At 41.8% G+C, this 71,248-nt stretch overlaps 5 protein-coding genes across 6 annotated transcripts; 3 read left to right on the top strand and 2 right to left on the bottom strand.

The window, feature by feature from the left end:
• Window positions 1-22,439: 22,439 nt before the first annotated feature.
• LOC124708613 (CRM-domain containing factor CFM9, mitochondrial) lies at window positions 22,440-25,850 on the top strand. The gene is made up of 3 exons (XM_047240295.1): window positions 22,440-22,772; window positions 23,718-24,119; window positions 24,342-25,850. Exons 1-3 carry the CDS (start codon window positions 22,440-22,442, stop codon window positions 25,434-25,436), a joined length of 1,830 nt encoding a protein of 609 aa, XP_047096251.1. The 3' UTR covers window positions 25,437-25,850.
• Window positions 25,851-26,751: 901 nt separating this feature from the next.
• Window positions 26,752-33,376, bottom strand: LOC124708755 (VIN3-like protein 1). Of its 2 annotated transcripts, XM_047240424.1 has the most exons (5): window positions 33,325-33,342; window positions 30,596-30,660; window positions 29,455-29,979; window positions 28,340-28,641; window positions 26,752-28,240 (listed from the first exon to the last, which is right to left on the bottom strand). In XM_047240424.1, exons 3-5 carry the CDS (start codon window positions 29,886-29,888, stop codon window positions 27,129-27,131), a joined length of 1,848 nt encoding a protein of 615 aa, XP_047096380.1. In that variant the 5' UTR covers window positions 29,889-29,979; window positions 30,596-30,660; window positions 33,325-33,342; the 3' UTR covers window positions 26,752-27,128. The 2 variants fall into 2 exon arrangements, with proteins under 2 accessions (XP_047096380.1, XP_047096378.1); XM_047240422.1 differs by lacking the exon at window positions 30,596-30,660 and having other exon boundaries at window positions 33,325-33,376.
• A 7,789-nt stretch (window positions 33,377-41,165) lies between these two features.
• On the top strand, window positions 41,166-43,569 carry LOC124708754 (SUN domain-containing protein 1-like). The gene is made up of 2 exons (XM_047240421.1): window positions 41,166-42,238; window positions 43,002-43,569. The coding sequence occupies exons 1-2, from the start codon at window positions 41,180-41,182 to the stop codon at window positions 43,308-43,310; spliced, it is 1,368 nt and encodes a 455-aa protein (XP_047096377.1). The 5' UTR covers window positions 41,166-41,179; the 3' UTR covers window positions 43,311-43,569.
• Window positions 43,570-44,958: 1,389 nt separating this feature from the next.
• On the top strand, window positions 44,959-51,820 carry LOC124647171. The gene is made up of 10 exons (XM_047187146.1): window positions 44,959-45,394; window positions 45,839-45,991; window positions 46,071-46,225; window positions 47,255-47,530; window positions 47,647-47,774; window positions 48,132-48,249; window positions 48,347-48,439; window positions 48,547-48,615; window positions 48,721-48,811; window positions 51,429-51,820. Exons 1-10 carry the CDS (start codon window positions 44,959-44,961, stop codon window positions 51,518-51,520), a joined length of 1,611 nt encoding a protein of 536 aa, XP_047043102.1. The 3' UTR covers window positions 51,521-51,820.
• A 174-nt stretch (window positions 51,821-51,994) lies between these two features.
• Window positions 51,995-60,705, bottom strand: LOC124647170. Its single transcript, XM_047187145.1, has 11 exons — window positions 60,626-60,705; window positions 59,924-60,076; window positions 59,687-59,841; window positions 58,425-58,700; window positions 58,176-58,303; window positions 56,529-56,646; window positions 56,339-56,431; window positions 56,162-56,230; window positions 55,965-56,055; window positions 52,718-52,790; window positions 51,995-52,217 (listed from the first exon to the last, which is right to left on the bottom strand). The coding sequence occupies exons 1-11, from the start codon at window positions 60,690-60,692 to the stop codon at window positions 51,995-51,997; spliced, it is 1,446 nt and encodes a 481-aa protein (XP_047043101.1). The 5' UTR covers window positions 60,693-60,705.
• Window positions 60,706-71,248: the final 10,543 nt, after the last annotated feature.

Below are 71,248 nucleotides of genomic sequence, written 5' to 3'. Positions count from 1 at the left end.
AATGTAATCAACAACTACATCCTTAGACATAGCATCAATGTTTTATCCCTAGTGGCAACAAGCACAACACAACCTTAGAACTTTCTCACATCGTCCCGTGTGTCAATGCAGGCATGAACCCACTATCGAGCATAAGTACTCCCTCTTGGAGTTAAAAGTAAAAACTTGGCCGGAGCCTCTACTAGTAACGGAGAGCATGCAAGATCATAAACAACACATAAGCATAACTTTGATAATCAACATAACAAGTATTCTCTATTCATCGGATCCCAACAAACGCAACATATAGAATTACATATAGATGATCTTGATCATGATAGGCAGCTCACAAGATCCGACAATGATAGCACAATGGGGAGAAGACAACCATCTAGCTACTGCTATGGACCCATAGTCCAGGGGTAGACTACTCACACATCACACCGGAGGCGACCATGGCGGCGTAGAGTCCTCCGGGAGATGATTCCCCTCTCCGGCAGGGTGCCGGAGGCGATCTCCGGGATCCCCCGAGATGGGATCGGCGGCGACGGCGTCTCGCAATGTTTTCCGTATCGTGGCTCTCGGTATCGGGGGTTTCATCACGGAGGCTTTAAGTAGGCGGAAGGGCAAGTCGAGAGGCGGCACGGGGGGCCCACACCACGGGGCCGCGCGGCCAAGGGGGCCGCGCCGCCCTAGGGTTTGGCTCCCCGTGGCCCCTCTTCGTCTCGTCTTCGGTCTTCCGGAAGCTTCGTGAGAAAATAGGCCTCCGGGCTTTTATTTCGTCCAATTCCGAGAATATTTCTTTACTAGGATTTCTGAAACCAAAAACAGCAGAAAACAACGAATCGGCACTTCGGCATCTTGTTAATAGGTTAGTTCCGGAAAATGCACGAATATGATATAAAGTGTGCATAAAACATGTAGATAACATCAATAATGTGGCATGGAACACAAGAAATTATCGATACGTTGGAGACGTATCAGCATCCCCAAGCTTAGTTCTCGCTCGTCCCGAGCAGGTAAAACGATAACAAAGATAATTTACGGAGTGACATGCCATCATAAACTTGATCATACTATTTGTAAAGCATATGTAGAGAATGCAGCGATCAAAACAATGGTGATGACATGAGTAAACAAGTGAATCATAAAGCAAAGACTTTTCATGAATAGCACTTCAAGACAAGCATCAATAAGTCTTGCATAAGAGTTAACTCATAAAGCAATAATTCAAAGTAAAGGTATTGAAACAACACAAAAGAAGATTAAGTTTCAGCGGTTGCTTTCAACTTATAACATGTATATCTCATGGATATTGTCAACATAGAGTAATATAATAAGTGCAATAAGCGAATATGTAGGAATCAATGCACAGTTCACACAAGTGTTTGCTTCTTGAGGTGGAGAGAAATAGGTGAACTGACTCAACATTGAAAGTAAAAGAATGGTCCTCATAGAGGAAAAGCATCGATTGCTATATTTGTGCTAGAGCTTTGATTTTGAAAACATGAAACAATTTTGTCAACGGTAGTAATAAAGCATATGCATCATGTAAATTATATCTTATAAGTTGCAAGCCTCATGCATAGTGTACTAATAGTGCCCGCACCTTGTCCTAATTAGCTTGGACTACCCGGATTATCACCGCAATACATATGCTTTAACCAAGTATCACAAAGGGGTACCTCTATGCCGCTCTGTACAAAGGTCTAAGGAGAAAGCTCGCATTTGGATTTCTCGCTTTTGATTATTCTCAACTTAGACATCCATACCGGGACAACATAGACAACAGATAATGGACTCCTCTTTTAATGCTTTAAGCATTCAACAACAATTAATTCATTTCTCATTAGAGATTTGAGGATGTTTGTCCAAAACTGAAACTTCCACCATGGAACATGGCTTTAGTTAGCGGCCCAATGTTCTTCTCTCACAATATGCATGTTCAAACCATTCAACTCAGTGTAGATCGCCCTTACTTCAGACAAGACGAACATGCATAGCAACTCACATGAAATTCAACAATGAGTTGATGGCGTTCCCCGATAAACATGGTTATCGCACAACAAGCAACTTAATAAGAGATAAAGTGCATAATTACATATTCAATACCACAATAGTTTTTAAGCTATTTGTCCCATGAGCTATATATTGCAAAGGTGAATGATGGAATTTTAAAGGTAGCACTCAAGCAATTTACTTTGGAATGGCTGGAAAATACCATGTAGTAGGTAGGTATGGTGGACACAAATGGCATAGTGGTTGGCTCAAGTATTTTGGATGCATGAGAAGTATTCCCTCTCGATACAAGGTTTAGGCTAGCAAGGCTATTTGAAACAAACACAAGGATGAACCGGTGCAGCAAAACTCACATAAAAGACATATTGAAAACATTATAAAACTCTACACCGTCTTCCTTGTTGTTCAAACTCAATACTAGAAATTATCTAGACCTTAGAGAAACCAAATATGCAAACCAAATTTTAGCATGCTCTATGTATTTCTTCATTAATGGGTGCAAAGCATATGATGCAAGAGCTTAAACATGAGCACAACAATTGCCAAGTATCACATTACCCAAGACATTATAGCAATTACTACATGTATCATTTTCCAATTCCAACCATATAACAATTTAACGAAGGAGAAACTTCGCCATGAATACTATGAGTAGAAACCAAGGACATATTTGTCCATATGCTACAGCGGAGTGTGTATCTCTCCCACAAAGTGAATGCTAGGATCCATTTTATTCAAACAAAACAAAAACAAAAAACAAACCGACGCTCCAAGAAAAAGCACATAAGATGTGATGGAATAAAAATATAGTTTCAGGGGAGGAACCTGATAATTTGTTGATGAAGAAGGGGATGCCTTGGGCATCCCCAAGCTTAGACGCTTGAGTCTTCTTGATATATGCAGGGGTGAACCACCGGGTGCATCCCCAAGCTTAGAGCTTTCACTCTCCTTGATCATGTTGCATCATACTCCTCTCTTGATCCTTGAAAACTTCCTCCACACCAAACTCGAAACAACTCATTAGAGGGTTAGTGCACAATATAAATTGACATATTCAGAGGTGACACAATCATTCTTAACACTTCTGGACATTGCATAATGCTACTGGACATTAGTGGATCAAAGAAATTCATCCAACATAGCGAAAGAGGCAATGCGAAATAAAAGGCAGAATCTGTCAAAACAGAACAGTTCGTATTGACGAATTTTAAAATGGCACCAGACTTGCTCAAATGAAAATGCTCAAATTGAATGAAAGTTGCTTACATATCTGAGTATCATGCACGTAAATTGGCATAATTTTCTGAGCTTCCTGCAGGGCAGTGGGCTCAGATTCGTGACAGCAAAGAAATCTGGAACTGCGCAGTAATCCAAATCTAGTACTTACTTTTCTATCAACGGCTTAACTTGGCACAACAAAACTCAAAACTAAGATAAGGAGAGGTTGCTACAGTAGTAAACAACTTCCAAGACACAAAATAAAAACAAAGTACTGTAGGTAAAAACATGGGTTGTCTCCCATAAGCGCTTTTCTTTAACGCCTTTCAGCTAGGCGCGAAAGTGTGTATCAAGTAACATCGAGAGATGAAGCATCAACATCATAATTTGTTCTAATGATAGAATCATAAGGTACCTTCATTCTCTTTCTAGGGAAGTGTTCCATACCTTTCTTGAGAGGAAATTGATATTTTATATTTCCTTCCCTCATATCAATAATAGCACCAACAGTTCGAAGAAAAGGTCTTCCCAATATAATTGGACAAGATGCATTGCATTCAATATCCAAGACAACAAAATCAACGGGAACAAGGTTATTGTTAACGGTAATGCGAACATTATCAACCTTACCCAAAGGTTTCTTTGTAGAATGATCAGCAAGATTAACATCCAAATAACAATTTTTCAGCGGTGGCAAGTCAAGCATATTATAAATTTTCTTCGGCATAACGTAAATACTTGCACCAAGATCACATAAAGCATTACAATCAAAATCTTTAACCTTCATCTTAATGATGGGCTCCCAACCATCTTCTAGCTTTTTAGGAATAGAGGCTTCGCGCTCTAGTTTCTCTTCTCTAGCTTTTATGAGAGCATTTGTAATATGATGCGTGAAAGCCAAATTTATAGCACTAGCATTAGGACTTTTAGCAAGTTTTTGCAAGAACTTTATAACTTCAGAGATGTGGCAATCATCAAAATTCAAACCATTATAATCTAAAGCAATGGGATCATCATCCCCAATGTTGGAAAAAATTTCAGCAGCTTTATCACAGTGCAATTTCAGCAGTTTTAGCAGTTTCGAGCAGTTTTTCGCGCTTTGCATTAGAAGTGGAAACATTGCTAACACCAATTCTTTTATTAGTATGAGTAGGAGGTGCAGCAACATGTGTAGCATTAGCATTACTAGTGGTGGTAATAGTCCAAACTTTAGCTATATTCTTCTCTTTAGCTAGTTTTTCATTTTCTTCTCTATCCCACCTAGCACGCAGTTCAGCCATTAATCTTATATTCTCATTAATTCTAACTTGAATGGCATTTGCTGTAGTAGAAATTTTATCATCTAAATCCTCAGGTTTAGCAGCCATTTTATTAATTAAAGAAGATTGTGATGCAGACATGTATGAAATTCGGTTCTCAGCATTAGCAAGTTTAGTTTGCAACCCCGAGATCTCCCTATTCAGATTTTCAAGTTGATTCCCTATATTCTTCAACAAGGTAGATTGCTCATTCAATGTTTTAGTAAACAACTTGTTTTGCTCATATTGTGATTGCATAAAGCTCTTAGTGGATCTTTCAATTTCTAATATCTTCTCTTCATTAGGTGAAACATATCTACCATGAGAATTACCATTGGCAGGATATGGCCTAGAATCATTGTAATTGTTATTTCTAATGAAATTCACATCAACATATTCTTTTTGAGCAGCCAATGATGCTAACGGAACATTATTATAATTAACATTAGGCCTACCACTCGCAAGCATAGACATAATAGCATCAACCTTATCACTCAAGGAAGAGGTTTCTTCGACGAATTTACCTTCTTACCTTGTGGAGCTCTTTCCGTGTGCCATTCGGAGTAGTTGATCATCATATTATCAAGAAGCTTTGTTGCTTCACCAAGAGTGATGGACATAAAGGTACCTCCAGCAGCTGAATCCAATAAATTCCGTGAAGAAAAATTTAGTCCTGCATAGAAGGTTTGGATGATCATCCAAGTAGTCAGTCCATGGGTTGGGCAATTTTTAACCAGAGATTTCATTCTTTCCCAAGCTTGAGCAACATGTTCAGTATCTAATTGTTTAAAATTCATTATGCTACTCCTCAAAGATATAATTTTAGCAGGGGGATAATATCTACCAATAAAAGCATCCTTGCATTTAGTCCATGAATCAATACTATTCTTAGGCAGAGATAGCAACCAATCTTTAGCTCTTCCTCTTAATGAGAAAGGGAACAATTTTAGTTTAATAATATCACCATCTACATCTTTATATTTTTGCATTTCGCATAGTTCAACAAAATTATTAAGATGGGCAGCAAGCATCATCGTAACTAATTCCGTAAAATTGATCTTTCATGACAAGATTCAGTAAAGCAGGTTTAATTTCAAAGAATTCTGCTGTAGTAGCAGGTGGAGCAATAGGTGTGCATAAGAAATCATTATTATTTGTGGTTGTGAAGTCACACAACTTAGTATTTTCAGCGTTGGCCATTTTAGATAAAGCAAACTAGATAAAGTAAGTGCAAGTAAACTAATTTTTTTTTGTGTTTTCGATATAGCAAACAAGATAGCAAATAAAGTAAAACTAGCAACTAATTTTTTTGTATTTTGATTTGGTGCAGCAAACAAAGTAGTAAATAAAATAAAGCAAGACAAAAACAAAGTAAAGAGATTGAGAAGTGGAGACTCCCCTTGCAGCGTGTCTTGATCTCCCCGGCAACGGCGCCGTAAAAATATGCTTGATGGCGTGTATTTCACACGTTCGTTGGGCAACCCCAAGAGGAAGGTATGATGAGCACAGCAGCAAGTTTTCCCTCGAAAAGAAACCAAGGTTTATCGAACCAGGAGGAGCCAAGAAGCACGTTGAAGGTTGATGATGGCGGGATGTAGTGCGGCGCAACACCGGAGATTCCGGCGCCAACGTGGAACCCGCACAACACAACCAAAGTACTTTGCCCCAACGAAACGAGTGAGGTTGTCAATCTCACCGGCTTGCTGTAACAAAGGATTAACCGTATTGTGTGGAAGATGATTGTTTGCGTGAAAACAAGTAGAACAAGTATTGCAAGTAGATTGTATTTCAAGTAAAGAGAATTGGACCGGGGTCCACAGCTCACTAGAGGTGTCTCTCCCATAAGACGAACAGCATGTTGGGTGAACAAATTACAGTTGGGCAATTGACAAATAAAGAGAGCATGACAATGCACATACATATCATGATGAGTATAGTGAGATTTAATTGGGCATTACGACAAAGTACATAGACCGCCATCCAACCGCATCTATGCCTAAAAAGTCCACCTTCAGAGTTATCATCCGAACCCCTCCAGCATTAAGTTGCAAACAACAGACAATTGCATTAAGTATGGTGCGTAATGTAATCAACAACTACATCCTTAGACATAGCATCAATGTTTTATCCCTAGTGGCAACAAAGCACAACACAACCTTAGAACTTTCGTCACTCGTCCCGTGTGTCAATGCGGCATGAACCCACTATCGAGCATAAGTACTCCCTCTTGGAGTTAAAAGTAAAAACTTGGCCAGAGCCTCTACTAGTAACGGAGAGCATGCAAGATCATAAACAACACATAAGCATAACTTTGATAATCAACATAACAAGTATTCTCTATTCATCGGATCCCAACAAACGCAACATATAGAATTACATATAGATGATCTTGATCATGATAGGCAGCTCACAAGATCCGACAATGATAGCACAATGGGGAGAAGATAACCATCTAGCTACCGCTATGGACCCATAGTCCAGGGGTAGACTACTCACACATCACACCGGAGGCGACCATGGCGGCGTAGAGTCCTCCGGGAGATGATTCCCCTCTCCGGCAGGGTGCCGGAGGCGAGCTCCGGGGGCCCCCGAGAGGGGATCGGCGGCGACGGCGTCTCGCAATGTTTTCCGTATCGTGGCTCTCGGTATCGGGGGTTTCGTCACGGAGGCTTTAAGTAGGCGGAAGGGCAAGTCGAGAGGCGGCACGGGGGGCCCACACCACAGGGCCGCGCGGCCAAGGGGGCCGCGCCGCCCTAGGGTTTGGCTCCCCGTGGCCCCTCTTCGTCTCGTCTTCGGTCTTCCGGAAGCTTCGTGAGAAAATAGGCCTCCGGGCTTTTATTTCGTCCAATTCCGAGAATATTTCTTTACTAGGATTTCTGAAACCAAAAACAGCAGTAAAACAGAGAATCGGCACTTCGGCATCTTGTTAATAGGTTAGTTCCGGAAAATGCACGAATATGATATAAAGTGTGCATAAAACATGTAGATAACATCAATAATGTGGCATGGAACACAAGAAATTATCGATACGTTGGAGACGTATCGTACATCCATACCGGGACAACATGGACAACAGATAATGGACTCCTCTTTAATGCATAAGCATGTGGCAACAATTATTATTCTCATATGAGATTGAGGATATATGTCCAAACTGAAACTTCCACCATGAATCATGGCTTTAGTTAGCGGCCCAAAGTTCTTCTCTAGCAATATCCATGCTCCAACCATGAAGGTGGTAGATCTCTCTTGCTTCAGACAAGACAGACATGCATAGCAACTCACATGATATCCAACAAAGAATAGTTGATGGCGTCCCCAGAAACATGGTTATCGCACAACAAGCAACTTAATAAGAGATAAAGTGCATAAGTACATATTCAATACCACAATAGTTTTTAAGCTATTTGTCCCATGAGCTATATATTGCAAAGGTGAATGATGGAATTTTAAAGGTAGCACTCAAGCAATTTACTTTGGAATGGCGGATAAATACCATGTAGTAGGTAGGTATGGTGGACACAAATGGCATAGTGGTTGGCTCAAGTATTTTGGATGCATGAGAAGTATTCCCTCTCGATACAAGGTTTAGGCTAGCAAGGTTATTTGAAACAAACACAAGGATGAACGGTACAGCAAAACTCACATAAAAGACATATATGGTAAATATTATAAGACTCCATACCGTCTTCCTTGTTGTTCAAAACTCAATACTAGATATTATCTAGACTCTAGAGAAACCAAATATGCAAACCAAATTAGCAAGCTCTAAGTGTTTCTTCATTAATGGGTGCAAAGTATATGATGCAAGAGCTTAAACATGAGCACAACAATTGCCAAGTATCACATTATCCAAGACATTATAGCAATTTACTACATGTATCATTTTCCAATTCCAACCATATAACAAATTAACGAAGAAGAAACTTCGCCATGAAAATTAAAAGCTAAGAACACATGTGTTCATATGAACCAACGGAGCGTGTCTCTCTCCCACACAAGCATTTATTCAAACAAAAACAAAAACAAAAGCACACGGACGCTCCAAGTAAAGTACATAAGATGTGGCCGAATAAAAATATAGTTTCAAGAGAAGGAACCTGATAATTTGTCGATGAAGAAGGGGATGCCTTGGGCATCCCCAAGCTTAGACGCTTGAGTCTTCTTAGAATATGCAGGGGTGAACCACCGGGGCATCCCCAAGCTTAGAGTTTTCACTCTCCTTGATCATAGTATATCATCCTCCTCTCTTGACCCTTGAAAACTTCCTCCACACCAAACTCGAAACAAACTCATTAGAGGGTTAGTGCATATCAAAAACTCACATGTTCAGAGGTGACACAATCATTCTTAACACTTCTGGACATTGCTCAAAGCTACTGGAAGGTAATGGAACAAAGAAATCCACCCAACACAGCGAAAGAAGCAATGCGAAATAAAAGGCAGAATCTGTCAAAACAGAACAGTCCGTAAAGACGAATTTTAAAAGGGCACCAGACTTGCTCAAATGAAAATGCCCAAATTGAATGAAAGTTGCGTACATATCTGAGGATCACTCACGTAAATTGGCATAATTTTCTGAGTTACCTACAGAGAATTAGACCCAGATTCGTGACAGCAAAGAAATCTGAACTGCGCAGTAATCCAAATCTAGTATTTACTTTACTATCAAAGACTTTACTTGGCACAACAAAACATAAAACTAAGATAAGGAGAGGTTGCTACATTAGTAAACAACTTCCAAGACACAAATATAAAACAAAGTACTGTAGCAAAATAAACACATGGGTTATCTCCCAAGAAGTTCTTTTCTTTATAGCCATTAAGATGGGCTCAGCAGTTTTAATGATGCACTCGCAAAAGACAGTATGTGAAGCAAAAGAGAGCATCAAGAGGCAAATTCAAAACACATTTAAGTCTAACATGCTTCCTATGCATAGGAATCTTGTAAATAAACAAGTTCATGAAGAGCAAAGTAACAAGCATAGGAAGATAAAACAAGTGTAGCTTCAAAAATTTCAGCACATAGAGAGGTGTTTTAGTAATATGAAAATTTCTACAACCATATTTTCCTCTCTCATAATAACTTTCAGTAGCAACATGAGCAAACTCAACAATATAACTATCACATAAAGCATTCTTATCATGAGTCTCATGCATAAAATTATTACTCTCCACATAGGCATAATCAATTTTATTAGTTGTAGTGGGAACAAATTCAACAAAGTAGCTATCATTATTATTTTCATCAAGTGTAGGAGGCATAGTATAATCACAACAAAATTTACTCTCCATAGTAGGTGGCACCAAAATACCACTATCATTATAATCATCATAAATAGGAGGCAAAATATCATCAAAGAAAATTTTCTCCTCAATGCTTGGGGGACTAAAAATATCATGAAAACCAGCTTCCCCAAGCTTAGAACTTTCTATATCATTATCAACAATGGTGTTCAAAGCGTTCATACTAATATTACTACCAAGCATGCAAATAAGATTCCATAGGTTTTTTAATTTTCGCATCAAACAATCCATGTCTTAAATCAGGAAATAGAATAAGAAGCTCATTGTTGTCCATTATGCCAAACTAGTGTAAACAAGAAACAAAAAGATGCAATTGCAGGATCTAAAGGAAATAGCTTCGAGCACACACACAACGGCGCCGTAAAAGTACTTTACCCGAGACCGGAGTATGAGTGCCTTTTACCTTTCCTCCCCGGCAACGGCGCCGTAAAAGTGCTTGATGTCTACGGGAGCTTCTATTCTTGTAGACGGTGTTGGGCCTCCAAGAGCGAGAGGTTTGTAGAACGAGCAAGCAAGTTTCCCTTAAGTGGATTACCCAAGGTTTATCGATCTCGGGGAGGAAGAGGTCAAAGATATCCCTCTCATGCAACCCCGCAACCACAAAGCAAGAAGTCTCTTGTGTCCCCAACACACCTAATAGGTGCACTAGTTCGGCGAAGAGATAGTGAAATACGAGTGGCTGGTATGAATAAGCAAGTAGCAACGGCACCGGAAAAGTGCTTTGCCCAGGACGAGTAAACAAGCAGTAGTAACGCAGCAAGTAGTAACGCAAGTAAAACAAGAAACAAGCAGCGATAGCGATATTTAGGAACAAGGCCTAGGGATTAGACTTTCACTAGTGGACACTCTCAACATTGATCACGTAACAGAATAGATAAATGCATACTCTACACTTTTGTTGGATGATGAACACATTGCGTAGGATTACACGAACCCTCAATGCCGGAGTTAACAAGCTCCACAATAATGCTCATATTTTAGTAACCTTTAGTGTAAGATAGATCAAAAGACTAAACCAAGTACTAGCATAGCATGCACACTCGTCACCTTCATGCATATGTAGGAGGAATAGATCACATCAATATTATCATAGCAATAGTTAACTTCGCAATCTACAAGAGATCATGATCATAGCATAAACCAAGTACTAACACGGTGCACACACTCGTCACCTTTGCACACGTGCGGGAGGAATAAAACTACTTTAATAACATTGCTAGAGTAGCACATAGATAAATTGTGATACAAACACATTGCAATCATAAAGAGATATAAATAAGCACCACACTATGCCATTCAATAGTGAATAAGTATTCTGCGAAATATAGCCTAAGAGACCCACACGGTGCACACACTGTCACCTTTACACACGTGGGACAAGGAGTCTCCGGAGATCACATAAGTAAAACTCACTTGACTAGCATAATGACATCTAGATTACAAGCATCATCATATGAATCTCAATCATGTAAGGCAGCTCATGAGATTATTGTATTGAAGCACATAGGAGAGAGATGAACCACATAGCTACCGGTACAGCCCCGAGCCTCGATGGAGAACTACTCCCCCCTCATGGGAGCAGCAGCGGTGATGAAGATGGCGGTGGAGATGGCAGCGGTGTCGATGGAGAAGCCTTCCGGGGCACTTCCCCGCTCCGGCAGGTGCCGGAACGGAGACTCTTGTCCCCCGGATCTTGGCTTCGCGATGGCGGCGGCTCCGGAAGGTTTTCCGTATCGTGGTTTTTCGCCTCGGGGTTTCGCGACGGAGGCTTTAAGTAGGCGGAAGGGCGAGTCGGGGGCCCGATGAGGGGCCCACACCATAGGCGGCGCGGGCCCCCTTGGCCGTGCCGCCTTGTGGTGTCGCCACCTCGTGGCCCCACTTCGTATGTTCTTCGGTCTTCCGGAAGCTCCGTGGAAAAATAGGCCCCCGGGTCTTCGTTTCGTCCAATTCCGAGAATATTTCGTTACTAGGATTTCTGAAACCAAAAACAGCGAGAAAACGGAACCGGCACTTCGGCATCTTGTTAATAGGTTAGTTCCAGAAAATGCACGAATATGACATAAAGTGTGCATAAAACATGTAGGTATCATCAATAATATGGCATAGAACATAAGAAATTATCGATACGTCGGAGACGTATCACACAACAATGCACAAAACTAAGATAAGGAGAGGTTGCTACAGTAGTAAACAACTTCCAAGACTCAAATATAAAATAAAAATACTGTATTAAAAACATGGGTTGTCTCCCATAAGCGCTTTTCTTTAACGCCTTTCAGCTAGGCGCGTAAAGTGTGTATCAAGTATTATCGAGAGATGAAGCATCGGCATTACCTTGGGCTTTACCCTTACCTTTCTTGTTCTTTTTCTTACTTTTTGGCTTAGGGAATATATGTCTACCCCCGGGTGTAGAGGTGAATTTTAGGGTGCCTTCCCCCATGTCTATGACTGCTCCCAATAGTTTCAGCAGGGATCTTCCGAGTGTGATTTGTCCTGTTCCTGCACATTCAATAACAAGATAATCAATGGATATTGTTCTCCCAAGAATGGTTGTATGCACGCCCGCAGCTATTCCTTTAGGAATTATAACGAGTTATCAATAAGAGTTATTCCTTCTCCCCTTCAACGAATCCCCAAAGTTTCAAAGATTCATGAATACTCTTAGGCATTAGGCAAAATTCGGACATAATATCACAATTAGCATGAAGAGTTTGATCACCGATAGCAATTTTAATAGTAGGATCCCATAATGAAGGTTCAGAGTTCACTAAAACTTGATCAAGACGGTTACGAACATATCCATAATTTTCATTCAAGCGAGATGCACTTGTCTCAAGAGTGTTTAATCTATTATAAATGCTAATAAGGGCTGAATCAAAGTTATTAGCTGAATCATGTGATGCAACCAACTTCTTTATGGCATTAAAAGCTTGATCCCCATTGCAATGAAGGAAATCTCCTCCCACTATAGCATCCAAGGCATATCTATAGCGAATCATAAGACCAAAATAAAAATTACTAAGGAGCAAGCTTAGAGTCATTTGAGGTTCAGCTTTACGATAAGAAGTAAAAATTCTGGACTAAGCATCTTTAAAACTCTCCTCATCCCCTTGTTTAAAAGTGAAGACTAATTCCTCGTGTGAAGAAGTAACAAGTGCAGAACTAGACATGGTAACAAAAGTAAAATGCAAGTAACTAATTTTTTTGTGTTTTTGATATAGAGTGCAAGACAGTAAATAAAGTAAAGCTAGCAACTAATTTTTTTGTGTTTTGATATAATGCAGCAAACATAGTAGTAAATAAAATAAAGCAAGACAAAAAAAGTAAAGAGATTGGATTGTGGAGACTCCCCTTGCAGCGTGTCTTGATCTCCCCGGCAACGGCGCCAGAAAACAGTCTTGATACGCGTACAGCACGCGTCCGTTGGGAACCCCAAGAGGAAGGCGTGATGCGTACAGCGGCAAGTTTTCCCTCAGAAAGAAACCAAAGTTTATCGAACCAGGAGGAGCCAAGAAGCACGTTGAAGGTTGATGGCGGCGAGATGTAGTGCGGCGCAACACCAGAGATTCCGACGCCAACGTGGAACCTGCACAACACAACCAAAGTACTTTGCCCCAACGAAACACAGTGAGGTTGTCAATCTCACCGGCTTGCTGTAACAAAGGATTAGATGTATAGTGTGGATGATGATTGTTTGCATAAAAACAGTAGAACAAGTATTGCAGATTGTATTCGATGTAAAAGAATGGACCGTGGTCCACAGTTCACTAGAGGTGTCTCTCCCATAAGATAAATAGCATGTTGGGTGAACAAATTACAGTCGGGCAATTGACAAATAGAGAGGGCATAACAATGCACATACATGATATGATGAATATTGTGAGATTTAATTGGGCATTACGACAAAGTACATAGACCGCTATCCAGCATGCATCTATGCCTAAAAAGTCCACCTTCAGGTTATCATCCGAAGCCCTTCCAGTATTAAGTTGTAAAACAACAGACAATTGCATTAAGTATGGTGCGTAATGTAATCAATAACTACATCCTTGGACATAGCATCAATGTTTTATCCCTAGTGGCAACAAGACATCCACAACCTTAGAACTTTCTCGTCACTCGTCCTGGATTTAATGGAGGCATGAACCCGCTATCGAGCATAAATACTCCCTCTTGGAGTTAAGAGTAAAAACTTGGCCAGAGCCTCTACTAATAACGGAGAGCATGCAAGATCATAAACAACACATAGGTAATAGATTGATAATCAACATAACATAGTATTCTCTATCCATCGGATCCCGACAAACACAACATATAGAATTACGGATAGATGATCTTGATCATGTTAGGCAGCTCACAAGATCCGACAATGAAGCACATGAGGAGAAGACAACCATCTAGCTACTGCTATGGACCCATAGTCCAGGGGGTGAACTACTCACTCATCACTCCGGAGGCGACCATGGCGGTGAAGAGTCCTCCGGGAGATGATTCCCCTCTCCGGCAGGTGCCGGAGGTGATCTCCAGAATCCCCCGAGATGGGATTGGCGGCGGCGGCGTCACAGTAAGGTTTTCCGTATCGTGGCTCTCGGTACTGGGGGTTTCGCGACGAAGGCTTTAAGTAGGCGGAAGGGCAACGCGGGGGGCCACACGAGGGCCCCACACGCCAGGCCGGCGCGGCCAAGGCCTGGGCCGCGCCGCCCTATTGTGGCGGCGCCTCGTGGCCCCACTTCCTTTCCCCCTCGGTCTTCTGGAAGCTTCGTGCAAAAATAGGACCCTGGGCGTTGATTTCGTCCAATTTCGAGAATATTTCCTTTGTAGGATTTCTGAAACCAAAAACAGCGAGAAAACAACAACTGGCTCTTCGGCATCTCGTTAATAGGTTAGTGCCGGAAAATGCATAAATACGACATATAATGTGTATAAAACATGTAGATATCATCAATAATGTGGCATGGAACATAAGAAATTATCGATACGTCGGAGACGTATCATCCCCCGAGCGGTAGTACCGCTCTGGATTCGAAATCTGCTCATAGATGTGCCACGTGGGCAGTCCGGTACCGCTTAGGTACCGTAAGGGCTTCTGCATGTTACAGTTCTTCACCCGGTACCGCAGCGGTACCAGGGCGGTAGTGTCGTAACTACAGTTACGGTACCAAAGTGGTACCTTGACCGGAAGTACCGCTCAAGAGCGGTACTACCGGTCGAAATACCGTTAAGGTACCGTAAGTCTGTAACCCCTTCTGTTTGCATTTTCTAGGTGCAAAGTCCAGAGCGGTACTGATGAACGGTACCAATAGGGTAGTGGTACTACCGCTCTTGGTACCGGTAGTACCGGTCAAGCAGATTCAGCCTTTTCCTCTTTTTCTCTCCAACCATGTTACCTCGCGACACACACACAAAACCAGAAAACCTATAAGCTACGCTTCAGTCTTCCGATCCCGAAGTGTTCAGCGAGGACACCGTGCACTTGCAAATCTATCAAAAGCGAACTAGGCACACGGTGAAATTCATTCTAGTGTTGTTATCAAACACCAAAACACGAGGTATAGATTTTGCTCTTTCATGTGGAATATTATATGCAGCAAAAACCACCCGCCAAATAAGCCTAGCAAAAGTACAGGAAATAAACAAATGTTCCACTAATTCCTCAGCATCACAGAAAGAGCATTTCGTGTTTCCATTCTAATTCCTCTTTGCTAGATTATCACGGGTCAAGAGGACTTTCTTACTAAGGAACCACATAAAGATTTTAATTTTCAGTGGGATTTTTATTTTACAAAGATACTTACGAAGATATCTTGTATGTCCTTTTAACATATCAGCATACATATGTTAGGCCCCAAACGAACCTATCTTGGTCCTCATTTAGATTTATCTCCATTAATCTTTGGCATAGGTGTACCCATTGATCCCATTTATCGCCAATCAGCCTTCTCCAAAAACCAATATTTAACGAAGTTGAACTCATAACATTTGCCACCGTATCATGCTTGCGATGGACAATATTGTATAGTTGGGGATACTTAGATGCAAGGGTCTGCTCACCTAACATTCTGTCTTCCCGAAAACGCACTCCTTCTCCGGAACCTACTTCAAATTTTCTTCTGCTAAAGAATTTCCTTTTAACTTACATTAGTCCCTTCTAGAAAGGTGAATCAGTAGGCTTACTTTCAACTTCATCCAAGGTTTTCTGTGAAAGGTACTTGTTTTTTAAAAGTTGTTGCCATAACCCTTCTTCAGAAAGGAGCTTATAAAGCCATTTGCTAATCAGGCAAGAATTTTTAATCTCCAGTACTTCAATTCCCAGACCACCTTGGTCTTTGGGCCTGCAAATTAATTTCTACTTAGTTTACCGATATTGCTTTTTATTTTCCTCACATTTCCAAAAGAAACATGATCGGAAAAAATCTAATCTCTTCATTACCCCTTTAGGTATATCAAAGGAAGATAACATAAAGATCGGTAAGCTAGTAAGAACAGAGTTAATCAATACAAGGCGATCCCCATATGATAACATCTTTCTAGCTCAACACCCAAGATTTTTCTCAAAATGAATCTCAACTGGGTTCCATTCAGAGTTTTTTAACTTTCTATAATGAATTAGAATACCCAAATACCTGAAGGGCAAAGAACCAGATTCACAACCAAAAAGTTGTTTGTACTGTTTCTCTTCTTCTTTAGCCTTGCCAAAACAGAAAATCTCACTTTTGTGGAAGTTGATTTTTAGTCCTGACAATTCTTCAAAGAAACGCAATATAAGTTTCATATTTACAGCCTTTTCAAAGTCATGTTCCATAAAAAGTATTGTATCATCAGCATATTGTAGTATAGAAATTCCTCCTTCAACTAGATGAGGAATACGACTTCCTATCTGTCCATCCTCCTTCGCCCTTGCTATTGGGATGGCCAGCATGTCTGCAATAATGTTGAATAATAAAGGTGACAATGGATCCCCTTGTCTAAGACCCTTTCTAGTTTGAAAATAGTGAGCAATGTCATCATTGATCTTGATCCCTACACTTCCTCCTCTAACAAATTGTTAGATGAGTTGGCACCATTTGGGATCAAAACCTTTCATGTGCATGATTGTTGAAGAAAAGGCCATTTTACCTTATCATAAGCCTTCTCAAAATCAATTTTAAATATCACTCCATCCATTTTCTTCCGATGAAGCTCATGAATGGTTTCATGTAAGACAACTAATCCTTCAAGGATATGTCATCCTGGCATGAATGCCGACTGTGTAGGACTAATAAGTGTTTCAGCCACAGTATTAGCTCTAATAGTAGCGACCTTCGTGAAAATTTTGAAACTAACATTGAGAAGATAGATTGGTCTATATTGTTGGATTTGAACCGCATTCTCCTTTTTAGGTAACAAGGTAATAACACCAAAGTTCAATTTGAACAATTGTAGTTCCCCTGAATGCAGTTGATAGAACATTGGCATTAAATCCCCTTTGATAACATCCCGAAAGGTTTGATAAAACTCAGCTGGAAAACCATCATGACCTAGAGATTTATTTAGTTCCATTTGGAAAATAGCATCCTTGTCTTCCTTCTCTGTAAATTCGGCACAAGGATATTATTCTTCTCTTGGGTTAATTGCGGAATGTACTGGCGAAACCAAGGTTTAAAATAGCGTGCTAAATGAAATAGCTGCAGCCTCCTTTAAACGTTGTGGACGCTATATCGTGCTAATAGCGTGGTATATTTCAAATAGCGTTTTCAAAATAATACTAAATATAGCCTAAAAATAAATAATTTTACTAGAACGAATGGATATATAGTCCAAAATTGACTGAATAATACATACATAACCACACATAAAATAAGATCACAAATATTTTAGAAGGATAACATCATCATGTCACAGGGCAACAAGAACAATATCAACAACAAAAACTAAGCCTTTCAGTCCCAAACAAGTCGGGGTAGGCTAGAGTTGAAATCCACAAGGTCTTGAAGCCAAGTCATGGTTCCGGAACGTGGATAGCTAACTTCCACGCACCCCTGTCCATGGCTAAATCTTTGTCGATATTCCAAACCTTCATGTCTCTCTTAACGGACTCCTCCCATGTCAAGTTTGGTCTACCACGACCCCTCTTAACATCCATGTAAAGTTTGGTCACAGGGCAAAAACGGTATAAATTATTTATTAAAAATTATTAGCATTAGCGATATTATCTTCTGATTTAGAAGTGGAACCAACAGATTGCACTTCATCACCACAAAAAAAGTGAAAGCAACTTGCCCGAAAAATAGCGCTAACGCTATGAAGTTTTAGCGCGATATAACATGCTATTCGCAAATAGCGCCACAGCAAGCAAAATTACTAAAATTTAGCATGGACCTCTAGATATGCTATACTGCTCTATTAGCGGAGAAATAGCGTGCTATTTTAAATCTTGGGCGAAACTGGGTAGAAGTAGCTAGCTCTCCAAACAAATTTTTATAATATTTAGATATATAAACTTTCAAGTTTTCATCACCCACTATGGTTCCTTCCTCTTGTTCTAATTGAAAAATTATTTTCCTTCTATGTTTACCATTTGCAATTAAGTGAAAATATTTGGTATTATTCCCCCCTTCTTGAATATGTTTTACCTTGGCTCTTTGTGCTCATTTTGTCTCCTCATCTCTACGAAGTTTTATTAAATCATCATTTGCCTTTCGTAACTTATTTATTTCATCATCATTTAGAGGAGTTGACTGAGCATTCAAGTCCAATTCATCTATTAATGAAAGCAACCTTTCTTTTTCTTTCTTGTAATGACCACTTAAACATTTTGCCCAGCCTTTGAGAAAACGTCTAAGATGTCTTAATTTGTTCTGTCATTTGGCAATAGGAGTATTTCCATGATTCTCAGCCTCCCATTCAGGTTTCACTATCTCATAAAAAAATTCATGTTTCAACCATGAAGTTTCAGAAGAAAAGTGAGCTTTTATTGCCTATATGAGCATGATTACCCTAATCAATTAAAAAAGGAGCATGGTCTGATCCAGTCCTTGTCAAAGCTCTCACAATAACTAAAGGGGATTTTTGTTCCCACTCTACTGTCGAAAGGATACGGTCAACCTTCTCATACGTTGGATTTTCCTTTCGATTAGCCCAAGTGAATTGTCTACCTGAGAGAGCAATCTCTCGCAGGTTAAGACTCTCAACAATGGCATTAACATCCTCTTTTCTTCTCAAAATATTGAAATCCCCACCAATTAGAGAAGGGATAGATCCTAAATCACCCATCCTGGCAAGTTCAGTAAGAAATTATGCTTTATGAGTATCTTGAGCAGCACCATAAACTGGCACTAATACCCATTCAAACCTATCATGTTTACATCTGACATGTAGTTTGACACAAAAATCTCTTGTCTCAACTGTACCAACTTGCAATGACACATTATATATTCCAACAAGGATACCTCCAAACCTCCCATGAGGTGGAAGACAGCAACCAAGAATAGTCTAACCCATTCGCCAAATTTTTAAGAAAGGGTATTGAAAAATTAGATCTTCCCGTCTCCAGTAAGGCGATAAAATCTAACTTTTCCTCCCTTAGATGTTCCTTGACGAACAAGTGTTTCGCAACATCACCAAACCCATCCGAATTCCAAAATAAACCTTTTACTGAACTCATTTTAACCTGGACCTTTGTTTTTGAATCTAGCACTTCTTCGAACCCCTGACAAATCAAAATCCTTCTTCTTTCTGGTTTTCTTAAGTTTAATTATGGAAATTAACAGATCGTCTTGTTCCAATAACTCTTGTGCCTCCTCTATTATCAACTCTCTAGTAAGACTTAAGAATTTAGAGGTTAGCAAACCATTTTAGCCTTCTTCCTTATCTAGATGATCCTCAACATTTTTCTTTAAGATAACTAGAGTTCGATTAACGTCAACTCTTTAATAGATTCTCCCGCTTTTCAAACTTCCGTTTTATTTTCCCCCAAAGAAATACCTAGGCGACTCGCCTTAACCAAGATATCATCATCAGATAAAGAAGCAAGCGAAGGTTTATGTTTCCCATTACCTGGAGAAGTAAGGTCGTGTCTCAGGTTGACATTCTGCATGACCCTTTCCATCTGCGTGGCATCCGTGTTTGGCTAAGCACAAATCATGTCACTCGCCGAACAGACAATGGTGGAGCTGCAATACCCCCAAAAAACCGCAACATCATTCATCATAGAAATCGTCACTGTTCTTCCTTCAAGGTATGTTACAGTATTTGTTGGAGTACCTGAAAATTGTCTCGTTACCACAGTTGGTGACGAATTTTTTTGCAAATCAACAACAACACATATACCTTTATTTTCCCTCAAAACAACAGAAAAGGCAACATGATGCTTTGTCGCAGAAAATCCAGCTCCAACAGCAGGAGAACCTTGCTGCTCTGCCAGTCACATGCGATCCCTGCCCGTGCTAGGCCCCACCAGCGTCGGCAACACATGCGGCCTGGCGTGCTGAGCCGGCAGGATCTCCTCAGGCAGGCTGATGGGGCGTGCAGTGGCCAACCCGGACGCGCCAGCTGGCGCCATGCTCCCCACTAGAGCCTCTGCTCCCTTGGTGGTCATCTCTTATATCTAGTTTACTAGTAAAACTGTATATATACCCGGTGAAACTACATTGCATGATTTGGAGACGATTTCGGTTCAAGAACGAGCAATGGCATCACGTGGTGAATTGGCTCCAAATAGTTTGTTGTAATTTCGAACAAATTACTTCCATACAATATTTATAAACCTTTTGTCGCATGCACATAACAAATACATTAGCCCTACTCATAGCTACATTTTGGTTGCAATTCTAGTTTCCCTCAAGTAATTCACATTGAAGACCTCCGTCGCTATTTTTTAAGAGAACAAGCATATAGTCCTACTTTTCCAAACAACATTATCTTTTATCTTACAAGCAAACAAGCTGAATTAGAATGAAACAAAGAAAACAAACAAATCATTAGAAAATTGAACCAGCAGTCCAATTGGCCAGGCTAGCCGCGCATGGACGATGGCGGTGGCATGAGGGCATGCAACTCTTTGGGTCCCTACCGATGTGATGCTGGGGTGCGAAAGCATGGGGAGCAAACATGATTAGATACCCCAGTAGTCCATGCCATAAATTATGAGTGTTTTCCCTTGGTCTACGCAGATTAGGGGCCAGTTAATGCGTGAAACACTCCGCCTTATGAGTACGGTCGCAAGACTCAAAGCAAGACTCAAACTCTGGCTCGGTGAGCATTGTAGCCCTAATGTAGCTATAGTCAACTTAGATGGCTTGGGGCGTTGTGATATCCTACCTCCCACACTGAATGCCAGGATGAAAACCTAGAGATGTGCCGTCTATCGCTCCTTCCCTGGTTTGTAGCACCATCAAACTCCAAACATGTTTTCATGGGTGATATCACCGATGAGAAGCTAGGCCGCAGTGAGGGAGCCAATGTGGGGCCCGACGCCTTCCTTATCCTTCATGTATCTTCTCACATATCCCTTATCTCTTATGCCGCCCATCTCTTGGTCTTCTCTGGCACCCTCTTTGCCACCATGACCTATCTGCGATTGCTTCCTTCGCTGCTAGACACGAAGCAGGTGCAGTGATGCGAGTACGGAAGCGTGTGGAAGCATTGGTACATCGCCATGAGCTGAGGATACATGGTTGGTCGCTCGATGTCCCTTGTAGTTCATTAACTAATGCCACCAACAGCCACAACCATCATTTTCCACCCGTTGTAGGTGACCGACCGCCATCGTCCACCAGTCGTGTGATGTTGTGCGGCCTGCCAACCTACACTTATCATGTGGCTTCTTCATGGTGAGGGCTCGTGGAGCCGCCGCCATCCACTGGAATTAGGACGCGGCGGATAAGGAGTGCAACGCCGCAACCTACAATGACAAAGAAGTAGGTGACGAGCAACATAAAGATCATGCAGGCGAGGGCGCCCATCAGCGGTGAGGGACGGGGCAAGTGTTTCCGCGAGGTTGGGCTTAGAAAGAGATGGACGCATATATTTTCACGATCTAGGATTTCCGCCGTGAGGTGCACGACGTGGACGAGAACGATTTGTGCGACGCGAACGAGGTGATTTCGCTGTGCGATCCCACGTGCACATAGATCTAGTTGGCATATACGAATAGACATATCAATCCAAAATGAAAGTGGACAAAGAAAAGACTACATCCAACGGCGGAGAAACATGAATAAGGTGAAAACAATTTGCGGCTGGTAAATCAAATGAATCGGAATGAAAGAATGATGCGCCCTATGGAATACTCCTGCAGACTATAATTTGTAAGAAACTATTGTGAGCAAATTTGTTTCTGTCATCCCTAGAATGAATTTGTATAATGTTATTGTGCATTCTTACAAACTGATTAAAAAGAAAATCTGCGGGCTTTCTCGAACACAAAATACCTACTTGTACAGTTGTAAACCCACTCTCAAACTGGCGGGCTGACGGTAGAACATTCGTCCACGTCGACAACAGCCCATCCAACGGACAGTAGAAGCTCCTCGCAGCAGCTCAGCCCAGGGTTTATCGCCCTTGCCGCCGCCGCCGACCTAAACCCGCCCCCCTTCCGCCCACCTCGCCGCCGCCTTCCACAAGCACCGGCGGCACACCATGTGGGCGCTGAGAGGCCTCCGCCGGAGCCTCCCGAGGGCAGCCTCCGGGTCGCTCCACGGGAGGTGCGCCCCCTCGATTAGCTCCGCGGCCTCCGCGGCGGCGGCGAGGGGGGGAGGGGGCGAGGCGGCGGCCTCCGCGGCGGCGACGGCGGGCGCGGGAGTGCTGTACCGGCGGCTGATGTCGACGAGCAAAGGGAGGAGCATGCGGAGCAAGGTGGAGAAGCGAATGGCGAAGGAGACCGGCCGCACGCAGCGGGAGCTGCGCCGCGCCGTCAAGCTCAGGAAGAAGCTCATGACCGAAGACGAGAGGCTCATCCACAGCATGCGGAGGGTAAGCGCCGTCTCCCCTCGCTTCCCACATCCCCTCTAACGCCCATTCCGGCGCAGGCGAAATGCTCCCCTCTCTCTTGTGGCGACGGTGCTTGCAGCATTTCGCTGTGATCCACTTTTTACGGTGGGATTTGTTCGATCTGCGCCTGCCTTTTATCAAGGGAATTCAGGATGTTGTTCCGCTTGTAAGAGCGAGAAATGCATCATTTGCATTGTGATATTTGTTCAAGTAACGATGAATCAAAGAAAGGAGATGGTATAAATCCAACTCCATTGCCTGTAAACTAGAAATTTTGATATGGATAATAAGGCTATCTCTAATAAGATACATCAGCTAACTCTGCTAGAAAACTAAGACCTGTGGCTTCCCATTATACTCATGATGCATGCACATAATCAGTCGTGTGTTTAGGTGATTACCAACACCCATACGGTTTCACAATCAACAAAATAAAACTTAAATAACCTATTGCCGGTGCCAATTGTTTGGACAGTTTGGATTCTCAGATAAATATCAACATTTACATTTGTCCTGATTGCCCGGTGAAAAATAGGTCACATCAGAACTTGTAGAATACTAACCTTCTTTCTGAAATATAGGACATAGGAACATTGTTCTCAAACAAGCGGTTCTCTAGTTGCTGCATTGAAGCATCTACTGAAAACGGATTATATTTGCCAGATCTATCAAGAAATTTTGTTTACACCACTTTCCCATTTTTTCTGTTCTTTTGCTGCACGCATTTGGTGAGGAATTACTGAATTAGGTACTCCTTGCCTCATCATTTCATTCCTTCTCTATAGAGACCAAACTAAGTACGATATCTATTTTATTTTTCATGTTTCTGTTTACCCTGTTATAATCTTGATTTTATTTGAATCGAAGAATCATATTTAGTATAGCAAATTCACTGACTTACCATGTTTTCTGGTTAATTTTATTTAGGCCAAGAAAAAAGTTGCTTTACTTCTACAAAAGCTCAAGAAGTACGAGCTACCCGACCTACCAGCTCCTCGTCATGATCCAGAGCTTTTAACAGCTGAGCAGCTACAGGCTTACAAGAAGATTGGATTCAGAAATAGAAACTATGTCCCTGTTGGAGTTCGTGGAGTCTTTGGAGGTGTTGTTCAAAACATGCATATGCACTGGAAATTCCATGAGACAGTACAAGTTTGCTGTGACAACTTTCCGAAGGAAAAAATTAAGGAAATGGCATCAATGCTAACAAGATTGAGTGGTGGTATAGTGGTTAACATTCACAATACCAAAACAATTATCATGTTTCGAGGAAGGAACTACCGTCAACCAAAGAACCTCATACCTTTTAACACGCTTACCAAAAGGAAGGTCAGTCCCTTGCAGTTACTTTTTCCTATTAAATGATGCTTTGGACTATACCACTCTGCAATGACATTTGGACACTCCTTTGGATTACCCTAAAAATATCAGTTGATAGTTCAACCCAATTTTCCTATTGTTTCTCACTGTTTTTGGCTTTGTCCATTTTGTATTTATGTGGTTATATTGTTGGCTTTGTGCTATGATTAAATGTGATCATCCTTACTGCAGGCTTTATTCAAGGCTAGATATGAGCAGGCTCTTGAGTCTCAAAAACTAAATATCAAGAAAATAGAGACAAACCTTCGTCGCAAAGGTATCAACCCAGAGGACCCAGTTGCCATGGCCAGTATCCAGCGAGTTGCCTCGACATTCTTTAGAGCCATAGATGAGCAGCAGGGTACTCCCTACGTCTTCCGTGGAGATAATCAACCTCCTGCCGGGACTACTGAATTAAAAGAACCGCATGATCATCCATCTGAGGATAGCGACCAGGAGGAGCTTGACCACTTCATTGCAGAAATAGAGAGTGCAGCAGAGAAACAATGGGAGGAAGAGGAGGCAGCAGAGAAAGAAGAAACTTCAAGGCTGCAATATCGCTACAGAGAAGAGATGGGTGAGCGGAGGGGTTTCAGTAGAAGTTATGACAACTCAGATGGTGATGATAGAAGCCAGGGAAGATACAGGAGAGATAACAACAGCAATAAATGGACAACTGATACGAGGAGATGGGATGATGATAGTGAGATAGAACCGTCAGGCGAGGATTTGGATGATCGCAGGGGTTTCAGTAGAAGCTACAACAACCCAGATGCCGAGGATAGAAGCCAGGGAAGATACAGGAGAGATAACAATAACAATAGCAATAAAAGGACATCAGATTCGAGGAGGTGGGATGATGATACCGAGGCGTCAGGTGAGGACTGGGACTCTGATGATGGCAGGGATAATGCAGTTGGGTTTGACAATGAGAGGGGTGCACTTGACGAACATCCTCGACGATTTGAAAGCATGAGACCTGAGAGTAGCAGATCCAGTCACACGCAGAACTACACGCCTAGGGCCTCCAGAGGTTCTAGTCAGACTCCAAAAAGATCAGTTACTGTTTCTGATGACAGTGAGGATGATGATTCGGACACTGAAAATGATGAGGTGTGGGGGTCGGATTACAAGGAAGAGACTAGCTCGAGAGCCACAAAGGTGAATTTCTCTAATTACGAGAGCAGCAGCAGCAGTGAGGAGGAGGGTACCAATGACAATTGGAAGCGCAGCGGCAGTACCGGCCAGATGAAGAAAAATACTGATGAGGACTGGGACAGTGACTGAGAAATAAAAGCAACTGTCAAACCTGGATGTTCCATGGCTGATACTGTCGCATTTCATCCACCTGAGTTACTTTAGGAAGGAGTATGATAAGCTTGTTTTGTGGTAGCATCTGTTTCAACGGTTCAGACAGTTGCTGCTCTGATTCCACTCGACATCGCGGCAAGTGATTGTGAACTGTTTGAATTGCATCTCCAAGTTAGGTAGTTGACACATCCCAGGCACATTCCTATAGCAGTCTCTACATGTTGCCACCAGCCGTGTGGTGACCATAATGGGAGGCCAAGGTGTTGAATGCGCTCCTTGCCTAATTTGTTTGGCAAATTCCTAGGTTAAAGGGGCCTCTGATGGTTCATCATTTATAAGAACACATCTGCTGTGGACAATAACTTGCACATAGAAGAAATATTGTTTGAAGGCCCTGCTTGTTGTATCCCCTTGAGTAATAATAATTTTATTCTTTCATTGGGATGCTCTTTTTTGAGAGGAAATAGCTGCGAATTTATCATCCGAAGACCGCAGCCTTCCTTAGCTAGCTTATGGGCAACATTGTTCCCAGAACGCCTTGCCCATCTGACCAAATGGTCATCTACCGAATGAAGTCCTTAACCTCCTCTATTAAGAGGACTGCGTACCGATATGTCCAGCTCCCCGCTTGTCAGCTTCATCATCACACCCTTCTATCCGTTTCCAGAACGACCTTTTTTTAACAAGCCAGAACGACCTTAGACAGGTTCAGATACTTTACCAGTTCTATCGCTAGCTCTCATAGCTCCACCTCCTCTGGATTAGCAACCGACGGAGAAAAAAATGGTAGGCCCCCGCAAGGTAACCTCCATGGTGATCGCCACTTCAGATGATTTCACCACAGCGCCATCCGCGTTAACTTTTACCCAGCTTTCCATCAGAGGGCCGGTTGCAGTTTTGGGGATCTGAATGTTGAGCCACTCAGTAAGATATACTCCGTAGCAATCAACTTCATTGGGATGCTGTTTTTTGTCATGTTTATAACATCTGTGATCAGTTAGTCTGAGCCAGATTTCAGGAATTGTTATAAAACCTTATTATTCTCCTAGAACTACCTTTCCTTCCCCAGCTCATCTGCCTCACCGTCAGCCTGATATCACCAATACACCACGTCCCTCTGCCACAGATAGTGAGCCATGATCAGTGGGGACAAGGAAAACCCACACTATGTTTGCTAGTGCCACCTGGAACACCTCCGCCAGCGATAAATTTTGAGCATATGAACGATTTATACCAACCAAATATATAAGGCAGCCTAGCCAACAAATAGTACCAAGACACTGGTATCAATCAGATGTAAGCCATACATGACATCATATAAGATAGTTCCAGTACTCTGACAGAAAACTAGAAAGTACTAAACAAAAAAGAAGAGGAAATTATTTCCACTATTTCTTGGTGGAAAGGGAATCTTCCAATGCAATCTATTTTCTCCCTAAAATAATTTTCCTAAGTAGAATTATGAAGATAGGAATTTCTAAGTAAACCAAAAATCCTATTTCCACAGGCTCGGAATGGCAATGTTGATGTACGAAAATTGTGCACGTTCTGATCTGGTATGGAATGAACCGAACGAGCATTCTCATTCCGGGCGATCAAAAGCAATCAGATTTCACTGAATTTGATCTGAAAACTGTAGATTATCAATGAGTTAGTGAAATCTCGAGTTTATCTTTTGTCCAAATGGCATAGCTCATTGCAGAGACCTGTTTTCGGTCTCTTGCAGTTTACAATTTCTCCAAAAGAATCAACAAGCTGCTCAGCCAGGCAACTTGGTTCCTTATTTAGTGTTTTGATGAATGTGCTGACGACCCTATGTTCATTCTCCGTCGACCTTAGACTCAGCCAAGTCAAAAACTTCATTCGGAAATCAGTCTCTATGTGCCCCTCGCACTCCAATGACCGTATCACCTTCACGCAGTGCTCGTAGTCCTCATCCAACTCTGTAGGTCTTTTCTGAAGTTGTTTTTGGCGGCAGATGGCCAAAACTCCATCCTGCTCACAGCTTACATTATGCACATCATGGCGTTGCTTTGCCTTGCCCCCTGGACGAGATTCAACAGCAGGCGGTTCCGCACTCCTGGCTGCTGCACAAGCCTCAGAGCCACCACTGCCATTTGATTTTAGAAGTCCGTTATTTAAATCATGGCACTTGTCAGGGGAAGAGTCTATGTCCATGGGCATGGGCGCCTCGACATTTAGGTCAGGAACAGAAAATGTGTTGAACTGAAGCCTGCGACAAGCACCAGATAACATATGACCCTGTTCACTGTCTTCTTGTTGCTCTGCTTCTGTGGCACTTCTGTCACAAGAACCTTCATACACATCCTCAAAATAGCCTTCTTCAGCCCAAGCTCGACGCAAGATCCTTCCAACATCTCGGATCCTGAATCCACTGGACTTAGAAGCCTGGTTCCCATCTCTTCTCTGCTTCTGCAGGCATATAGCCATTGCATTCTGCGTCGCACGATTGGTAAGTAGCTCGTTGCTCCCAGTATAACATTTAGCTTCAGAATGCCCAAGGATCCCATCATCTGTGAATGATATAACTCTAAAGGAATACTCTGTGCATGTAGCAAGGTTATAAACAAGTATTTTTCGTTGATCTTTCGACAAAATTACAGGCTCATCCATGCTTGGTTGCTCTCTGCTCTTCCAGTGCCATAGCTTATAACCTTTGATGGTGTCCGATGATGCTACTTTAGTTTCCTTTAAGATGATAACAAGGGAAGAAGATGCAATGTCTTCAAATCTGAATCTGCACGCAGCAGGTAATGAATCTGCACAAGAAGTGTGTAAGTGTAATTTGCAAAATCAGATGACCATTATTATGACAGTCTTTTCCCAGAAAATTTTATCATGGCAGTATAGGTCATTACCTCGAAGATGCAAATCTGGAGAACTCAACCACTCATCAGCTCTTTGAATTGCTAGAGAGCAAAGTTTCAGTATATCACTACCACCAGACAACCTGCTTACAATACCACGTGCCATCTTTGCCGACATTCCATCAAGTGGACCAACCTCACATTCGAGTTTTGCTTTTGCATCTTCAATAATGTCATGCAATTCTTTATGACAGCTCGTCCCCTTCAATAGCCGATAACTGACATAAATGCGATGGCAGAGAATATCTACTCGACGAGCCTCTTTTGCAACCACTAGTTGCCTTCTCCAATAACTGCAGGATATAACATTCAAGTCAACTTTACAAATTGATCAATAATCATGGAAAATGTGACAAGCATTTCAATTTTTTAATAATGTCATAAGTGCATACTGCATGTACATTGATGCTAAGAAGCCTAACATGCGACGGTGATGTCAAAAACCAAAATTAATATTTTTAATAATTATGAGTGTGCATCTCTTGTACAAGAAGTATAAAGTAGAATATTTGGACAATCTGAAAAACCAGAGAGAATGAACTTCATAAAAGAGAATATACTGGGTATAGAGTATCGTGCATGCTACAGCTTGACCAAACAGTTGAGATTTATTTATCAAGCAAGATCATTTGAACTAACAGGAGACGACTGCTTCTAGTGAATAAAGATGATGAGAGAACTGTTCTTGATTCCTAGTTGAGTTGAACGGTGCATGTCAACTATAAATAGTGATAGAAAAAATCTAGCATCTCTCCCTTTGTGTTTCAGATACAAGTTCTGAGAAATATCATTTATCGGCTAACATTGAAGAAACCCACAGCCTATCAAGAAATAAATGCATAATGTTTCTGAAGTACTCCCTCTGGTCCCTTTTAATTGGCTTGAATTTAGTACAACTTTATACTAAATCTGAGTCAATTAAATAGGACCGGAAGGAGTAGTTACTGGCTAGTTTGAACTGCATTGTGACATAAGCAAATTTAAAACAATATGGCTATATGTATCCAAAGCAACTTCATTTTAGTACAAGACTCCAAGGTTCTAAGGATGCAAGTGTAGCAAGCACAAGAATGGGGAGAACGAGATTTGCATTAACATGTACTTACCTTAGTATTCCAGAAACCTTCCCACATGAAGCACAAGAATAACTCCCATCAAGATGAATAATTTTCCCTATATCAAAGCATCCCACCCTCTTGTGTCGGAAGGCACACTCAATATGGCAAGAAGAACCACAACACTGTTTGTCATCATTTTCAGATGCACAAACCAACCATAGACTAGGATCCTTATTGTCATCAAACTGATGGCAAATACAACATGAGCACCTCTTGCAGAAAGAATCTTCAGATGTTATAACAGCTTTGCAGGCCAAATTTCTACAGATCCAAGTGCTAGTGCATTTGACATCATGGCCAGTATCCTCTCCATTAACCGCTTCCTTCTTACTACCATGGCCATTTGCTATTGGTAAGATGGCTGCAGATTGTTTCTTCAATTCAACATTCTTGCTTGCTTTAACAGGTGTAGATTTGGACATGTCTTTACTTCAATTCAGCAAGCCTTTCTCTTTTTACTCACAAGCATGGGTAGTATTGTTCTAGGTTAGTAACTTCTGAACTCTCGAGTAACTGAAATGGAACATGATAATTGTTTTATCAGCAAGAGCAGCTAACCAGAATACAAAATCAAAAACTCTGCAGTAAATGCTACATAATCAACAGAGGGATGCACAAGAAATCCATAAGAAAGGAGTTTTTGGGATAAGAATATTAACTCGTGAAGAATCTTTATCAATCTTGAATACACGACTATGAAATATGAATCCAAAAGGAAACCAATGATATAGCACATCATAAACAATTGGTTCAGAATACAGATAGACTTTAGAATGACTGCTAATATCAAACCATTTCTTGTGTTAAAGAAAGTATGTCGGTAGTTCTACGGAGAAACATATTCAAAAAAAAATAGATCCCTTATTGAGGAACTTCCAAGGTGAACTAATGAACAATGAAAGTACTAAATTGGCCTTTTGGTGACAACAGTGTACTAGATAGTGTAAAAGAATTCATAATACTAGATTTGAGCAGCTTTTACTAACATATTCTGGTCACAGTCCATTGTTAAAGCATATTGCAGAACATGAGAAGGCAACAAAGAACCTATTTTATAGGAATAATAAATAAAATAACTAGGGCTACAGTGGACTAGCCAGGTGGCTACTTGTTATAAAGGAGAGACAACCTTGAGCTCGCTGCAGAAGTGCAGAGTCCAAGAATCAAGTGCTGGTTGGTTGGGCATGCATCAAGCTGAGCAATGCTAAGTTCTTAGGGGGAGTAATAAATAACTAAAATCGTTTAGCATCATGTAACATGAACTCCCTCCGTCCCATAATATAAGATACAACCTCCTATATTGGATGAAATAACATCTTATATTACTAGACGGAGGAAGTAGCAAATAGCAGAAAGAAAGCAAAATTGGCATATACAGTTTAAGAACAAATCTTCTTCCCCTAATGGAAAGAGAACAATAAAAAGTTACACATCCCCTTTTAAACATTTCAAAAATGCCAAAACAACTAACCGAATATCAACTCTACAATTCCCCATAACAGAGCAATGCTCAACAAACCTAACAAAGCACCTTAAGAGTTAATCACATAGATAACACATAAGGATCCGACTGAAATGTGGTTCAGGTGTGAGAATGGGGAATACAATCCCCTAATTCAGGACTTCGGATTGACAGGGATTTGTCGAAGATCCTCACTGGCAATGAGGCCAGGACTCATTAGTTAATAGATATAATATGGGCAGTGTTTTTGTTCCTGCTAAAAAAGTAACTCCCCATATTGCTCTGGGGCTATCTGCTGACTTTGCAGATCAATTACATGGTTAGTCTATATAAAGAAAAAAATTACTGAAGAGCTTGTAAGATTGTACATCTTCTCTGAACAAGACCTCAATATCCTTAATCATGCCTTAGCCTCACTGCACACGACTAGTTTTCTAGAAATCACTGAAAAAAGAGCTTAACTAGAAATCGACTAATCGTAGCAAGTAACTACTTAACTAGAGCAACACATACCAAGTTGGCAAATCAAGTTCCAGAAATAGCAAATATTAACTATCAATAGCTAAGAAACTTATTGCTTGACCCTGTTATACACAACCACATAGCTTATTGACCAAATACTGAGGTAGCCATAATGCAGTCGACGCCACCAATCTATCTACAATTAAACAAGCGCCAAGGAGAGAAAAAGGAGGGATCATAGAAGAACAGAATAGCAAGGCACCGCCCTTGTGTGCTAGCTAGCTAGCTCGAACAAAAATCTGCGAGGAGGATTGAGCAGCGCATGGGGTAGCAGAGCAGGATTCGATTCCCATACCATTAGATCTCGCTGCCGCTGGTGGCGGCTAGGGTTTGGGCGCGCGAGCACGCAAGGGACCAGCCGCAAAATCCGTGCACGACGAGGGCTGGAAGGTGGCAGCAAGGGTGGCCAGTAGAGTGAGGTGGTCTTGCTCCGGCGGTTAGCGGGCAAGGTTGTCTGGCCTCCCCTGGCGCGGCGACCAGAGAAGAAGAGAATGGGGAAGGGGGAAGGGCGTCGGATGGGAGAGCTATGGGCTGTGTCAAAGATCCTGGTCGGCAAGGAGGTCAGGGCTCATTAATAGAAATCATGGGCTGTGATGCTTTGTTTGTTTCCTGCAAAAGAAGTAACTCCTCTGATTTCTCTGGGGCTATCTGGTGACTTTGCAGATCAATTACTTGGTTAGCATGAATAAACAAAATTGTAACCACGAGCTTATAAGAGTGTGCATCTCCCCTAAAACGAGACACCAAATATCATGCCTTGGCCTTACTGCACGTGGCTAGCTTGCTAGAAATCGAAGAAAAATAGAGATTAACTAGAAACCGACTAACCGTAGCAAGTAGCAAATGGTAACTAGGAGCTACCAAACTAGAACGAGACATGTCAAGTTGGTAAATTAAGTTCCATAAACAGCAAAGCTAACTATCAATAACCAGAAAACTTAGTGCCTGACTCTGCCATGTAGCACTGTTGAGCTTAAGTAGCAAGTAATGACGGTGTGGGAGGCATACAGAAAAGGCAGTACCAAGAGGAAGCGGCGGCAGGTGAAGCCATGAAGGTGTTGTGAGAGGTGGAGGGGGTGGCAACTCAATGTTTTGACTACAGTTCAACGCAAAGGGGTGATTATATTTGGGCCTGAAATTAGAAATGGCAGCCCGGCATTTTGAGTACAGTTTGAGGCAAAGGGATGATTTGATTTGGGCCTGAAATCAGAAACGGCTGCCCCCCTTCATCAAGTTGTACACTGAACTTAATCCCATCAATGAATGAATGATATTAAATCAGCATATATGTACTCATGCTGCCCTCCTTCATCAGTTTAGGGAGCCAACGCAACAGAAAAGGAAAGGAACACATGACGAGCTGTACACCTGTGTGTGAGTGAGGCTGGCAGTATGTGCAAAGATTTTGTGTGATTAATTAATCCAGTGAATTCATGAATAGCAGGCGCAAGAGCAAACCCTTTCCCCAGGTATGGTAATGACTATCCAATTCCAGCCAAACGATCCTACTATTACAGTTACTAGTAATTTTGCGCAGCAGCCAGATCTATTTACTGCAGCTACCGTTTGCCTCGATCTCATCAATGCTGCGTGTTATAGAAAAAGGCAGCCGCTAGCATCCTTGATTAGCGAGGCAGCCCATATGTATGCACGTATGTACAGTTAAACACACAGCCATGGACAGAGCTAACGGTAGCAGGCAGCACGCGGTAGAATAGCGCCGCAACGGATTCCATCTAGTATCTGCGAGCTAGAACCCGCAACACGTCGCCAGCTGAAACAGACGACGACGGCCTGTTTGTGGCTCGAAACGGAATCCGCGGGTAGAATCGAGCGGAGCGTGGGGGGAGCAGAGCGGGATGGGAGTTCCGTACCGTTCGATCCTGTTGCCGCTGGCGGCGGCGGCTAGGGTTTGAGCGGGCGAAGGGAGGCGTCGGGGGCAGCTGCGAGATCCCAATGCGCGACGGGGGGCGGTGAGGCGGCGGGGGTGGCGCGGTTGGTGGGCGGGCGGGGCGGCTCCGGCGGCGAGGTGGTGTGGTGTGGTCCGGTCTCCTCCCCGCGCAGCGACCGGGGAAGCAGGGGGGAAGGAGTCCAATTATCTCCCACACAACACAAGTGGGCGTGGAAGAGACCGGCCAGGTCGCAACGGAACGGAACGGGACGGGAGAGGAGGGCCGCCCACCGTGTCGTGTCGTGTCGTGTGGGGCGTGGACGGCCGTTCAGCGTACGTGAAGGGGTTGGTGGACCCGATCGGTCCTTTTTTTTTTCAGCGTACGTGAAGGGGTTGGTGGACCCGATCGGTCCTTGTTAGATGAAGAGATCCGGACCAGGCCGGGCCGGTCTCTAGCTTATGGCATCTTCATGATGGGCTTTCTATCGGTGGCTCTCAAGTCTCAAGCGAAACTCGATTCGGCTGTTTCCTCAGAGCCAAAAAAAAAATGTATCAATGATTGCACAAGCTGTTGCGACTATGGAGATGACACAAGCTCCGCGCAAAAAGTAGGGTATTTTCGTCACCTTCCGCCAAAATCCTTCCTTATTTCTACGCTTTTCCCTCACTGTCGATTTTGAAACCACCGTTTCTCTCCTTCGAGCTCTCTTCTCTGGTCGGCGAGCCGGGTAAGAAGGTGGTGTTGGGGGCGACGACGGCAGGGCGACTACGACCACTACTTCGAGCTCTCCACTCCTTCGTCCACCTCCAACGACGATGGTGAGTAACATAACCGTGCCTTCCTCTTCCACCTCTGACTACTTTAGCTTAGATCTCTCACTGCTTTAGCTTAAATCTATTAGATCTTTGACTGTTCTAGCTTAGATCTGTGACCGTAGAATGTTAGCTATGTGATTGTTTACCTAGATTGTGCTATCTCAGTCATGTAGGTCAGCCATGAACATGGCTTGTCTTGTTGTTTACCTAAGATTGTGTCATGGTCATCTTGTATCATCTTGTTCTATGTAGGCTTTGAGCATGTATTTTTGGTATTTTTGTTTGCCTAGATTCTACCATGGTTGTCCTCTATGATCTTGTTCTATTTAGGCCTTGAGAATGTCTTGTTTACTTTTCTTGTTTGGCTAGATTCTACCATGGTAGTGTTGTATGCTCTTGATTTTTTGCATCGGTTGTAGCATGGTTTAACTATCTTGTATATTTTGGGTCAATGTAGGACTCGTTGTGCAACGATTTCCTTAGTCGCACTCTAGCCCCCTTTGAGGACTCGCAAATCCCTTCGTTTATCGATGATTGGCAGGCTTCACTTGGGTGACAACAATGTGAAGGTGGGTCAGAGTTTTGACCAGCCTCAGCTAGCACAACTCGGATCAATGTCGCGGAGCTCAGTGCGCAGCCTTGTGAACAATGTCGCATCAAAGGTTGCCCTGGCCCTTGCAAAGGCAAGGAAGGCACAAAAGAGTTCGTGCAATGCACAAAGCGCATGCTGCGCAGATGAAGGGCACCATGAAGAGACCGCCCTTCTAGTCCTCCTTCGTGCCGGAGAGGATGTGTGAGCCCATTAAATCCGGCGTCCATACTAACAAAGGGTTCAAAGAACGTCACGGGCATCGTTGACTTCTCCTAGGAGGAACTCATGGCGGCGCTAGTTGTCGACCATAAGGCCCATGGTACCTAATTTGTTGGTATGGAGGCGAGCCACATGACCCTGTGGCTTAGGACCTACCTGTCCAAGCACTACTAAAGTCTAAAGTGGTGCCCTAGGGCATGGGGGTTGAGGATTTTCGCGGCACCGTCAAAAGGAGAGATGTTGTATTCTTGGGAGTTGATGTATTCTTCCTGGACGTACAACCACCTCCTGCGCCATCCTTGGACTGAGTCGAGAAATTTGACGTCGAAGTAGTCGACTTCGGGTTGGACGCAGATGACAACGCTGTCCACATTGTAGGCGACATTGCGGGAGCTGTTGCGCCGGAGATAGAAAATGCGCTTCCACAGGCCCCAATGAGGATGGGTCCCGAGGAAGCATTCACACAAGGTGATGAAGATAGTGATATGGAGGATGGAGTTAGGGGTCAGCTGATGTAGCTGAATCCCATAAACAAAGAGAAGTCCACGAAGAAACTCATGGATGGGGGTGGAAAGGCCGCGAATGAGGTGGTCGATGAAAGTTACCCGGTATCCAATCGGAGGACGCGGGAAGCTTTCGTCGCCGGGGAAGATCAACGAGCCCTCCTTCTTGGTCAGGCCAAGCCTCTTGAGGGTCTTCTGGTCCTGGTTGGAGACTTTGGATCTCTCCCATACAGAGATCTCCACATTCTCCATCGGTGTGTTGGTGCCTGGAGCAATGTGTCTCAGCAGTTTGGTGCGCAGCGGCATAAAACAGAGCTCTAGTGGAGAAAGGGGTTGGTTGGAAGCACGAGTATGAAGAACTTGGGGACAGCAATGGCGGACCTGGAGAGAGGAGAGAGAAGGACGGCGCAGCGAAGGGGGAGAACGAGGACGAAGGGGCAGTTTTATAGAGAGGAACTGATCCGTCGCACCGTTGGATGAAAGGAAAATGCATCTCACGCCTTACGCGTGTCAATAAGGGTATAATCGTCTTTTCGTCGAGAAGTTACTGGACAGAAGTTACTACGCGTGTGCCGGTAATTGCGGAGGACGTGTGTCCCCCACTTGCGCAATGTGTCGTTCGTGCAGAATTTTGGACCCACAATTCAGAGACGTGACAGGAGTCGTTATTCTCAAGGAGGTGGTCGTGGCTATCATCAGCAATGATATCATTCTGAAGAATAACATCGAGTGTTTCTATCAAATATAGCGACAGGGGAAAAAACGAGTGAGCCAACCAGAAAAACATCGGGATCTTATGATCAAATACAAAGCATTTGGTCATACGCTCGGGGGCTACTCTTATCAGAAATATGGTTCATATTTCTGATAAGAGGAAGGCAGCAAAAGAAAATATTGAGTTAATACAAAATAGAAAAATTGAGCCTACAACCAAGTACGAGTACTTGTCTGTAGCCTCGGGGGCTACTCCCATCGGGAGCGCTGGTCGCGCACCCGATAAAAATGAAAAAGATGGGAAGCTGACAGGATAGCGACAAAGACAGAAAAAGGTGAACCTACAACCAAGTACAAGCACTTGACCTTCAGGGGCTACTCCCATCGAGAGCGCTGGTCGCGCACCCGATGAAATATGAGGAGTCATATTGTGCATCTTCATATACTTCCATCGGGAGGTCAAGATAGTAAGTCATCATATGACTCGAATAAATATGCCATTCCAGTAGCCAAAAAAGGCACTCGACAATATATTCTCAGAGTGCGTTCGTCGCAAATAAATCTCTGAATGCCGTAATATTTTACGAAGGTAAGACCCCGGGATCCGTCCTATGTGGCGTGGTATCGCACATGAATGCGCTCTGCTACTTTTTTCCGTATCAACAGATGCGAAGAAAAATCCTAACGGACGCGTTAGGTACCCGATAAAATATGACTGGAATTCGAATCATGGTAAGACCTTAAGCGGCACATGTCGAATTACGCCAGTATACCGGGGTCGAGTCCAGGGACTTGGCCTTGAAGTAGGTTTTTGCGGGATTTCCACAAGAGCAGTTAACTGGTACCTGATCCGTCAGATGAACCAGCCCCATTTACCATTATCGCTGCACAATATATGACTGTTTTATGAAAATTATTTAGTGACTCAAAGAAATTATGAGTTAATTGTAATGACGGAGATTTTACTTAATTCTACGATACATGCAAAATCTCGGGGGCTACTGACATAGGCATCCCCAATGGGCCTGTCGAAGAAGGTACCCGGGGTTTACTGAAGACACACGACCCGAAGATCACAAAGCCCGGAAGCCCAATAAGGCGTCGATATGGAAGATAGAGATGTATTAGGAATAGAGACTTGTAATTATACGGGGCGAACTCAAAGAGTCTCCCGCTATTTGTAACTTGTACATCACGAAACCCTCGGCTCCACCTCCTATATAAGGGGGAGTCGAGGGAGAAAGAAAGCATCGATTCATTGTCAACACACCCCTAGTTTTTAGCAATCGAACACCTTTTCTGCTGAAACCTTCGAGATCTACTTGCCCTCTACTTTCCACGAAACCCTAATCTATAACTTGTAGGCATTGACAAGTTAATACTTTGTCACCGGGCAACCAATCACACCCTATATACTTTTGGCGTCTAACTTGCCAGCTGATGGCATGGGCTAATCGGGATATTCGAGGCTTTGCCCAAGGAAGAGAGAGAGAGAGGAAATAGGGCCACGAAATTCCGAGGGCGTTGTGTGGTCGAGCATGTGGCACAAGATGTCTTTGTAAGTGTCGAAAAATCAAAAAAAAGATGCGAGGGTTCACAAGATGTGTTTTTACACTATTTGAAATTTCTAGGACCAAATTAAAAATACATATAGAAAAATGACAAATTGATACGTAAATAGTAGTTTCATTTATGATGGTGCTTTTTGTGAGACCATTGGTGTTAGATTTTTCTTTTTTGTTATTATGTGTGCATTTTAAATTTGATCCTAGAAATTCTGGGATTGTGAACACACATCTTGTGGGCATTCATATATATATTTTTTTAAAGTTAGTCACTTATACATTTATATTTTTAGAAGTGGTATCATTATATCATGCGAGAGAAGGTACACGTGTATTCTTTCCCGGGGCATGATAGTCTCGTGCCGTGTGTGCAGATTTTAAAATCAATTTTGAAATTTGCTACATCAGTGTTAATATAATTTGGATTCCAACCCTTTTGATTAACTAGTGTATGATTCGTTTATTTTTATTTGGTGTTCTCTACGATTATACAACGGTTTAGTTATGGCAAGTACCATAAAGTGATAATCAACACATAATCAATTTTGTGAGGTTGTCCTGGGGAACTTTGTCATTTATATTTGTGCTCCATCCATGTGAGAATAATTGAAGTTCGGTAAATTATTCTACTTAAAGCTTAACGAAATTTATAGAAAAATATATGAATATCTAGAACAACAACTTAGTTTTATCAATTAAATCATACATTGAATTTTTGTACAATATACTCCCCCGCCCTATGAAACATGTCTTACCTTTGTCTAAAATCGGATGTATCTAGACATTGTTTAGCATCTAGATACATCCAAATTTAGATAAAGTTATGACATGTTCCATGAAACAGAGGGAGTATGAGTACGTTAAATATTATAGTAATGGATAATATTTTTTTAAAATATCTAGTCAAACTTAGAGAAGCTTGACTTCATGATAAAGCTAAAACTTCAAATATTTTAAAATAGATGGACTTTGGACATGCGATTGACTTCTGATTGAGCGGAATATCGCGGTGCATCTCGATCTTATTTCATGCTTTTGCACACGGTGCCGATGTTAATGGTTTCGGCCTTTCTAATAAAGACCAGAGTTTATACATATGCTATTATCCTTTGATACTCTCTCCGTGTTTATTTAGTTCGTGCTATGGGTTTAGTCAAATTCAAACTTTGCAAAGTTTGACCAAAATTATAGGAAAAAAATTAATATTCATAATGTCAAATACATATAATATGAAAATTATTGAATCAATATTCTAATATAATAGATTTTGTATTACTGACGTTGATATTTTTTCTTAAATATTGGATCAAATTATATCTTATTTTTTGAACATGGGAGGGCCTCCATTCATTAATTAAGGAGAAGACTCTTGAGAAGACCAAACACAAGAACAAGAGAAGACCGAAAAAAGGTTCTAAGGGGATTACTCTCCCATCATTATAAGACCCAAATGCTTTGCCGCCGCGGTAACCCAAAGCTTTACTTCACTCTTAATGTCGTCGAGTAAGATGGTAGTAGGGGCCGCTTTGTTGTTGAAAACCTTTGCATTTCTCTCCTTCCAAATGGTCCAAGTCACAAGCATTGCGAGGGACTTCATGGTCCTACGATTCGGGTTGGTCGTACAAGTCATCATGATCCATCAATACACGAGGGAGATGTCCACCGTCCACTTATTCGTTTTTTATGGATGAGACACCAATCCAACTTTTCACCATATCCGAAAGCCTCTTAGAGTAGCAATAGTGGGAGAAGAAATGAGCCGCCGTCTCCTGGATTTGCTTGCAAAGCGGGCAGATTCCACAATTATTTCACCCTACCCTTTCAAGACGGTCCATGGTCCAAATCCTATTACAAGGAGCCAACCATACGGAGAACTTGACTTTAGGGGGACACCCAAATTTTCCAGACCAATTTGTTCATGGACGTGCTAGTTGCTCCATTGAATTGTGCATTGTAAGCCGAGGCTGTCGAGGACTCTCTGTTAGGCATTAGGTTCCATGAGATGTAGTCATCGGCTTCCTCATTTAGACGGAGACCATTTGGTTGGACCCAAAGTCAGATGCACTTTAAATTTTTTGATTTGTTTGAGTAAAGCAAAAACACGAAGTAATTATGAACGAAGTGAGCACAAAAATGGATTCATCTCATATTGCACCGCACCTCGTTTCTTTAGGGTTCCTAGCGTAGCACGGTCATCTTATTTCGAGGAGCACGGTCATCTTATGAGTCTGTTTTTCTTTTTTTTCGTGTTTGGCGGTGTCATTTTGAACTTGGATGAAGTGGGAGTTGCGTGACAGACGCTGCTAGCCTACTATTCCTCCCCCGTCGCATCTGTCTTTTCAGTTCCGGAAAGAATTCCCCACGCACGATACCCATCGCCGTCGGCCGCCACTCCGTCTCCCTCCTCCACCCAAATTCCGCCCACTCCCAACTCTCGCCCCCTCGGCGGCGGCTCCACCCGCCACGCACCGTGACGCCGCCCGGTTCCTTCCTCTGCCGGTAAGGAACCAACCAACCAACCAACCAACCCTTCTACCTGGATTGCCGCGAGAGTAGGTTTTGCTCCGGGGATTCTCCCGTTGCTGCTCCAGCGAGCAACCGAGATCCGCACCAGTCGGCCGCTGACTCATTTGCTCCGGGGCTGATCCAATCCCTCACGTTTCGGTGGTTCAGTTAGGCCCTTCTCCCTCTCCGGGGATCTGGTTTTGGCCCGTATCAGCGCGGAAAGGGCTTGTTTACCGAAATTTACATGGTCCTCTTGTCTCTCGTTGCTGGAAGGAACTGCTTCAACTTGGGGAATTAGGGTTTGCGTCGTGTGGAACTGTAAGCCAGACTCTGCTGAACTAGGTCGCCCTAGGTTGATGTTGCTCTGCTTTTTTGGTGTGGCTACCGGGTAGCAATTCGAATTTTGCCCCGGAATGTTGTGGGAGGATGCCACTGTTTACTGCCTTTCTTCTGATTTTACTGCTGGGCTTTATTTCTTGTGTGATAGGATGTTCAAGAATATTTTCTTCACATTCTGCCGTTATGTGTGATAGGGTAGTCTGTTCCTACTTTACCATTGGCTCTGTTCTGCACATATTTAATTGCTGGATCTACAAAGAGAAAATTAAGGGAATGCTGCTATCTCTAAGAATTCATGTTATGCATGTGAATACCAGCTTTCGTTTTGGGCTGACTATATATGTACACACACTTAGCAGCAGATAGATTATCCCCCCATTATTCATAAATTTCCAACAAAGAAACATATGGGAAGGCTGACCATAAGATCGATCCTTTGACTGTATCCTTCATGTTACTCTGCACTGATGAATGGCCAACTTTCTTCATGCAGTAGCACCACTTTTCTGTTGCCTTGCATTCCATTTGCATCATCATTCCGAGTTTGTAATCTAGCTATGTTCTGCTGCAGTATAACACACAACCATGTCGGCTTCAACTGCCGCGGTACCGGCAGCAGATACAAATGGAAACCATGCACTAAGCGTGGATTCACATTCCAGCCAAGATGTTAGGCGGCGAACGGTGGTTGCAAAGAAGATAGCCGCGCCTGAGGTTCTCTCTGAAGGTGGAGTTAATGGGGTCTCGGGTGAGAAGACCGCTAGCAAGAAGGATGTTGGTCATGCGGTCCGAGGGGAGTCAGCTGTTGACAAGCCAAAGTATTCATCCGAGGCAAGGAAAGCTGCATTTCCTTCAGCAGCTACTGCTGAGCATCGAAGGAAAAGCGCTAGTAAACAAGGAAATGCCAAGTGGGAAACTGCACTAAGTGTGCTGATGAAGCTTTGCCTTCTTATTACTGCAATTGCTTGGATTGGGCAGGTTCTCTGGAGATGGCAGAATGGAGATTTATCTTTTGCCACACTTGATATGGAGAGCAGGCTATCCAAGGTGGAGGGGTTCAAGAAGACAACCAAGATGCTTCAGGTACAACTGGACATTTTAGATAAGAAGCTAGGAGATGAGATTGGCAAAGCAAAAATGGATATCACAAAGCAATTTGAAGACAAGGGTAATAAGTTAGAGACAAAGATGAAAGCGTTGGAAGGCAAGACTGACATGTTGGATAAGTCACTTACTGAACTGAGAGACATGGGTTTAGTCTCTAAGAAAGAATTCGATGAGATTGTGAACCAGGTGAACAAAAAAGGGGGTTTAGATGGTACTGGTACTGAGATAACCTTGGACGATGTAAGGTTATTTGCCAAGGAGATAGTGGAAATGGAGATAGCAAGGCATGCAGCAGATGGCCTTGGAATGGTTGATTATGCATTAGGATCTGGTGGCGGTAAAGTGGTTAAGCATTCAGAACCTTTCAAGAAAGCTAAGGGCTTTCTTCCTCGTCGTAGTGAAGCTCACAAAATGCTGGAGCCAAGTTTTGGGCAGCCAGGAGAATGTTTTGCACTGGAAGGAAGTAGTGGATTTGTGGAAATCAAGCTCAGGACAGGAATCATTCCTGAGGCAGTCACTATAGAGCATGTTGATAAGGTAACGTTATTTATCGTATAACCATAATCCACACAGTGTAGCTCACTATTTTCCATGTGACATGTTCTCATACATCAGTTTCATTTTTTATGCCATGAGAATGTTTCGGAAAATCTCACTAATTTTTTTATTTCATCATCAGATAACACTACATTTAGCTTGGTCCTGATAGGGTCTAGGAACAAGTAGACTGAGATTATACAAAACAAAAGTATGAAAACTAGTTTGCATTTTATGAAATTAACTATTAGGAATAATCTGGTAGATTATGCAGGGAATATATATGTTACATTGGGAGCTGTGTAGGACTGTAGGATGAGGTTCTTGAAATTAATGTGTGCTAGCAGTGTAACTGGTTCTGTATCTATTAGAGTGGTTAAGTACTTCTCGTGTTGAATGCGCTGCTTTGGTTATTTACTCTCCTATTCAAGAGTAGTATAGTTTTGATAATCTTCTTTGCTCAATGGCATTGTTATCTAGCTTAAATATCATTGTTTTTAGTTTCACTTCGAAAGTTTAATCCTACCGTTCATTAAGAAACTGACTGATGTACGAGCCATGAGAGAAAGAAATCATAGTAAAAACAAAGCATGCTTAATTTGTCGTGTTTCAGTTTACATGGCTTCCACTTTATTGGTTTGTTTGCTTTCTGGCCTTATTACTGAACAATTATTATTTCTGCCCTCTCTTTTACTCCTTTGAACCACTTTTCTTCTTCATTCTGTTTGTAATATCTTATTGGGATCTTGAATTGTGCATCCAGAGTGTGGCCTATGACCTATCTAGTGCCCCCAAAGATTTCCAAGTCAGCGGATGGTACCAAGGACTAGGCGATGATTCAGATAAGCAACAACCTACGGCTACAAATTTAGGAGAGTTCTCTTATGACATTGAGAAGAGCAATGCCCAGACCTTCCAACTAGACAAAACCACCACTGATGCACAGATCATCAACACGGTTCGGCTTGACTTCTTCTCGAACCACGGGCAGCCAGATCTGACATGCATCTATCGCTTCAGGGTGCACGGCAGTGAGCCTGGCTCTCTTGGTACCACGGCATCGAAGGCCTGATCTAGGTTCTAGGAACTACATGCCTGAGTCCATGTAACATTTCCCTTAAATTTGAGTACTTCAAACCCATGTAATGTACTAGGTTATGGTTGATGTTAATCTGTAGTGTAGTGGCATTATGCTAGGTAGACGGCCTGTTTGTTCGTATCAGGCAATTGGGGTTACTATTTGGGCTGCAATTGTTAGCAGTATTGTAATTTAGGATTAAAATTCAAACTGCTGTACTGTTCACATGTGTATTATGGAGTTTTATTTGTAATTTTCTGTGCTGTATATCTTGATGTAATCCTTTTCTCTACTCCTCCCTCTGTTCCAATGGATAAGACGTTCTTGTTTTCCGTGTTTTTTTCTTTGACTAAGAACTACTCAAAGTATAGGCTGGACCCCAAGGTGTGGGATCTCGAATAGCGAAGGAGGTGGCATCGAAGAAGACAAACCTGACCCCCTTCTCTCAACTCTCATTCCTATCTCTCTTTGAACTTGTTCCTCCCTTTCTTCCTCAACTATCAAACTCTAACTCAATTCTATTGCTACCAGTTGCGAAAAGTGTGTTTGACACATGAGCACTAGTGCTCCCTCCATTTTCAGGTTTTTGGAAATTTCAAAACCTAACTCTTCTATGTCTCTAAAAATTATGACGTTAAGTATATAGATAGATATATATAGTAGGGGTGTATGCAAAAAATTCCCGTTAAAAATATGTTATATTTTGGGAAATATAAAAACACAAATTTCTGATAGTAAATGGTAGTAAAATAGTAGTATTTTTTTGTCAGACTTTATTTAAAATAATATTACCGGGACTTTTTTGCGTAGACTTACATATCTATCTATATATTTAACGCCATAATTTTTGAAGACATAGAAGTGTGGGTTTTGAAATTTTAAAAAATCTAAAAGTGAAGAAAGCACTGGTACTCATGTGCATAAAATCATCCTTTTTCTACCAGTTGATGTTTGAATCAATGAGAGAATTAAGGGTGTAGCAAAAACGATACTGTTCTATCCGGAACGAACTTTGTAATGATTAGATTTGATGAATAAAGTGCTGCCATTCTCAAAAATAAATAAATACTGACAACCTTGCCACCTTGGTAGCAAAGAAGACTAGGGATAGAGGAATTAAAAAAGAAGTCGGGCGAATCATCTAGTGGTACCAAATAAAACGAGGGTAGTTTCAAAAAAAAAAAAAAAACGAGGGCACTCGCGAAAAATCCACTTATAATGGGCAAAAGCCAAAAGATCAAGGGTGTGTAGTAGCCACGCCAAAAATTGGCTGCCCATCAAGTATTGCTTATTGTTTGGTTTGTAGCTAATATTTTGGCTGCCAATAGATATCTAGCCCTTCCACTCATAGATTTTTGCCAAATAATTGGCTAAATGTGGGCCAAAGATTTCTTAACCAAAATATTAGCAGCCAACTCTTACCGAGTATTTGGTAGGGTAGTGTGGGCACCAACCAACCACACCCCAAATTCCCCTTGTCGACTGAGGGTTGCTCCGGTCAAGGGTTTGCTCCCGCCACCAAATTTTCACTCCCCAGCCCTTCGCACGGCCACGGCGGAGGCAGCGGCTCGCGAGCGTCCCCGGCGATCGTGAGGGGGCCACCGGCTTGCTTCCGGCGGACCTGCTCCTCGCTAGGTCAACAATGCCGCTCGCCGCCACCCAAGAGGGAGAGGCGCCGGTGTCCAGAGCCCCCGCGCGCCGCCGCGGCCGCAGCTCCACCACAGCCGTCGCCGCTGCGCGCCGCCGCGGCCGCAGCTCCACCACGGCCTCCTCCGCAGACGCCATGCCCGCGACGACGGCAGGGTCGATGGCGCTGGTGCGTACGCGGCGGCAGTCCTCGGGCTCCCAATCGGCACAGCGAAAGAAAAGGAAGAGAAGGGCGGGTTCGAACCAGAGATCAAGCAAACGGAAGAGAACCAGCGAGGAGGAGGAGGAGGAGGAGGAGGAGGAGGTCTCATCTGCAGGCAGCTCCCCGATTCGCGTTCCGCACATTCCCGATGAGGTGTATCGGAAATTTGACGATCCTGATACATGGAAGACCATTCAGAAGGCACGGACGGACTACGACGCAAAATTAGGTGCGCTGCCCCTCGATTCCTTCCTTTTAATTTCTGTTGGTCCAAGGTTTAGATGTCAGTTTATTTTTTTGTTGTCTAGGAAAGTTGATGTTACATTGTTTTGAAGACACAGAGCTTGGAACTCAATCACCTCCTAGCATCATGCATTGTTGTTTTGGAAATTCAAACAATATGTAGTCTGATAGCCATGCTTTATAAAGTTATATTGTTCAAGTAGTTGGACTGGGTAGTTGGTAGTACTTGTATTGAGTTCAAGTTATGTACATGTCCTGTTAGGACCACATGTTGGCGAGACATGTGCTGCATATCTTGAAATTCGACTAAGTGTAGCAATGTATCCTGAAAGTACCAATTCCCCTGCAGATAACGACATACCATCCCTCTAATACTGCAGAAAATCTGTTTAGCACGTTGGTGCTTACTACGTGTGCTTATTTCTTGCAGCTCGCCGCATGACATATCCCACGCTTAATGTGCACATGATCAGAGCTTCTATGTGCGTGCTTGATGATCCAAAGCTTGTTCCAGACCATGAATCTGCAAGGAAGGCAGTGCTTCATGCCGCTCAATCTGTTGTTGGGATTTCATCCTCCGTAGGTGATATTAATGATGCCTTGGCTCTTTATTTAGGAGCATCGTGAAAACATTTTATTTACGGATTTTCATCAATTTGTAGGTGGTAAGCCGCTAGCACGTGGCTGTGGTTTCTGGATTGATTGGGACAGGAAGAATAAAATGGGCACTTTCTTGACAACTTCACGCTTGATTTGCACCGAATCTCCATCCTTTAACTGCTGGTTAGGACAAGAAGAGTATGATCTTGATGCCGAGGTGAGTTCTTTCAGATAAGTAAAATGATAGGTTCATATCCATAGCAACTTCCTTTGGTGATGGATGAAACCATAAACCTTTTAATAAGTGCACTGAAAATACAAAGGCTCAGTCTTCTTATCTTGATATGGCATGATAAAGGTCTTAACACTTATTAACCATCTTATGTCGAACTTTTGAGGGAAGTCTGAACCTAACATGATTTTCTAAATGAATGTGAGTATTAAGATAGGATGGCCACATAAGGTAGCACTTTGGGTTGGAGCAATCATCAATGGCAGAATCATACATCTCGCTACTTGGAAAGGAATCCTGTGATCCAGGTGTGATAGCTTCCATGTTGCCCAATATCACTCGGCACAACAACATTAATTGCATCGCTTTTCCTCAACATAACAAAGACCGATGCTGCCAAACAATGAATATGGTCAAATATTAACTAATGGAATGGAATAGTCAGAATAATTGAGTAATTCTTAGCATACCCGTCTATGAATTTCTTTTAAACATCGGAATTTGAAACTACTATCTAAAACTGGGCTAGGGTTGAAGTTTAACTGTTTAAAAAAAAGTTTTGGGTTTAATATATACGGTTTTCATAGCTCAGGGATCAAATCGGACCTAGCTACCATAGTTTAGGGTTTATAAGAGACTTTGTTAGATATTCTAGTGCATATGGGTTTGAATACTCTAGTGTATGTATGGGTGCCGTGTAGTTTGCTATCATTACCATGCATTGTCCAGTTTGTTGTATCATATCTTATGTACAATCGTTGTTGTCTATTAAATGCACTATTCTGGTGTTAGCGGTAATGGCCATCTTGCATGTTTGGTACTCAGATTGTACCGACTTGCCTGTCCTATTTTCTATCTATCTATCTGCTTTGCTTGTAGCTAATCTCACTTTAATTCTAGCTGGTTTCTACCCAAATACCTACCACATCGGTGTATGATAAATTTATTTGCAAATTGATAGTTTATGTTTGTAAGTTTAGAAACAAATAAATCTTTGATTTTCACATGTTGTAGGTACTTGTTCACCTGGAGGGTGACATCACTGAAAAGGCCCACCTGCAATATCTGCAGAAGCACTACGATTTAGCCTTCTTCAGTGTTAAAGTAGATCAGCCTGTTTATATACCCTCTTTCAATGATGGTGTGAAACGGGCGAACAAAGTTTTTGAGCTTGGCAGAGATGAAAGTTCGTTTTTAAGGATAAGCTATGGTGTGGTGAAATACTTGAACCCAAACTTATTTGAACGATATCATTATATGTTTGTTCAGGGTGCAGATCCACAACCTGAGGTACAAACTGTTATCTTGAGATCGAATTGTACATTATCCTGCTCAACATTGCAATTTTGTTTCATTATTTTTTTCAATTGTTATTGGATTTGAATATTTTAAATACAATTTTATAGTATGGCAATGGTGGGCCGCTGATTGACTTTGATGGAAAAATTGTGGGAATGGTTAATGGCAACACAAGAGGGTCGTTTATACCATCTTCCATTTTAGTCAAGTGCCTGCATCTATGGAAGAAATTTCAGTACGTTTTCTTCCTTTAGTTATGTTGTAGTGCTACTAAAATATCAGTACTTACTATTTTTCCTCTTCTATTAGTTCTGTTGCACAAACTTAGTTCTTTCGTCTATTACTCCTTGATTGAGCTGTTCCATTTAGATTTCTTTGAAGTTGTTAGCGAATATCCTTTACCTGCTGTAGACATATAGATCAACATGATCTAATGGTCAGAGAAAACAATGTTTGCGAATCAAAATATATATTGTATTTGCATTATCATGATACGGATATTATTTTGGTTGAACTGAAACGGTCCATTTTGAAGGGGTTACAGCTCATGTTTGCTCATTTTTAATGTATATCGTATGATTTTTCTATATAGGCGCATCCCTCGGCCTCACCTTGGAATGAAGTTTTGGTCAATCAAGTTTATAGACCTTGCTCTTTCTGAGAATATATTGCGCATGTGCAATATTGATGATGGCCTTATCGTTAAAGAGGTGTATATCTGTTTATGTTGTTTATTTTCAGACTCCCATTAGCTTTCTTGTGAGTACTTATCTATCATGCATATTGAGTGGCTATTGCGCGTCTTAGGTGTCAGAAGGATCTCCTGCTGAGAAACTTGGGATACGAGCTGGTGATGTCATTAAATGTTTTAATGGAGAACACATCTCTACCACTGTTGAGGTAGATGTATTATAGATTTGTTAGGTTGAAGTAATATGAAAATAAGACTAATGTTACATTCTAGTCTGTATTCTATTGGCTTACATAATTAGTGTCGCTGTTGTCAGTTAGAGAATATGTTGCTGAGCAAATGCGAGGATGAAAGTGACAATCTTAATTCTGAAGTGGATGTCGAGGTAAGTTAATTTTATGTTTTGCTTTATTCATATAGTTCCCTCTATAAGAAAATTAGGTTTAGTAAAATGTTGGTACTAAGAAACATATGATGTTTCCTTTTTTAGCTTGAGGTATTCCATATACGCAAGTTTCTCTGGAGAAACAGAACATTGACTGTAAATGTGTCTGATGATGGTGAAGTTGTTGACCCAGGAGGTATGCATCCTCTATCAACCTATTATATTTGAGCATCTCAATTACTTCATTTTGTAAATGAATTATCCCACATTGTCCACTATGCCATTACTTTTTGTTACACATATGTCATTAGTCACCATCCCTTGCTTTTGCCACTGCGTAGTTGGTCAGCGCTAGTTAGACCCATCCATGCACTATGCAATAGGAGGGCCGCGGGAAACATTGAGCATTTTTGGAGTTTTTTTATGGGGTGCCATTTGGGTTATTGATGATGTGAGAATTTGCTAAGTAGTATTTTGCAGTAGAGATGCAAACTTAAAGCTCTTGCATGTCAGGTTGTATTATTTTTGCAGAAATAGCCCCAAAGAATGCAATTATCTTGTAAATAGTAATATTTTAGGCCTCACAGAAATGGCAGGAATTTATGTGTTATAGTACTTTAAAAAAGTAGGTCCCAAGTACGTCTGTGAAGATCTCAAAAAAAAAGTACGTATGTGACAAAAAATTATCTAAGAAATGGCAGCTATCAAACAGAGAAAGCACCAAAAGTTCTAGAAAATAAACAAGCATTAGGTAAGATCTCACAAGCCTCTACTTTGAAAAGCATCAAGACTACATACTTGTCATAGAAGTTTTCAGAAGTTCCAGGACAGCATAATTGCCAATTCAAAAGCAGCAGGACTGCATACTTGCCAATTTCAAACTCAGCAAAACTGTGGTGATGTTTGTGGTTAGTTTGATGTAAGCGGTCTTGTTACTTGACAAATTATCGATATTTTCCTTTGACCTCTTGTCACTACTTTCATACCACTCTTCCTGGAGCTGCATCAATTTTACAAATCAACATAAATTCATTAGTCTCCTGTAGCTAAAGTGATGCATTGGTTTTATAGAACATTAACTAATTTTACTAAAGCTACAGAAATGCATTTGGTTTACATAACAACAATTTTTTTTCAAAATCTAAAGAAATATGTGTAAAGGATACGGAGAGTACCTAGCAGTGCTTGCACCAAAAGAGGGAGCAGTCTGTTCATCTTCTGAAAATTCTTGGTCAACTGGTTCTTTGCAATTGCTCTTTATATGGCCAAACTGTCCACAATATTCGTACTTCCTCTTCCTAGGACCAATCCCCAAAATCCGCTTTGGACTTCTGCACAGAGTAGATGTCATCTACATGTACTTAAATTTCGTTTGCAGGTTCTTAAGTGAACTGATAATGAAAAGAGCATTGACAGAAGGAAGGCCTTGTCAGCCTACAGCTACATGTTCTCTTCTTATTTTCAACTAGACGCCTCCGTTAAATCCCATCTTTCTCTGTTCCATACACTTATGCCTCTGAACTTCTGCTTATAACCAGTTTTATCTTAAGACCTCTAGTCCTTTGATTAACGCCCATCATAATAACAGGTGGGAAAAGTTTATGACCTTCAAATTTCTTGGTTGCTGTCCGTTGCCTAAGGTCCATTTTCTACGTTAATTGTTGCCTAGCATCCAACAAATCAACAATGGGCAGGGCTTTTAGTTTCTTGCTCTTGCTGTTCAAGGACTCTGCTAGATTGTTATTTGACACAATCAACAGACTTCATTGAACTTGTTTCTACTTTCTAGACCGTAATTTTGGGTGGTCCTCATCCATTTATTTCCTTACTTTAGTTTGCACATATTTTCTCCATGTAGCCATGTAGGCATCCATAACACCATACGCTACCGGGGCACTCAATGCCACAAGCAGCTGCCAGTTTTCCTGCTTGCCTATTAGAGCAGTTCAGTTACAGCCAAGCATGACCCCTGCACCCCTCTAAGATAGAAACCCTTCCAATACTGCTTCAGTGACGACATTCTCTGTTGAAGCACCCTTCTCTTTGATTTCTTCATAATCAATAACAGTAAATATTCCCTTGGTGACACCTCTTCTTGCTCTGACCTAAATGTGTGTGGCGAATGGAAACCATCTTTCCTGTGCTCTTGTTAGTGTGTCTCCTTGCCAAAATATAGTCTCTGGTGTGAACTTTGATATGTTACTTCTCTTTAAGTTTCTTCTGCAAAGTTACAGTGCCAAAGGAAAAATATTTTCTTAACCAGTCCAATATTGCATCAGCAACTCACTTTCTTGTAGCTGGCTTTATCTCTCACTTTTTTTTAGAACTAGAGCAAATACTCCCTCCATCCCAAAAAGAATGTCGCAGATTTGTCTAAATTTGGATGTATTTGTACCCAATTTTAGACAAATCTGCAACATCCTTTTTAGAATGGAGGGAGTATGATTGTTGGAATTCCCAATGGCCTGGAATAACGAGACAAAGAAATTATTAACACACTAGCTAAATGCTCGAGCTTTGCTACATAAGTATTGTTTTTAACTTTCCATCCACTATTTTTGTTTCCACAATAAACTCGTGATTGAGATGTGGGTTCCATATTGAGATTCTTTTTCTGTTGCAAATGCATTTCCAAATCCAAAGACTGTTGCATGATGAGAGGAATCAATTGCAAATGTGTAAACTGAGAAAAAGCAATGGCATGGTCCAAGTTAGAGCGAGAGACCAATGGCAAATATGTAATGCTTCCTTTTCATAGCCGTTTGTTGTGTTGCAAAACATGTTGCTTAACTCAGATTTCTTTCTTTGTGCAGTTTGTTACTCTTTTGGAAAAGGGACCTCAGTTTCCTCCGTGTCACCAAGTGAGCCAGTTGACCAAGCAGGCCGAGAGAGACACCATGGTTGATACCGAGTCACCTGCTTACTGCTAATGGTGGTTTTAGGGTGAAGGACGAGTGTGAAACCGTCCAAGTTTCTGCTAAATGACTAATTCATGCTGCATGAATATGAGAACTGTCATATGTGAGCTCTGGTGAACCTGCACGGCTGCACGTTGGGGATATATCGTACTCCTTTAACCTGTCTCTCATCTGGAAAGAAACTTGTCTCGTTTAGCAATGCTACTAGTTATTCGAGTGAGTGTAATATACGGATCTGTCGCCCGGTTTGAGGCTTAATTTTGTACTGTAATACTCTTCGAAGCTGAGGCAAGTGATCACTCCTTCGTCCCACTAGAATTTTTGTAAGATAAAATAAGTAGATGAGAAAATATCAATTGGCAGTGCCATAGTGGTTACTCAATCTTGCCTATTTTTCTGAAACGCGGGCCCAATATTGGATATGAATTAGTGTCTGCCAGGGACGAAGCAGCCTCGATAACTCAGGCCTCCAGCCTGATCGGATGCTCCAGATTGCTTCCTGCTTCTATCAATGGCCTAAAATGTGCCTCCCGCTGATGACCTGGCGGCGAATCTTGGAGCTTGAGGGGCAGCTGTGCGAGCATGCTCCTGGTGGCGACGCTACTCGTGCTGGTCACCACGCTCAGGCAGTGGCACGGGTTGGTCACCAACACCATCCGCCCACCCTGCTTCTCGTTGGGCAGTCTAGTATAATGTCGCCGTTTTTGCCCTAGTTGCCAGTCTAGTTCACCGGCGATGGTGGAGGTCCGTCCGAACTGCTCTACTCGTTATGTGAAGGAGATGTCGTGTCATCTCACCTGAAAAGAGGCCCAATTTGACTAATTGCCTACCAACGCTGTTAGCTCTTTTCTGATTTTTCCTTTGATGCCCCAAGAAAATATAAAGCAAAGAGAAAGGGGGCAATGACGTGTATACAAAAAAAAAAAAAACATTGCCGTGTCTCCCCTACTTCTATCAGTCCATCAAACAAGACATACATCAAGTGTTAGAACTCAACCAACATACAGAAATGTGACAGTTCATATTCAAGCACAAGGGATTAGGAATTTAGCAGAAACTTGGAGGTTTCACACTTTCCATTCACCAAAGCCATGTCTGCCCTCAACTCCTTAAAGCCACCATTAGCTGTGACCAGGAGATTCGGTATCGACCATGGTGTCTCCCTCGGTCAAGTGGCGCAGTACTGATCAGTTGTTTCACTGGGCTCACCTGGTGACACCAAGGAAACTGAGGTCCCTTTTCCAAAAGGACAACGAACTGCACAAAGAAAGGCGTCTCAGTTAAGGAACATGTTCTGCAATACAACGAACTACCAAAGGGAACAATACATATTTGCCATTCGCCTCTCGGTCTAGCTTGCACCATGCGATTGCTTTTCCTCAGTTCTAAGAATTTGCCATTTAGTTCCTCTCACCATGCAACAGCGTTTGAACTCGGAAATGCATTTGCAACCACAAAAGAAAGAACCTTAACAAGGAACCACCATCTCAAGCACAAATTTATTGTGTACACTTTGAGATTTTTTTTATTTGCATGAAGTTAGGGATTACAATGACACAAGCATTCAAGCACCTCGGGCAATAAAAATATTCAATGGCAATGCACAAGCATTTCACTTATGTAGCAAAGCATGAGTATTTAGCTAGTGTGCTAATAGTTTCTTTGTCTCGTCATTTGCAGGTTAAGGGGAACCCCCACCATCATATCTGCTCTAGTGCTCAAAGAAGTGAGAGGCTGAAGCCAGCTACAAGAAAGTGGATTGCTGACGCAACATTGGACTGCTTAAGAAAAGATTTTTCCCTCGGCAACTTTGGAGAAGAAAATTCAAAACAAGTGACATATCAAAGTTCCATACCGGTGCCTATTTTATGGCAAGGAGGATACACTAATAGGGGCGCAGGAAAGATGGTTTCCATTCGCTACACATTTAGGACAGAGCAAGAGAAGGTGCCACCAAAGGGAGTGTTTGTTGTTATTGCTTATGAAGAAATATATATATATAAAGTGCTCCAATGGAGAGTTTGTGTCACTGAAGCCCATACTGGATGGGATTCTATCTTAGAGGGGTACAGGTCATGCTCGGCTGTAACTGAAATGCTCTAAGAGGCAAGTTTAGAGGACAACTGACAGGTGCTCATGGTATTTGGTAGCACAACTGGTTTGTCCCTAGTAGCCTACGGTGTTATGGGTGCAGAATCCACTGAGACATGGACTTGTTCATAGAGACTAAAACAACATATTGGTCATCGAGCTGGTCTGGTCATTCACAGTGATGCATGCAAAGGGGCTGGAGACTACAGAGAATAGCGTCTCTGGGGGAGTGGAGTGCATGAGGCACACCTGGCTGCCAATTTTCGGAAGAAATTCAGAGGGCCTTTATATTGTATGACAATCTATGTTCTGCTGCAAAAGCCTACATCCCAAAAAAACATGCTGCCTACATGAAGAAAATCTGTGCAAAACCTAAAATATAGAAATAAATGGATGAGCACTAACCAAAATTATGGTCTACAAACAAGTTCCATGAGGTCTGCTAAGTCGAGTGTGTCAAATAACAATCTAGCAGATTCCTTCAACGGCAAGACAAAGAAACTAAAAGCCCTACCCATTGTTGATTTGTTGGATGCAAACATGCAATTATGCAACAATTAATGTAGAAAATTGACCTCAGGTAAAGGATTGCAAGTTTGCAACCAAGAAATTTGAAGGACATAAATTTTCCCATCTGCTATTATGAAGGACCTTAATCAAAAGACAAGAGGTCTAAAGATAAGATTGATCAGAAGAAAAAGTTCAGAGGCAGATGTATATGCAACAGAGAAAGATGGGACTGAATGGAGGCATCCAGTTGGCAATGCGAAGAGAAATTGAAGTATATGTAGATGGCTTCTACTCCGTGCAGATGCCCAAAGCAGCTGTTGGGGCTTGGTCCTGGGATGAGGAAGTGCGATAATGTGGACAGCTTGACCATATATAGAGAAAATGCAAAGAGGCAGTTGACCAAGAATTTTCAAAAGATGGACAGAATGCTCCCTCTATTGGTACAAACACTATATGTACTCATCGTATCCTTTAAAGGTATTTCTTTAGATTTCGTAAAATCGTTGTTCTTCTGTAAACCTAATGAAATTCTGTAGCTCTTGATCAATAGGAGAATAGTGCATTTATTTTGATTTGTAGAACTGATGCAGCTCCTGGAAGAGTGGTAAGAAAGTAGTGACAAAAAGTCAAAGGAAAAGATCCGTAATTTGTCAAGTAACAAGACCACTTACATCACCCTATGGTCAGATTGCAACAGCAGCTGCAGCAGAGACTACTGCCATGTAAATTGCACTATTAAAAAAACAGCCGATTCAGACTCAGTGAGTCACTGATTAGCTGATTAATTGATTTATCAACCGATTAATCGGACGATTCACCCGTTAACCGCTAATCGCCAGCCGACCGAGAAGAAACCGATAACGATTTCCTCAATATTGGTAAATTGCGGTTTCAGACTTGTAATGGCAAGTATGCAGTCCTGCTGCTTTCGAAATAGGTAATTATGCAGTCCTAGCACTTTTGAAAAATTGTATGACAAGTATGCAGTCTTTATGCTTTTGGAAGTAGAAACTTGTGAGACCTGACCTCATTTAATGCTAGTGATGTAGCCTACTGCTTGTTATTTTCTAGAATCTTTAGTGTTTTCTTTATTTGATAGCTGCTATTTCTTAGATAATTGTGTCATAGCTATACTAGGGACATACTTTTTTATAGAGTAATACAAGAGATAAATTTCTGCCATTTCTGCGAGGTCTAAAATCTTACTATCTCCATTCCAATGAATAAGGCTTTTTTTCTTCTGAAAAGTCAAACTATGTAAAGTTTGACCAAGTTTTTAAAATAAATTATTAACATGTACAATACAAAATCAATACCGTTAGATGCATCATGAAATGTATTTTCCTATGATATCTATAACAGTATTATAGTTTTTTTGCGGGTAAATCATATTATAGTTGTTAATAGATTTCTAAAAGTTTGGTCAAAGTTTACTTACCGTGATTTTTCAAAAAAATAAAGCCTTACTCTTTGGAAAGGAGGGAGCACTATTTATGAGATAAATTACATTTTGGGGTATTTCTGCGAGAGTAATACAACCTGACATGCAAGAGCTTCAAGTTTGCATCTGTGCTGGAAAATACTACTTGGTAAATTCTCACATCATCAATCAATAGCCCAAAATGCTCAATGTTTCTTGCTGTTCTGTTAGCACGTAGTGCCTGGCTGGGTCTAACTGGGTCTAACTAGGGCTGACCAACGGTGCACAGTGGTGAAAGCAAAGAATGGTGAGAGAAGCTAAAGGCAAATGTGTAACAAAAAGTAATGGCAAATGAGTGAAAGTTCATTTACAAAATGAAGTAATGTAGTACGTTGATAAACGATGCATACCTCCTTTGTCAACAACCTCACCATCATCCGACACATTTACATGTAATGTCCTGTTTCTCCATAGAGACTTGCGTACGTGAAATATCGAAAGCTAGAAAGGTAACATCATATATTTCTTAGTGCCAACATTTTGCTAATCGTAATTCTCTTATAAAGGCATGAACTATATGAATAAAGCAAAACATAAAATTAACTACCTCGACATCCAGTTCAGAAATAAGGTTACCACTCTCATCCTCGCATTTGCCCAGCAACATATTCTCTAACTGACAACAGAGACAATAAATTATGTAAGCCAATAACATACAGACTAGAATGTATTATGTATTATTATCATATACTTCAAACCTAATAAATCCATAGTGTACATCTACCTCAACTGTAGTAGAGATGTGTTGTCCGTTAACACACCTGATAACATCACCATCTCGTATCCCAAGTTTTTCTGCATGCGAGCCTTGTGACACCTAAGGCTCGGAATAATCACTCAATATGCATAATGTATAAACACTCACAATAAAGCTAACCGGAGTCTACAAACAAATAACATAAACATATAAATACCTCTTCAACAATAAGGCCATCATCAATATTGCACATGTACAATATATTCTCAGCAAGAGCAATGTCTACAAACTTGATTGACCAAAATTTCATTCCAAGGTGAGGACGAGGGATGCACCTATACAAAAAAAATCATCCAGTATACATTACAAACGAGTAAACATGAGCTCCACCAAAATTATATATAATGTATCATAAAAATGACAATACTAGACCTAATTTATCTTTTTACCACTGCTAGACCAAATATTTTTATCAGCAAATATTGTTTCTCTGACCATAAGACCATTTTGATCTATAAAGCTTACACCAGGCAAAGGGTATTCGATAGTCACTTCAAAGAAGTCAAAGTGGAAAAACTCAATCGAAGAGTAACAGACTAAAGAACTAAGTCTGTGCGACCTGCCTTTAATCAGTGTTGTGAACCTTGATTCACAACAGGAAAACTGCCATACTGAACACAGCCAGAATGGCAGCAAGGGACTGCTAAACATAGGTTTAGATGAAAGAATAACTTCAGGAGATTAGACTGATTTTTCTTGCTTCTCTAACATCGATACAGGACATCCTTATATGGTGGATGCTTAGGCCCTTAACCTTTTCTAACACGATATATATACAATGGATTAGACTCCTTCAATCCTAGATATCCTAGTACAGTGCTATGCCCAAAGGACTCCTGATCTCTCAATATTTAGACTCTCTGATGGTAGTCCACACCCCAGAACATCAAGAAAAGGCTGGAATTGGATAGCTATTGATGAAGCTACGGATCACCACCAAGGTTTTTGAGTCGCTGGCTAATCACCTAGTCGATGTAGAGAGGGTGACTTGCTGCAGCGACTTGACTAGAGAAGCAAGTCACGCTATTCAAAGGCTAGCTTTTTTTTTCGAGGGCAACTCAAAGGCTAGCTGGCGACTAATTTCCATCTAGGAGCCCGCGAGACTCGCAGGGTCTGTGAGGCCCAATGCCAGAATTTTGTGGGAGGGGAGAGGAGGGGAGGAGGGAGGCGGCATTTTAGCACTCCCATTCAGGTTTAGGACACCACCGGCCATCAATCTACTTTGCTGCTGGTGTCACGTGAGAGAGAAGAAAGCATGGGGGAAGGAAGAGAAGAATGTTGCAGTGTGAAGAAGAGCATTGTCCCAGTTGCCTCCTTCTAGTTGGAATGGACGTCATATATTGCTTGGAGAAGTATGGAAGCACTGGATGGCTTAAAGAAAGCTAGGATTCTTTCCTCTGCCTAGAGCTCATCCAACAGTCACCAGGAGCTTAGCTTACCTCCTCTCCTTCAAGCTGCTTTACCAACTATGTCTTGGACCTTCCCTGCTGCCACGACCTCTCCTTTCTCCTCTCATCCTCTATTGTAAAACCTCTTGAATAGTTGGGTCGACTTGGTGTGATTAGTCCTGATTAGTCACTGACTAATCAACCTAGTATCCTAGCCAATTGGTGGGAGACTCGACTTCGACTTGGCGGCTCAAAAACCTAGATCGCCACCATCAAAAGGTGTTTCTTTCTAGCTCAATAGCATGACAGTGCTAAATGTCTTTTCTGTAGTCCAGACACTGAGTGCAACTCTCAAACAACAAGCAATAAATATTTTACTGCCGCTACAACAGAACTAAATGAAAAAAAGAACATACTGAAATTTCCTCCATAGCTGCAAGCACTTGACTAAAATGGAAGACGGTATAAAAGACCCTCTGGTGTTGCCATTGACCATTCCGACAATTTTTCCATCAAAGTCAATGAGTGGCCCTCCCTTGCCATACTACAAAATTGCATTGAAAGCATTCAGACACAATAATAACAATTGACAAAATAAAACATCAAATAGCATTGCCAACTATAGTAATGTACAATTCAATCCCAAGATAAAATACAGTTTGTACCTTAGCACGTGGGTCTGTACCATCAACATGCATATAGTGATATCTTTCAAGCAAGTTCTCTCTCTCGTATATTACCACACCATGGTTTATCCTCAGAAACGAACTTTCATCTCTTCCAAGCTCCAAAACTTGGTCAGCATGTTTCACACCTTCATTGAAAGGGAGTCTACGGACAGGTTGATCTACTTTAACACTGAAGAAGGCCAAATCATAGTGCTTCTGAAGATACTGCAGGTGGGCCTTCTCAGTGGTGTTACCCCGCAGGTGCACAAGAACCTACAGTAGTGCAAAATGCAAGATTTATGTGTTTCTAAAAATTACGACATAAACTATCAAACTTGCAACTAGTTTGTCATACAGCAATATCGGAGGTAGGACCTGTCCTTTTATTTATGCTTCCGAGAACACACAGTAATACACACACTTAGCAGCTGATTACTGACATTCCAACTCCCCGGAGATTTCTCTTAATTCATTTTGGTAACTAATTAACTTCAGTTGAATGGTTGGGAATGCATTTCCTCCTAATAGACCATGATAAATATAAAATATGTGACCGAACTCTTTCAATTAGGAAGCTAGGAACATTGAGATGTTCATATCTATGCATATCATAATAAACTGGAGTGAACTCTAGCAACTACTCCCTCCGCTCCATAATTCTTGTCCTGGCTTTATGGAACGGAGGGAGTAGGAAATACTGAGTTGTTCACATCCTGCTTGATTATGATAAGCCTGCCTTTCCAAATAACTTTTCCCTAGTGTTTGGCTAACCTGAAAATTTCTGCTTTTGTGGCTATTCTTCCACAACAGGTTATAAATAAGTTCAGTGCAGCATAATTCAGGAATCCCTAATTAAGCCTTAACCATTGAGAGCAGCAGCCAACAAACATTACTCTGAAGGATTAAACATTCAAAACCAGCCAGTTCCTAGGTGGTTAATTTGACAATTCAGAAGGGACATTCAAATGTAAAATTATTTAGCCAGCTGAGAAAGAGCAACATAAAATTGGGTGTTTATTACCAAATCATGGAACTCACACGCTATTTCTAGTTTTCTTAGAAGGGAACTACTATGTTTGCATTGTTGATGAGCGAGCAGCAACCTAACAACTTTCGTGTTTCTTTGCTTAAGCAAGAGATACCTCAAAACTCCCAAGTTCAACAGATTGCACGGATGTCTTAGTCAAGAAATCATAGCAGAATAAATAAATAGATAACTTCTGCACTAGACCAAGTTAACAGTATCTTTAAGAACTCACCTCAGCATCAATATCATACTCTTCTTGTCCTAACCAGGCGCTCCTGGATGGGGACTTGGTGCAAATTAGACGTGATGTAGTCAAAACTGTGCCAATCTTACTCTCCTCGTCCCAATGAACCCAGAAACCACAGCATCGTGCTAGCGTCTTACCACCTACAAATTCATGAAAATTTCAGCACAAAACTACGTTTTCACGATGCTAGTAAATGAAGAGCCAAGGTATCATTATTATTACCAACACAGGATGTAAGTCCAACAAAAGATGGGGCAGCAAAAAGCACCGCCTTTCTTGCTAATTCACGGTCAAGAACAAGCTTTGGATCATCAAGCACGCACTTGGTACTTCTAATCATGCGCGTATTAAGCGTGGCCCATTGCGTGCGGCGAGCTATAAGAAGATAAACATACAAAGTAAACACCACCATTACTAAACATATCATATGACTTTTGAGGCATTAGAAACATGGTACGTAGTTATCTATTCTATTTAAGGAGGGGAATTGATACTTTGAGGATATACCGCTACACTAACTCGAATTTTAAGATATGTGGCATGTCTCACCAACATGTGCTACCAGTAAGAAATGTACACGTCCTGAAACTTGAACATAGTGGAGTGGCATATCCCAAATATTGCAAGACAATTTTTTTTAAAATAAACTAGTATAGTGTCCCTTCCAATTCATGAAATAATTTAATCCATGGACAACAGTACAACACAATGGTGGTAAAGGTCGCAATTTCAGAGGAGTCATTACCTTATCGGAATGCATACATCTGTCTCATACAATAAGAGGATAATGACAAGAAATATGTTTTGCATCTTACTGTTGTTTCTAGGACAGAAGTTCCGTTCTTGTCTATCCTTGTTAGTTAGCAGTTAGCACTAAATGGTGTACGCGGTAGTGAATGAAGCAAGAGGGCTTGAAGAACAAACCTAGTTTTGCATTGATAACACCTTGCGCTTCCTTAATTGTGTCCCATACACTATCGTCAAGATACATCTCATCCGGTACATAGAGCTCGCGAAGTGGAGAGCTTCCTGCAGACGAGACCTCCTCCTCCTCCCTTTCCTCCCCCTTCTCCTCCTTCTCCTCCTCCCTGGTCCTCTTGCGTTTGTTCGATCTCTGGTTCCCAGCCGCCGTCCCCTTTCTCTTCATTCTTTGTGCCGATCGGGACCCCCAAGATCGCGGCCGCGTACGCACAAGCGCCATCAACCGGGCCGGTGTCGTGGGCATGGTGGCGCCGGTGGAGCTGCGGCCGCGGCGGGGCGCAGAGGCTCTGGACCCCGATGCATCTCCCTCTTGAGCAGCCGCGCCGGTGGAGCTGCGGCCGCGGCGGGGCGCAGGGGCTCTGGACCCCGACGCCTCTCCCTCTTGAGTGGCGGCGAGCGGCATTGTTGACCTAGCGAGGCCGTCGACCCCTCACCGCCGGGACGCTCGCCCGTAGTCGTGCAGAAAGGTTTGGAACTGAAAATTGGGTGAGATCGAGCAAACCCTTTGACCGGATCAAACCCACGGGTCCTTGGGAAATTTGATCTTTGCCCAAGTTACATGGACTTTTCACGAAATGCCCTCCTTTATTTCATCGTAGATGATTTTTTTAGACGGAAGGCTCAAGACGGTTACTTCCTTAATCGTTTGCCGTATTTATCATCGGATCTAAAATATAATCATCTTAAAAAGCTAATTTAAGAGGTTTTATATTTCGAACGACTGAACGAGGATAGTATTTGTAGTGCACAATTTGCTTAAGTTGCTAAGATGGGGGTATTTGCATATTTACCACACTATATATTTTTTATTGCATCTTTACCATATGACCACTGCATATCGGTGACATATGATGTAACAAAAATGTAGAATGCAAAAAAGAAGTGTGCTTACTAACTTACTAACTTATATGACTACAGAAACGTGTCAAATACTCAATTCATTGCTAACCCATAATATCACTCGAATAACTGTTGATTCTTTTTTCGAGGTTACATCAAAGATGTACCATAGATCTATAGAAGAGAGCAACAATTTATAAGAATATGCTAAGCGCTGTGAACATCACCAGCACACACATCCACGCCTCTCACTATCAGTTTGCACCCACACCCACACCAACCATGACCCAAGTACTGAGTTCATCCCTAACCCCTACAGGCCGATGCCTCCATAGAGCATTGCAGCCGTATATTCCTAAAAGTTCTGACGCTACACTGCTTTCATAGCAATCAACATGTAAGAATCAGCGGGATGTTCTAGAAGCATTCTTTTTTTCCTTCTTTGTGTTTGTCATATCTCCAGCCAGGGGCGAAGCTCCCAATAGGGAAAGGTAGGGCAGCCGCCCTACCTTGATTTCTGGTGAATACATTTAGATGCGCGTGTTTTTTCTGAAAATTTTGAGCGGTCATACGTCGAAAACAGACTCCGTATGAGAAAATTATGCTTGTTTCAGTGAACACCGCGCAAAATTGACTGCAAATCAAAAACATAGACTATTATCTCCAAACATAGATTCATATTCTATGTTCAGTATGAATAACATTGCTTGATAACATAGATTTATTATTGATTGGATCTTAGTATATACAAGATAAGTTTTAGTTATTCATTATTTATACTCGCGAAATTGGAGACTTTCGAGATTTCTAGATATTTAAAAGGCATGGCATATTTTCTTCGACCGCATTATCACTCCATTAAGATGACATTGGTTTTACACATGGCGGCATTAACAATTGAAAGGAATTTTCCGCAACAAAGATAATCAAGATCGAGTTATGCATCAAATGAGAGTTTATTAAACGTCTTAAGTGTTTGAATTACATTAGATTTTTTAAAAAGAGGTAAAGCCTAGCCATCGAGTAGGCATTATTGGTATGTTTTTTAGGTTCTATTTATAATAAAATATATTTTATTTTTATTGTATTTAGTGATTGTGTTTGAACCATATGCATCATTATTGTTTTAGGACTATTTTGGCATTTGCATTCTTAAAAGTTCGCTCTACCTTAGATTTCTTTTGTCCTTCGCCACTGTCTCCAGCCACCACGGAACAAGGATGGATTCAGTTCCTGGTGGTAGCATCACCAGACGGGCGAACCGGAAGACTCTAAACCATTCCTCGTGAGCATACACGCATTGGATCTTAATGTGATTCGCCGTGTCTTCATCTTGCAGGCAAGTAAAGCAAGGATCCTTTTTGCAGCCCATGTTGCATCCTCCTGTCCGAAGTCCAAAACTTTTATTGGACCGCCAACCACATAAATATTTTTGCCTTTGAGTGTGGCCCCTGAATTCTATATATGCAGCTAGCAACATCAAACCTTGGCATAATACAGTGTAGGTTGGCTTGGCAGTATACAGTCCAGATGGAGAGTGTGGCCATGAGAAGATGTCCTCATGGGCCGGCTCCCGACTCACACCGGTGATGGAAAGCTATAGTTTAGAGCATCTCCAGCCGCGGCCTCCAAACAACGCCAGATCGAGCGTTTGGGGGACGTCGCTCCCCAGCCGCGTCCCCCAAACGCGATCCCCAAACTTATTTTTTACATTAAAATACTCTTTTTATTTTTTTATTATCATTTCAATAGAGAGGAGGAACATTACACAAACTAATACATAGTTGGGAACATGTTTTACGCAAACTAATACATAGTTTGGAACATGGTTTTCACAAACTAATACATAGTTAAAACATTGCAAAATGAGAAACCTAACTAGTGTTGGCATCGTAGATTTCGTATGTTCGCTGCCAAGAAAGAACACCCGCATGCACTCTCAGTCACCTAAACTAGAAAATCCAGTTGGTAATGATAGCCATATTGGTCCTTTGCAAGGAGAACATATAGAAATATCCGTTACCATTTTCGATGCGAAGAAATAACACTCGGCATGTTCAATCGTCCTCCTCTTCGTCATCGCCGTGGTAGTGTCGGCGGCAGAACGTGTCATCGAACACCTTCACGCTCATATCCGCGTCGCCTAGGTACGAAAATGTGAGCACGCAGCCGGCTTGGAGGTCGTGGTAGCGCGCAAACTTCTCCCAGCTGGTGTGGAGGTACATCTTGTCGTGTCCGTCGAAGAGCACGTCCACCGGCAGCAGTCGCAGCCAGCCCCCCGCAGATGCAGCGCGGCCGACTCGTTGCTGGCGACGAACTCGGCGAACTTGTCCGGCAGCCGCTGGATGCCGAGTGGGTCGCCATCTAGGATGACGACGGACTCGAACAACACTTGGTGCTCTTCCTGCAGATACGACGATGAAGACAACGACGTCGCAGGCGACGACGACCGTGCAACTCGAGGTGCTCCAGCACGACCGCGGCCACGACCACAACCATGACCTCGGCCTCGGCCTCTTCCTCTACCAGCCATGGCGTCGACTCTTGAGATGCTGGCAACTAGGGTTGGGGAGAGAGGCGTTAGGGTTTATGTGTGGAGGACAATGCGAGCGCGCCCCTTTTTATAGGCCGGAGGGAGGCGGGGGAGCAGTGACACTCTTTAACGCCGGCATGGAGAGCGACGAGACGCATCGCCGCGCCTCTGTGGAAACTGCACCGTTGCTGCGCGCCAATAACTTCTGTCGTGAGGTAGCCGGCGGTTAGGTTAAACCTGAATGTGCTGCTGACGTGTCGGTCCCGCCACTCCTCGCCTCGCTTTTCGTTGTGTCCGGCGTGCCCGGAGCGTCCCCTGGGGACCGGGGACGGGCACGGGGCGTCGGACACCGTATTGGACCACGCCGGATAGAGGAAGGCTTTGGCGCACGCATCTGGGAACACAAATTTGTCCATCACGCCCCAAATACCTTTGGGTGCCACTTTGAGGCACGGAGTGGAGATGCTCTTAGCACATTGGTTTGAAGCTTCGGTGTCTAGCCTGCCCGATATGTCCTCAATCCAACGGTTGCCTTGCAAGGCATCTTGCACTATCCTGCAGTTCTTGCGTCTTGTGCTGACAATACTGAAGATGAGAGGCGCAATTGTGTCTACACTGCTTCTCCCTCGATCCACATGTCCCTCCAAAATAACACTGACTTTCCATTTCCAATTTTATTTTTTACCAGATTACGAAACACCACCGTAGTCTCCACATCTTTGTTCATCGGCAAACCCTGACAAGGTCAACTAATGCTCGTTTTGAATAACCACTGCCAATGCACTCTTAGTGCCCAATTCTGCAACCGGAAGGTTTTTCGCACCCAAACCTTTCTCGATTGTTTTTGTCCTAGAATGATGTTTTTAAGTGCTTCTTATGTTTTGCTCAGACAATATATATAATAGTTTCCGTACTTGTGTGGATGATGTTTTGCCAGAAATGCCTTCATGGCCTTTTTCCATTGTCTATCCAGACATGTTCCTGCCAAATTTTTCAGTACAATTTCTTTGCTACTTAAGTGGTTTTTTCCTGCTTCATACTTAATGATAATTTGCTACATTTGTACTATCATTCACTGTCTACATCTGAATTTACTGGAGTAACATTATATCAGAAATATGCACTTTTCGTTGCAAAATATAGCCACAATTTTAAAAATTAATTGCAGCATTACAATTACTTTTTCATGCTACACATGAAAATCTTGGTAACATGTGAAAAAAGATGCATTTCTCTCGCTTATCAATCACGAGGATGCAAATGACAGTGACATCTATGCTGCTAGCAAAGCAACAACATTTAAAAACTTACAAATGTTGCAATTACTTGTACTTGTTCCCAATCTAGTAACAATATATGCCTTCACATGAAGCATTTCAACATAGTTCTATCTTAAATATATAGTAGCATCTATGAGTATTACATGTATAATATTCTGTATATTATAGTAGCATCTACAGTTCAACACCAGCATCTCTCGTAGCTTTCATCTCCTTTGTGAGTACCATCAACTCACACCCATTCACAGCATGACCTTTCTCACTGCAGAAAGGGCATTTTTTTAACCCTAGGTTTCTCTTTGGTTTTGGCTCCTTCTTCTTCTTTGGTTCCTTGATACGTCCCAAACGTATCTATAATTTCTTATGTTCCATGCTACTTTTATGATGATACTCACATGTTTTATACACATTATATGTCATATTTATGCATTTTCCGGCACTAACCTATTGACGAGATGCCGAAGAGCTAGTTGCTGCTTTCTGCTGTTTTTGGTTTCAGAAATCCTAATAAGATATTCTCGGAATTGGACAAAATCAACGCCCAGGGGCCTATTTTTCCACGAAGCTTCCAGAAGACCGGAGGGGAGACGAAGTGGGGCCACGGGGCGCCGCCACACTAGGGCGGCGCGACCTAGAGGGGGCCCGCGCGGCCCTAGCGTGTGGGGCCCCGTGACTCTACCGACTCCGCCCTTCCGCCTACTTAAAGCCTCCGTCGCGAAACCCCCGGCACCGAGAGCCACGATACGGAAAACCTTACAGAGACGCCGCCGCCGCCAATCCCATCTCGGGGGATTCGGAGATCGCCTCCGGCACCCTGCCGGAGAGGGGAATCATCTCCCGGAGGTCTCTTCATCGCCATGATCGCCTCCGGATCGATGTGTGAGTAGTTCACCCTCGGACTATGGGTCCATAGCAATAGCTAGATGGTCGTCTTCTCCCCATTGTGCTATCATGTTAGATCTTGTGAGCTGCCTATCATGATCAAGATCATCTATTTGTAATCCTTCATGTTGTGTTTGTTGGGATCCGATGAATATTGAATACTATGTCAAGTTGATTATCAATCTTTCATATATATTATTTATGTTCTTGCATGCTCTCCGTTGCTAGTAGAGGCTCTGGCCAAGTTGATACTTGTGACTCCAAGAGGGAGTATTTATGCTCGATAGTGGGTTCATGCCTCCATTAAATCTGGGACGATGTGACAGAAAGTTCTAAGGTTGTGGATGTGCTGTTGCCACTAGGGATAAAACATCGATGCTTTGTCTAAGGATATTTGTTTTGATTACATTACGCACCATACTTAATGCAATTGTCTGTTGTTTGCAACTTAATACTGGAAGGGGTTCGGATGATAACCTGAAGGTGGACTTTTTAGGCATAGATGCATGCTGGATAGCGGTCTATGTACTTTGTTGTAATGCCCCGATTAAATCTCATAGTACTCATCATGATATATGTATGTGCATTGTTATGCCTTCTTTATTTGTCAATTGCCCAACTGTAATTTGTTCACCCAACATCTCGCTATCTTATGGGAGAGACACCGCTAGTGATCTGTGGACCGCGGTCCTATTCTTTACATCTGAAATACAAACTGCTGCAATTGTTCTTTACTGTTCTTCGCAAACAACCATCATCATCCACACTATACATCTAATCCTTTGTTTACAGCAAGCGGTGAGATTGACAACCTCGCTGTTACGTTGGGGCAAAGTTCTGTGATTGTGTTGTGCAGGTTCCACGTTGGCGCCGGAATCCCTGGTGTTGCGCCGCACTACACTCCTCCGCCATCAACCTTCAACGTGCTTCTTGGCTCCTACTGGTTCGATAACCTTGGTTTCTTACTGAGGGAAAACTTGCTGTTTTGCGCATCATACCTTCCTCTTGGGGTTCCCAACGGATGTGTTAATTACGCGCAATCAAGCTCTTTTTCTGGCGCCGTTGCCGGGGAGATCAAGACACGCTGCAAGGGGAGTCTCCACTTCCAATCTCTTTACTTTGTTTTTGTCTTGCCTTATTTTATTTACTACTTTGTTTGCTGCACCTATATCAAAACACAAAAAAATTAGTTGCTAGTTTTACTTTATTTACTGTCTTGTTCTCCATATTAAAAACAAAAAAAATTAGTTACTTGCATTTACTTTATTTAGTTTGCTTTATTTACTACTGCTAAAATGGGTACTGTTGAGAATACTAAGTTGTGTGACTTCACTAGCACAAATAATAATGATTTCCTATGCACACCTATTGCTCCACCTGCTACTACAGCAGAATTCTTTGAAATTAAACCTCGCTTTATCGAATCTTGTTATGAGAGAGCAATTTTCTCGGTGTTAGTTCGATGATGCTGCTGCCCATCTTAATAATTTTGTTGAACTATGTGAAATGCAAAAGTATAAGGATGTAGATGGTGACATTATAAAATTAAAATTGTTTCTTTTCTCTTTAAGAGGAAGAGCTAAAGATTGGTTGCTATCTCTGCCTAGAAATAGTATTGATTCTTGGACTAAATGTAAGGATGCTTTTATTGGTAGATATTATCCTCCCGCTAAAATTATATCTTTGAGAAGTAGAATAATGAATTTCAAGCAATTAGATAATGAACATGTTGCTCAAGCATGGGAGAGAATGAAATCTTTGGTAAAGAATTGCCCAACCCATGGATCGACTACTTGGATGATCATCCAAACCTTTTATGCAGGATTGAATTTTTCTTCGCGGAACCTATTGGATTCAGCTGCTGGAGGTACCTTTATGTCCATCACTTTGGGGGCGGCAACAAAGCTTCTTGATGATATGATGATAAATTACTCTAAATGGCACACGGAAAGAGCTCCACAAGGTAAGAAGGTAAATTCTGTTGAAGAAACCTCCTCCTTGAGTGATAAGATTGATGCTATTATGTCTATGCTTGTGAATGGTAGATCTAATGTTGATCCTAATAATGTTCCTTTAGCTTCATTGGTTGCCCAAGAAGAACATGTTGATGTGAATTTCATTAAAAACAATAATTTCAACAACAATGCTTATAGGAACAACTATGGTAACAACTATAGGCCATATCCTGCTGCTAATGGTAATAGTTATGGTAATTCTTATGGGAATTCTTACAACAATAATAGGAGTGTACCCCCTGGTCTTGAAGCCATGCTTAAAGAATTTATTAGTACACAAACTGCTTTTAACAAATATGTTGAGGAAAAGCTCAATAAAATTGATATTCTCGCTTCTAAGGTTGATAGTCTTGCCTCTGATGTCGATCTTTTAAAATTAAAAGTTATGCCTAATAGGGATATTGATAATAAGATTGTTACTACAGCAAATGCCATCCAAGTTCGAATTAATGAGAATATTAGATTGATGGCTGAATTGCATGCTAGGTGGGAAAGAGAAGAAAATGAAAAACTTGCTAAAGAGAATAATGTAGCTAAAGTTTGGACTATTACCACCACTAGTAATGTTAATGATCCACATGTTGCTACACCTCCTACTATCAATGGTAAAATAATTGGTGTTGGCAATGTTACTACTCCTAGTGCAAAGCGTGCAAAATTGCACTGAAACCGCTAAAACTAGCTGAAATTGATAAAGCTACTGAAATTTTTCAAAATATTGGGGACAATGATCCCATTGCTGTAGATCATAATGGTTTAGACTTTGATGATTGTCACATCTCTGAAGTTATAAAGTTCTTACAAAAGCTTGCTAAAAGTCCCAACGCTAGTGCTATAAATTTGGCCTTTACAAAACATATTACAAATGCTCTCATAAAAGCTAGAGAGGAGAAACTAAAACTTGAAACTTCTATTCCTAGAAAGTTAGAAGATGGTTGGGAGCCCATCATTAAGATGAGGGTCAATGATTTTGATTGTAATGCTTTATGTGATCTTGGTGCAAGTATTTCGTTATGCCTAAGAAAATTTATGATATGCTTGACTTGCCACCATTGAAAAATTGTTATTTGGATGTTAATCTTGTTGATAATGCTATAAAGAAACCTTTGGGGAGGATTGATAATGTTCGTATTATGGTTAACAATAACCTTGTCCCGTTGATTTTGTTGTCTTGGATATTGAATGCAATGCATCTTGTCCCATTATATTGGGAAGACCTTTTCTTCGAACTGTTGGTGCTACCATTGATATGAAGGAAGATAATATTAAATATCAATTTCCTTTCAAGAAAGGTATGGAACACTTTCCTAGAAAGAGAATGAAGTGACCTTATGATTCTATTATTAGAACAAATTATGATGTTGATACTTCTTCTCTTGATGTTACTTGATACACACTTTCTGCGCCTAGCCGAAAGGCGTTAAAGAAAAGCGCTTATGGGAGACAACCCATTATTTTACTTCTGCACTTTCTTTTATATTTGAGTCTTGGAAGTTGTTTACTACTGTAGCAACCTTTCCTTATCTTTATTTTATTCCATTTTTATGCCAAGTAAAGTTTTTGATAGTAAAGCCAATACTAGATTTGGATTGCTGCGCAGAAACAGATTTCTTGCTGTCACGAATTTCGACCTGTCTCTCTGTAGGTAGCTCAGAAAAATCTGCCAATTTACGTGCGTGATCCTCGGATGTGTACGCAACTTTCATTCAATTTGGTCATTTTCATCTGAGCAAGTCTGGTGCCACTTTAAAATTCGTCTTTACGAACCGTTCTGTTTTGACATGATTCTCGCCTTTTATTTCGCATTGCCTCGTTTTGCTATGTTTGATGGATTTCTTTGTTCCATTAACTTTCAGTAGCTTTGTGCAATGTCCAGAAGTGTTAAGAATGATTATGTCACCTCTGAATATATGAATTATGCACTCGACCCTCTAATGAGTTTATTTTGAGTTTGGTATGGAGGAAGTTTTCAAGGGTCAAGAGAGGAGGATGATACAATATGATCAAGAAGAGTGAAAAGTCAAAGCTTGGGGATGCCCCCGTGGTTCATCCCTGCATATTTTAAGAAGACTCAAGCGTCTAAGCTTGGGGATGCCCAAGGCATCCCTTCTTCATCGACAACTTATCGGGTTCCTCTAGTGAAACTATATTTTTATTCCGTCACATCTTATGTGCTTTACTTGGAGCGTCTGTTTGTTTTTATTTTTGTTTTTGTTTGAATAAAATCGGATCCTAGCATTCTTTGTTTGGGAGACAGACACGCTCCGCTGTTTCGTATGAACACATGTGTTCTTAGCTTCATCTTTATTGTTCATTGCGAAAGTTGAACTACTTCATTCATTGTTATATAGTTGGAAAATGCCGCATGTGGTAAATGGTCTAATGTCTTGAATAATGTGATACTTGGCAATTGTTGTGCTCATATAGATCTTGTTTAAGCTCTTGCATCATGTACCTTGTACTCATTAATGAATAACTACATAGAGCTTGTTAAAATTTGGTTTGCATGATTGATCTCTAGAGTCTAGATATTTTATGGTTGAGGTGTTTGAACAACAAGGAGACAATGTAAAGTCTTATAATAGTTACAATATGTTCATATGTGAGCTTTGCTGCACCTTTTATACTTGAGTTTGCTTCAAACAACCTTGCTAGCCTAGCCTTGTATTGAGAGGAATTGTTCTCGTGCATCCAAATCCTTGAGCCAATAACCATGCCATTTGTGTCCACCATACCTACCCACCACATGGTATTTCTCCGCCATTTCAAAGTAAATTACTTGAGTGCTACCTTTAAAATTTCTATTCTTTGCCTTTGCAATATATAGCTCATGGGACAAAATAGCTTAAAAACTATCATGGTGAAGAATATGTACTTATGTGTCTTATTTCTTAGTAAGTTGCTTGTTGAGAGGTAACCATGTTTTCTGGGGACGCCATCAACTCTTTTACCTTTGTTGAATATCATGTGAGTTGCTATGCATGTTCGTCTTGTCTGAAGTAAGGGCGATTTTCAC

Source organism: Lolium rigidum, chromosome 4 (assembly GCF_022539505.1).
Source record: "Lolium rigidum isolate FL_2022 chromosome 4, APGP_CSIRO_Lrig_0.1, whole genome shotgun sequence".
Lineage (NCBI taxonomy): Eukaryota > Viridiplantae > Streptophyta > Magnoliopsida > Poales > Poaceae > Lolium > Lolium rigidum.
The sequence above is the reverse complement of the archived record's forward strand: the minus strand, read 5'-3'. Positions and strand labels throughout refer to the sequence as shown.

Excerpts from the sequence above, each read along its gene's own strand:
- LOC124708754 (XM_047240421.1), top strand. The coding sequence starts at position 41,180 with ATGTCGGCTTCAACTGCCGCGGTACCGGCAGCAGATACAAATGGAAAC. Across the intron at positions 42,239-43,001 it reads CTATAGAGCATGTTGATAAG|AGTGTGGCCTATGACCTATC; the intron begins GTAACGTTATTT and ends TTGTGCATCCAG.
- LOC124647170 (XM_047187145.1), bottom strand. The coding sequence starts at position 60,692 with ATGTATCTTGACGATAGTGTATGGGACACAATTAAGGAAGCGCAAGGT. Across the intron at positions 60,077-60,625 it reads TGTTATCAATGCAAAACTAG|CTCGCCGCACGCAATGGGCC; the intron begins GTTTGTTCTTCA and ends ATCTTCTTATAG. Across the intron at positions 56,056-56,161 it reads TTTCTGAACTGGATGTCGAG|CTTTCGATATTTCACGTACG; the intron begins GTAGTTAATTTT and ends TTACCTTTCTAG.
- LOC124708755 (XM_047240422.1), bottom strand. The coding sequence starts at position 29,888 with ATGTCCAAATCTACACCTGTTAAAGCAAGCAAGAATGTTGAATTGAAG. Across the intron at positions 28,642-29,454 it reads AAGGTTTCTGGAATACTAAG|TTATTGGAGAAGGCAACTAG; the intron begins GTAAGTACATGT and ends TATATCCTGCAG. Across the intron at positions 28,241-28,339 it reads TCCAGATTTGCATCTTCGAG|ATTCATTACCTGCTGCGTGC; the intron begins GTAATGACCTAT and ends CTTCTTGTGCAG.
- LOC124708613 (XM_047240295.1), top strand. The coding sequence starts at position 22,440 with ATGTGGGCGCTGAGAGGCCTCCGCCGGAGCCTCCCGAGGGCAGCCTCC. Across the intron at positions 22,773-23,717 it reads TCATCCACAGCATGCGGAGG|GCCAAGAAAAAAGTTGCTTT; the intron begins GTAAGCGCCGTC and ends AATTTTATTTAG. Across the intron at positions 24,120-24,341 it reads ACACGCTTACCAAAAGGAAG|GCTTTATTCAAGGCTAGATA; the intron begins GTCAGTCCCTTG and ends TCCTTACTGCAG.
- LOC124647171 (XM_047187146.1), top strand. The coding sequence starts at position 44,959 with ATGCCGCTCGCCGCCACCCAAGAGGGAGAGGCGCCGGTGTCCAGAGCC. Across the intron at positions 48,440-48,546 it reads ACATCTCTACCACTGTTGAG|TTAGAGAATATGTTGCTGAG; the intron begins GTAGATGTATTA and ends CGCTGTTGTCAG. Across the intron at positions 48,812-51,428 it reads TGAAGTTGTTGACCCAGGAG|TTTGTTACTCTTTTGGAAAA; the intron begins GTATGCATCCTC and ends TTCTTTGTGCAG.